Source organism: Amborella trichopoda, chromosome 8 (assembly GCF_054954075.1).
Source record: "Amborella trichopoda isolate Santa Cruz 75 chromosome 8, AtrichopodaSantaCruz75HAP2 v2.0, whole genome shotgun sequence".
In the NCBI taxonomy this organism is placed as follows: domain Eukaryota; kingdom Viridiplantae; phylum Streptophyta; class Magnoliopsida; order Amborellales; family Amborellaceae; genus Amborella; species Amborella trichopoda.
This window is the reverse complement of record NC_142343.1, coordinates 43,857,690-43,929,607: the sequence shown is the minus strand read 5'-3', so window position 1 is coordinate 43,929,607 and position 71,918 is coordinate 43,857,690. Positions and strand designations below refer to the sequence as shown.

The following is a 71,918-nucleotide window of genomic DNA, read 5'->3' as shown; positions in this document are numbered from 1 at the left end:
GCATCAGAAAACTTTTAAATCAATCATCTTGGTTTGAATATTATGGTTGTGAAAAAAATAGGATTTTAAGTTCTAAAATAGTGTATATTGCAACAAATTATCTAGATCGTCCATTTCACCCTAAAAAAAAGGTGCTCATAGATCCACAAGATCTGTACCATTTTTTGAGTTTTCCTATTTTATATTTGGTGACAGAAATTAATTTTAAGCCATCATGGAGATTTCTATCGGAGAAAATGCTTTCTAGATGAAGATTTGAGAAGAGGCTTTATTTTGATTTTAAAAATCTTAAACCTTATAGAATCCTAATCCTTCTATAATATATTAATTACGTACATGCTATAAATATAATAGCATAACGATTCTATGACTCGCCGGTCTATTTAGCACTTTATGCCATATAGCCCATACTAGAGATTTAATTATTATTTTTAGAAATGGTGGACACGTATTGACCCACAATTTTTTTATGGATGTTTTTTAAGAGCTTTTAGATGATGCGTATGTATGTGCAATTTTTTGAATTTATTAAGCTCAAAATAAAAAAAGTCTAACATACAGTAGTGGCTGTCCAAATCTATGAGTTTCACTTTTCTTTCATTTTTTTCGATAGTCTTGATTTGTATTTAACCAAGTAAAGATTAGAGCAGCTTCAGCTTAGTAATAGACATTCTAGTCTGTGTGAGATAGGTCAATATTTGAATCAGTCTAAAAAATATTAAAAATAAATAAAATAAAATATAAATTAAAATAGGGATTTATATGGTGGGGATTTAACACGACCTACGAATTCACTAGACAATCTTAAAAAAAAGAAAGGAAGAAAAATAATGAAAAAGGAAAGACCGGGACCTATGCAATCTGAGAACCGGTTTGTCCCATATCGATACCCTTATGAATTGGTGATCTAGATTGGAAATCATCAGATTTTATAGCATTGCAAACCAAGATGTTAATTGGCATCCAAATTAGGGGTATGCTTTCTGATGCTTTTAACAGGTAATGTTGTATATGGGCAATTGGCTTGATTGTTAAAGTGTTAACAATTGCAGCAAAAGTGTCCTATTGTCGGAAGAAATTTCCGACCTACTGAAAAGAAAATTGTCGCAAATTTGTTCCGCCATTTCCCAAAGATATGGAGGAGCACCCAAAAACCCCACTAATGACGGATATTTTTATGCTGGAAAACCTACAAATCGATCATCTCGACCTCGTGAATCATAGACATGAAGAAAAAATGGATCTTTAGTCCTAAAAATAGTTCATCTTCTAATACATTATCTAGGCAGTCCATTTTCAAGATTATCAAGTGCTTATAGATCTACTTGGGGCAAAAATAGATTCTCATATCATCACAAGGCTTTGCATCGCATCATTGAAACTACATTTTCGACATAGTTTTGAGGCACACTTTAGTTCAATAGTATAAAGTTGACACCTTATACAAACCTCACCCCATGTTTAAATACACACTTTACCTGTCATTCCAATCTTTCTTATGTCTCTGACTATAAATTTCCAATGTTTAACATACAAATTCTTCCCACCAATCCAAATTTCCATAACTCTGGCTCATAATTTTCCAATATTTAAAACACAAAAGCTGTCTATAAATTCAATTTTTCATGTGCGTGGGTCAAATATTTCGAGTGCGGGATCTGCAGGATTCAACCCTAACTTCGATGCTTTTGAGGCCGGCGCCTACGATGGACTTTCAAAGTACACATTTTGAAGGGGAATTCGACAAGGTGACCCAAGTTTATATAAAAATGAAAAAAGATAAGGTACTCGTGCCAGAGATACAGGAGGTAATTAAGCACGGGCCTCCGGAGGAGGTGATGGTTATTGAATCCGACCACAGCCCATTCTTCTCTGCAACCAATGAATTATCGGCCTTGTTGCTCCAAGCTTCTTCTGTATATTGTGGCAAAGAAAGTGCAGGAAGGACCATGGGATGAATTTGACCACTAATGTAAAATAAGGCTTCTAAGTATGATTTTTTTTTTTTTTTTTTTTTTAAAGTTTTGCTCAGTGATTTAAACTAAAACTTGATCAAGTCGATTCGGAGTTACTCAGCCAAGGTATAAATTAGCATAGGTTGAAAAGTCTTAAAAAATCATATATTTATTAATAATCACTAATAAATTATCTTCAATTAGATTTAGTTTTGATGCTGATTTGTGGATTTTTCTAATTATACGCTCTATTTTTTAATTTTATTTTGGGTTCTTTTAATTATTTCGAGCTGTAAATCAAATTTATCCATATTCCATGTTATATACAGTTTTAATATCTTTTGTAGACCTTTAATGATGTTTTATAACCTCTTTTGTTTTTTTTGTGTTCTCTTTGTTTCTAAAAGGTGTTATATTTTTAAAGCAACTTTTGAGTCTTTTATGGGCTCATGCATGACTTATAATTATTGACTTCAGTGTCTTCCAGTGTTCACTGATGATACTAGAATGGTTTGGGACTTTTGTTTTCCATCTTGAAACGCCACAGGAACTTCTATACCAAACCTGTCCGGAGGACGTGATTCCCCGAATGCAAAACTCTCTTTTTCTCAAAATTTGGATTGTGCTTGATTTTTTTAGCTATTGATAATTGCAACATCATATCCAAGTTCGATTCATACCACCAAATTACTTAGAAATGAGAAAAAGGAACTTATACTATAAATGCCCACGTTATAGTCGAAGTACGACACACTTCTAAATTTTGCTCGAAGAAGCAGTTTCAGTGTTGAAATTTCTTATGGTCACTTGAAAATGTGTTTATACTCCTGATTGTGACTTCCATGTACAAAAGATAAATGATTTTTTAATAGACAATCATTTTATCATTTTGTACATGGTGGTGACAATCATTATTGTCCTTTAAATTTCAAAATGGGTGATTATAAGAGTATCATAGGATAGACACAATGTTTCTAAAAAAAATGTTTTCGGACTTTGTGACTCTCTCAAACCATTCAATTTGATATCTAATGAATAGAAATGATGGTGACCTCCATGTACAAAAGATAAATGTTCTCTTTATAGACAATCTTTCATAATTAATTCATGATTTGGAGTGATGTTCAGATCTAAGCCCGTTCAAAGGCATAAAAAGGCCAAAAATAGGGCAACCAATGAGTTGGATAAGCTTTGGACCCAGCTCAACTGGACCTAATATCATCATCATCATTTTAGTCTTTTCTCAATTAATAGAGATCGGCTAATTTGCCTAGCCCAACCGAACCTAATATACCAAAAGGAAAATAATAATAATAATAATAAGGGGTTGGGTTAGGCTGGCCCTAACATTGCCCAGGACAAGGCCCTGCTGGCCGGGCCACTTTTTGTGGTGCATGCGCAAACTTTTTCAGAGCTGGGCGGACCGGGCCACCTGGCCCATTCGTAGCCTTTGACCAACCTCATTCTTTGGAATTTTGTTAGGACCCGGCACATAGTATGTGACATATTGTTCAAACCCGGATCCTTTCCACCATAGCAGGCCACTCATTCATTATCTACGAATGGTCTACAATGAATTAAGATTGGATGTCTAATAGTTTTGCCACGCAGTCGTTCATATTAATTTGTTATCACAGGGTGCGGTTTGTAAAGTAATGCGCACATTCAAATAAAATAATGTTGAGAAATGTGGTTTTAATACTTAAATTTTTTGTGAAAGCTTTAAATTATATTTGTATATTTAATTATAAAATTTAAAGCTTTAAAAATAACATAGATCTAACAGATTTATTGAAACTTAAAAATTTTGAAAATTGACTGTCCAAAAATACATTATAATATGCATTATTTTCAAAACTTGAAATCCTTAATTTCTCATGCCTATTTTGAGGTCGAGATGATCAATTTGAATATATTTCTCATGTCCATGTATTTATAGGAAGGGAGAACTCGGGAAATGTCTAGAGAAAGAGAAAGAAGTAAAAAGAGAGAGAGGAGAGAATCGTCTACAGACGAGGAATTGTTATAAGAAATAGAAAACAGTAGTCCAAACCAATAAATCCCAGTTTATAAAACATGCCCTACGAGTATATAAACTCATACAACTTAAATTGTGTCACCTCTCTCTCTCTCTCTCTCTCTACTTTTGTGTTAGAAGGAATAATTGATAGGAAAATGTCATGGGAGAAAAATCCAGGGATTCTACACTTTGTTCTAGTTCCTGGGGCGTGCCATGGTGCTTGGTGTTGGCATAAAATTGTTTCACTTTTGAGGAATAAAGGCCATAAGGTCTCAGCGGTGGACCTTGCTGGTGCAGGAATTGATCCAAGAGATGCAGACTCCATCTCCTCCTCTGAAGAGCACAACAAGCCCCTTATCGATCTCATCTCAACAATCCCAGATGATGAAAAGTTACAGAGAGAGAAAATTTTTATTCACTTAAATTTTAATCCACTCTCTTTTACTTTCAGCTTGGTAACATCATTTTGGGTGAGGGAAGTCAAGGGTCCAAATCATGGTTCAAAACCAACGCTCGGATTAGAGACGTCGCAGGTTCTTTAAGTCCGAGTCATCCATGCAGATTTTGCTGAGTATGCATGTGACTCGGCCGACTAATTTAAATTTGGTGGGTTTTTTTATCGTGGTATTTTATAATACTGATATTATTTGCGATATTATCCCTATAAATTGAAATTATTATGATAAAATTTATATTTTCAAAACTATCATGGTGATTAATTCCAGTGAGAATAATGATATTAATTCAAACCACCAACTTGCTTGAAAAAAAATCATTATCAATGTGGATTAATGGTATTGGTTGTAATTTATAAGCTGCAATTCTAATAAAATTATATTTAAAATTTGAAATTTTGTTCCTTCTTTTGTAGTAAGAATACATGAAGAAAGAGGATTAGTTAAAATTTGAAAACAAATTCCTTTTTTTTTTTTTTATGGTGAATGCTGAATATGGAACTCTAGCCATCTAAAATATCAATTTTTTTAGTTATAAAATTTTTATTTCTTTTGGGAGAGATAAATTATTATATTTATTGACATTTTCCATGATAATAATATTTTCCTCAATAATTTTGTAAAAATATATATTATAATGTTTTAAATTGATGAATTCCCTTTCCTTGTTATTAATATTTTCCTTATTAATTTTATAATATTTTAAATTCCAGATAAAGTTTTGACAAAAGGACCCACGCGAGAACATCCTGCTAAAACCTGTCGATAATATCCTGATAACAATAATTGTCACTAAGTTGGCCAAATCTGTACAAGTTGCCGTGCCAAAATAAAGGAACTGGTCGAATATGACCGGTTCCTGCTCGGAGTTTGCATCTTGCCGATACCGAAAGTCTCAAGCTACTGGTCTCGCCCGAGTTTTAAAACACTGTTAGAGAATCCTCTAGGGTTTGTTAAAAATAGCTCAAAGAAGCTGATCTAGCCTTCCGTCTGATGAATTCATGAGCTTAGTTTGTGTTTTGCAGGTTGTTTTGGTGGCTCACAGTGCAGGTGGGCTGAGCCTGGGTTATGCCCTTCACTTGTTTGGGAAGAAAATAAGTCTCGCAGTATATCTTACTGCTGTAGTGCACAAAGGCTTAGACTCTGATGACAAGGTAAATTTGATTTTTTTGTATGACCCATTGTGATCTATTCTGATCAGTGTTTTAAAATCCAGCGATTTTCTATCTGGATAGAAATCAGTTGAGACCGAACCGGTATTGGGATGGTATGGGTCGTGGCTCGTTTCCCTACTAAGACATCCCTTAAATATTTTTTTCGTGTTTTTTTTTTTTTATATAAGCTTGTGTAATATTTTTTTAGCTCCCTTTTAAATGTCCACCTCATAAAACCACTATTTTTATTTTTATTTTCTTACTTTCTAAATATCATGTCTATCCATACCCTCATCTGGGTTTTGAAATCTAATCAAGTTCAGAAAACGGATATAAAAGATTAGATCGGGGCTGGCTCTTTCCCATTTTATTCTAGTACAGGCCGTTATTTAGGGCAAGACCATGCTAGGGCTGGCCCAAGTACAACCTGAGGTTTTGGACATTTTATTGGCTCACGGAATTGCATACAATTGGACCATTTACTTTTGATACAAAGAGGTTACATCATTCATAACTATTTGATGTGACATCTGATAACTTGAGTGTCACAAAGTTCAAAAAAATTGTTTTTGTAGAGCTCGAGCTTAATTGGTTAGCGCTTAACGAATTGCAACGTAACGTCGTCCTAGGCTCAACTCCTACCAAAGGTAAGAGCCCTCTCCCCATTAACTCACCCAAAAAAAAAAAACAGCCCGGGCTTAATTGGTTAGTGCTTGACGATTGTAACACTATATCTTAGGCTGAATTCCTACAAAGAGTAAGGGTCTTCTCCCCACCGACTCATCAGAGGAAAAAAAAATATTTTTTGAACTTTGAGTTTGTTCAATAGAGTAAATGTGGCCATCCATAGGTCAGAAATAATTATGACCACCTTGTACCAAAGGCTTACGGCCTTATTGCATATTTTGAGAATGGGATTGTGGCATTGGTTGTTAGAGGGGTGGATGCTTCACCATAAGGTCCCACCCTCCATTCCCATCATTAATTAATTTCACTAGGGAGCTTAACATGTCCTGGAATTTAAACTTTTATTTTTATTTCATTAAATATGGTTTCATGCATCTAAAAAACTTTCTTACTAAAACTGAAATGGTGAATTTCAGGAACAGTTTGGTGATCATTGGGAGTTTGGTTTTGGGCTTGGTCCAGATAAGCCACCTACGAGCGCATTGTTTCGTAGAGAGACACAAAGAGAACTTCTATACCAACTTAGTCCAGATGAGGTAATTCATTAGAAGTAAAATTATTTGCATTTTCATTTTCACTTGAAGCTTAGACTTATAATATTTCTACACTAAATAAAAATAAATAAATTCAAGTACTTATGACTAGATGCATTTTCTTGTTTTAAAATAAATAAATAAATGCATGTTCTTTTTGTCTCTCTTTCTTCTTCTTTTTTTAGTTCATATACTTGGTTTCCATGAAGCAAAGACTTCTTTCATGGTAGTTGTCATGAAGACTTATTTAGGGTAGCCACTGTCTGTACACAAGGCTGTTAATGAGCCAGGCCCACCAGGGCCCTGCCTGAAACCATGCAAGTTAGACTCGGGCTTGAAAATTCATTTTCGGCTTCATTCCATATTCATGATAACCAGGCTAAAGCCCGAAAAAAAAGGCTGGGCCTTGAATAAATATATAGGAAAAAAGATTATATGTATAAAAAAAATTCAAGCCAAGCTAGTGCTAGCCCAGGCCCCGCTTGGAAATATTTTGGGCATACTAAGCCCTGGCTAGGCCCCTGTAGACCTTAAGTTGTGGTCCAAACCCAGCCTGGAAGCAGCGGGCCAGCCCATGTCCATTAACAGCCCTGTCTATACAATATGACATGTAAAAAACATTTGATAATTTGTAACTATCTCTTTTGTGCTTTTCAGATATTAAATACTAAGACTTGGTTGACATGACTATTATTTCCTCATTGCCCAATACAAGTGGATCCAAAATGGTCATGCAAAAATATTCTTCATAACACATGATCAGCATATGTGATGCCAATGGTGTCGCACAACACTTAAATTACAAATCTTCCCAATGGATGCAATATCTATATGGCCCAGGTTTTCTGCAAATAAATTAAAGCCCTACCTCGAATTCTTGTTCGGAAAGCACTTTGGGCATCAGAAATCTCCATGATGCTCTATAATAAATTTCCAACATTGAGTATGAAATTTAAGCTCAAAAAATACAGATCTTGTTGATTCATAAGCACTTATTTTTAGGGTGAAATGGATGGTCTAAAATATGTGTTACAATATACACTATTTTTAGGACTTGAAATCCTAATTTTTTCCACAACCATAATGATCAAGGTCGGGATGATTGATTTGAAGATTCTCCATCTCTAAAATTACAATTTTCAATGAGTTTTGTGGTGAGGCTTATTCTGATAGGGCTACAGCCTTTCACAATATTTTCCCTTCCCAATTTAGGTAAAGCCGCACCCCAAATATAGCTTGAAAATGCAATTTGCCACTTGTTATGAATAGATTTTCTTAACCTTGATAATCATGGACATGAAAAAACATAGAAGGACTTGAAACCCTAGACAGTGTCAATCACATAACACATTTTGTGGACCATCCATTATGCAACAAACTACATAATCTTTGTAGCCTGGGATTCCTTTTTGGAACCAATCTGGTCCGAACTAATTTCTAATCTAGATCGAGCAATTCTCATTTCAGATTGCCGGTTTTGAAATATTGGCTTTAACATTAATACGTGTTGTTATAACATTCCAAATGTGGGATTCACAGGACTCAACCCTAGCTTCTATGCTCTTGAGGTCATGGCCATTGGGTTCTATCTATAATGCATGCTATGAAGGAGAACACACAAAAGATATTGACAAGGTACCTCGAGTTTATATAAAGACATTGAAGGACAATTTACTGAAGCCAGAGCTACAAGAGGAGATGATCAAGTGTTGGCCACCAACAGAGGTAATGACCATGGACACAGACCACAGCCCATTTTTCTCGGCACCCAATGAGTTGCTAGGCTTGCTGCTCAAGGCTTCAGCTTTGTATTGTGGGGAAAGAATTTCTTAAAAAGTCGAGGATGAGCTCTAGGCACTACATGACGTCTAGAGTTTTATTCTCACAGAGTCTAAGTGAACATTTAAAAAAGAAAAAAAAAAACATTATAAAAAATTCATGTCATGATTTTCATGTGGTGCTTTTGATCACTGTTGTTGAAGTAAGGGTCATGGGGTGCATGGGGGGCCTTGTGATCTCACATTCAAGAATGCCCTTTTTCTTTTTTTTTTCTTGTTTTTTTGTATGGAAGCATCTCTCTCTCTTTTATTTGTGAAAAGTGGAAGCATTAGGGTCTCTCTTCTTTTAACAAGTGCATTCTACCTGGTCGTGTTTTAAATTACTCCCTTAGGGGGTAAACTCTATCTACGATACTCTATTTACGATACTTTTATAGGTGGGATTATATGCAATGAGATTGTCTATTTTTCATATAAGGAGGTCACAATCACTTTTAGTTATTGGATATAAAATTCAATAAATTAAAGTGTCATAACATCCGATAGATTTTTTTTTTAACTTTGTGCCTAAACAATGGCACTTTTTCGACCGCCCAATTTAAAATCTAACAATCAACGATGATTGTGACGTCCGTGTATCAAAAGTAAGCAATCTCATTATATAAATTTCCTTTATTTTTTAGTACTTAAAATTTTGAAATATAACTATCTCGACCTCATCAACAAATAATTTTCTTATGTGCTTTTTATTTGCCTAAAACAACTTCTAAGATATAAAAAAAAACGTCTAATTTTTAGGTGATCACATCTAAGTGTTTACAAAATCAAAGTTCAAATTTTATTTTTCAAAGATACTTGTAAGGTGATCGTAATGTGTATCCCAAATTTTTATGTTGAAAATATTCCTCCAAAGAAGGTATTTTGCCTAGGGTAGTAAGTATATTGTGTTCTTAAGGTGATAAGTGGTCTTTTGCCTCAGGGACTTAAGGGTATGGTGTTTAATTATGCTTTCAGCCGTCTAATCTTGAATGAATAGTTGATTGTAAATGCTACTATTTGAATTTTATCTTTTTCATTTTTTACAAATCAAATTGATTTAAAATTTTGAATGTGTTTGCTTATCACTATAACATACTAGGGGAAAGAAAAAGGCTGATATAAAAAATTAGCCAAAATGTCTTTGTAATGTTTGTAGGGGGAATTTTAGTTATTGTAGGTTTTTAGAATTGTTTTTATATTTTTTTTATGTGTATATTCTCAAAATTTCAGCCTAATCGAACTTATAAAAAATTAAAATTCAAATAGTAACGTGAACTATTAACCGCCTAATCAAAACCGGATGGCTTTGTGCATGACCAAACCACAACTTTAGATGAAAACCTAGTGGTAGGTTTTATCAAAGATAAAATATTGTATTCACCTTAAAATTAGGTAGCCATGACGATTGGGTAGCTCCATCACATCTCCTCCCTTCTATAGGATGGTAGGGAGGGCATTCCAATTGCAACATCCATACTCCATGGGAGAATTGCATCTTTTTACTTCATATGACATGACTAGTTTTCAATTGAGAAAATTGTTCTTCGGACTACTAAAAGTCTCACTTATTTCATGGTAGTCCCCTACTTTTTATCCCCCGTTAAGTGGCATTAATAAGTCTATAAATTATAACTGAGACGCCTATAGGAACAAAAAAAAGTCAAGAAAAATACCCCAAAACTAAAACATACCAAGTCTCTATATCGATCCATCCAGTTACAGGTTGATGTGTTTTTCTTATTTGGTATCATCCATAACTCAAGATTTACCAAGTCTAAGCCAGCTCGGATGACTCTAAATCGGCATCTCGATTTTCAATCACTGATATCCATGGGTTTCCCGTTTTTTAGATAGAAATATAGGATGCCCCATCGGTTGAAATGTCCAAAGGGAGACAAATACAACCAATGGGGACGAGCATGGGGATGGGGCGGGGGCACAGGTGATTATGAAGACGGATGCATCGACATAACGTCTCACCTTCCATTCCCACCATTAAAATTTCGAAAAGAAAAGAAAAGGATGGGATAGGATGTAAGGACTTTAGAGAAAGAGGTGATGGGGACCATGCCACATGAACCATGGAGATGGTACGAGTGTTAGGACCACGTAACAAGAATTAATTGTAGTCCGCATCATCAGTCAGTCATGTGACCGAAAGAGTATGCTCGTCCAATCAATGTGATGGCTTTTATATAGAGGAGTAGGCCCCACAGAACAATTTCGTAATTGAATCATGTAGCCCTACTTTTTTTCAATTAGAAGGTGATCACCAAACATTGTGGTTACCATAACCATATGAATCAGATTACATAGTGGGCGTAGTTAATACAATTTTTTTTATTATAAAACCAAGGTTGTAGTATTTTACACTGTTTATTTAGATGGACGAAGAAAATCAGAGATATCTTTTAAGGAAATATCAAAATGATACACCCTATAAATCTATATCGTCCACATAAAACGGATGGCATAGAGTATAACAACATGCTCTAGAAGAAGGAAACAATTTATAATAGTGACAATCTAATATTATAGAAGGAAGGTGCACATCAAAAATTTACCCAAAAAGATTATTCTGGTGTCAAAAACCCTTCAATTGATTATCACGACCTCGAAATGTATAGATATCGAAAGAAAAATAGATTTCGGGTCTTAAAAATAGAGCATTTTACAACACATTATCTAGACCATCTATTTTCGAGATTTACAAGTACAAATAGACTCTAGCTTAATCTGCACCATATTTGGAGTATATTTTGGGATCCAAATCAATTTTTTCTATTAATCTTAGAGATGAATAAAGATGACTAAAAGCCTTGAAATCCAATAGATAGATAACCTTCGCATGGTGTTTTTGCCGACAAAGCAAATGTACAATTTGGTCCAAAGTCTTTCTCCAAGCTAAAAAGTAGAAATATTATTTGGTCCTCATGAAGCAAGTTAGGACCACGCACCAAAAGCTTACGACACATGTGGCATCTTCCATTTGATAACCATATTTACCACGAGGGTATCATTGGTCTAACGTTGATGAAGTGGAGTGGGCCCTACTGTGTGATTTATTAATGCAAAATGTTTTTGTAAGGTACCAAGCTTATAGAAGTAAACCGCACTTTAATAATCCACGCAAAAAGTTTTTGCCATATTTGAAACCCTCAAATTGATCATTTCTACATCGAGACATATACATATGAAAATAAATAAATAAATAAATAATAAAAGAGAGAGAGAGTTTTCAAGTAATATAAATAGTACATTTTGTATAGTATTATTTGGACTATTTTTTTTTCAAAATTTTAGTTATTTATCGATCTGCTTAATCTGCATTAATTTTTTAGCTTTAAATCTCATAATTAGATATGATAGTAAATTTTCATGCCATCACAAAGAGTTTCCACCCTCAAAACAACATTATTGATCACAATCCCTGACATATTAGGAGTACATATCAGGATTTTGGAACGCTATATTCACAATCCCCGACATATGGACAACTAAAAAATATAAATGCTCCCATTGTATACAATCCCTATTACTGTTAAAATGGAGTGCATTTGATTGCAAATTGATAAATTGGGAAAAAAAAAGAAAAAAGAAAAAAAAGAGAGAGAGGTTGATACAACTTTAATATTTTAAAAAAAAATAATGTGATCTACTAATATTTAATTTCTTCAAAAAAAAAATTCTTTGAAATCTTTTTGAAATGGCTCATTTTAAATTGTTTTATGAAATATATATATATATATATATATATATATATATATATATATAAGTGTTTTATTTTTTATTTTTTTTTCTACAAATCAGAATGACCTGAAATTTGGAGTATGTATTCATCAAAAATAAAAGAATCTTCGAAAAATATAAAAAAATATTTTTCATGAAAAAAATTGATCAAAATACCCCCAATACTTTTCGGGGGTATTTTGGTCAATGTTATTTTCGTGGATAGTTTGTTTATATTTTTATTAGATGCACCTCAATAAGATGTACATACTTTCCAAATTTCAAGTCATTCTGATTTACAGAAAAAAAATGAAAAAATAAAACATTGCCTGACAATAGTGACCCGTGCGACGAAATTTGAACGGTGATCAAGGTAGGTAAAATCACTATTTATTTTCACCTATAGACGTTAGGAAGACTTTTTTAATATATATATATATATATATATATACCTTTTTTTTTTTTTTTTGAAAAACACATTCTAAGCATAGTTTTACTAACTTTGAGTCAAAATATGCATTTCCTAAATACTTTATACTTGAAAAGTGAACATTAATTTCCTTCCACAAAACTCATTGTTTAAACTTTGGAGGAAAATATTTATACAAGGTGTCAACGTCATACTATACCAATAAGATGCACCACAAAAACCAACCGAAAAAGGTCGTTTTGACAATAAAAAACCCTTCATTCATCATATCAGACATCGAAATGTATGAATATGGAAAACAACGGATATTGAAGCAACATGGTGAGAGTTTGCAGTGAAACTTATTGAAACTCTCGATTATTTTGTACTTTATTGGTTTGAAATTTCATATTTCGTCTTACAAAGAATAAACTAGAAATAAAATGCTCTTATGGTAAACATTCAAAAACAAGAAAAGGACTCTCATAGTGAAATGTAAATGGAAAAAAAGTTTAGATAGAGCCGAGGCTCAAAACAATCAAATTTGAGCACACATCAAAATATTCACTAGAAGAGGTTATTTTGATGCCCAAATATCCTCATATTGATCATCTTGACATCAAGATGCATGGACATTAGAAAAAAAGATTTCAAGTTTTGAAAATAATACATCTTGTAATACATTTAGACTGTCAATTTTCAAGTCTTCATATATCTGCTCGATCTACATTATTTTTAAATTTAAAATTTTATAGTCAGAGATGAAAATGTATTTTAATGCTATCACAAAAATTTCTAGTATTGAAACCACATTTCTCAGCACTATTTGAAAGTGCTCATTACTTTGATTATCTAGAGCCTCGACCCAATGTAAATTAATGTTGTTTTCTTCATTTTCGGTATAAATGGTAAAAATGTCATATCAAGCGTATCTAAAGCACACTCATGGACCACCGGTTATTCAAAAAAGTTGTGCATAGGACCATGAGGACCACATAGTTCACATTGCACGTGCTTCCAAAATTATTATGATAGTGAAGGGAAGTAACCGGGGGAAAGGCAGGAGTTTCACGTAAGGAATTTAGTTTAGTTAGCATGCTTCTATGTGGTGCTTCGCATAGTTATCAACAACAGACAGAACCACCCGATTTCGCATAGTTATCAACAACAGACAGAACCGCCCGATTTGACCTTTGGGCATGATGCTTTGGTTAGTCGGAGAGTTTTTTAGTCAAATTTCAGAGTTCGGCCAGTTGAACCATTCAAAAAAAGACAAAAAATTATTTTTTTCATATATTTTATATTTTCAAGTTTTATTTTTATTTTTTAATATTTTTTAAAAATATGGTCTTACTAGCAGTTTAACCAATTTTGATTTGACCAAATCTATTTGATAGCCAGCCCGATCCCAATAACCATCGTGATTCTTGCCTGAGCGCTAAGTTTTTGTCAAAAAAAGAAAATGTAACCATTCTAATCTAAATACAAGCACTCCGGCATGGTTTAAGATCCCCTTCACATTTGCCCTGCCTAGAGCATACCACAAAACAATAATACTTTAGGTGGGAGGGCAAATAGAGACAAGGAAGAGGTAGTATGTGTTTCAGAATAGAAAAATGGTTTGATAGGGCTGCAACATTATCTAAATAAGTAAAGCTTCACCTCATACCTCATCGGAAATTACAATTCAAGCATTGAAAAATCTCTATATCAATCATCTTGGCTTCAACAATATGGTTGTGAAAAAAAATATGATTTCAAGCTCTAAAAATACTGTATATTGTAACAAATTATCAAGATCGTCTATTTCACCTTAAAAATAAGTGTTCATAGATACGCAAGATCTATATTTTTTTTTTAGTTTTGAGTTTCGAGTTTCATTGTCGGTGTTGAAAATTGATTTTGGAGCCATCTTGAAGATTTCTGTTGCAAAAAGTGCTTTCTAGACGAAGATTTGAGGTGAGAATTTATATTATTTTCATAAAACTTAGGCCCTATAGAAACCTCATCCTTTAGAATATGGTTCAGAGCTTCACTATCCCTAACACCAAGCCAAGGGCCCATTGTAGTTGTGGTCGGCACAATAGGCACTTCATACTTTGTCAGAGTATAGGACTCTAGGTCAAAATGATTAGAGTTGAGAAGTGGATAGCAAAATCACTGAGCAGAGGACTCAGCTAATATGGCAAGAGTTCTATTCTCAGGTTATGAGCCTCTTCATAATTTTTGTAATATAAAAAATATCATGGTGCACAATATAGATAAATTCTAAAGCATAGTTGTAAACACCAGCCGGTACGACCGGTTGGACCGTCAACCACTACTTTGGTTGGATGTCAAAAAAATTGTCAGAACTAATATTTAACTAGTTACACTGATCAACAGGTAATTTTTATCTGTTTAGACCGGCAAATAAAGTGGGACAGTTTTTTTAACATATTTTGTATTTTTAAATTATTTATTCCTTCTTTTTTTTCTTAATATGGGCTTTTAAAAGATTCAATCGATAGTCCAGCCGGTTTTAACTGAATCGGACCCCGGGTCGATGTCCGGTCCAGATAACACTGCCCAAAAGTGCATATACTAGACTGGCTAAACATGCATGATACACGCCACTTTTAAATAGACCGTGTAAAATTGCACCGCTGGCTGTGGTCCCTCTAATTGTGGTTCTAGAGGCTCATGGAACAACTCAATTTTGTTGTCAAAATTAAAAAATAAATAAAAGTGACTTTGATCCATTTTTTGGGTAGAAGAAAGACTTAACTCTGCCTAGATATTGGTCAGTTGTTGGACTGACAGTATAGTACAGGAAAAAAAATAGTATATTTTATAATAAGTTATTTGGATGGTCTATTTTTAGAATGTTCAAATATTTATAGGTCTTTTAGATTTGCACCTCTTTTAAAATTTTAAATTTCATAATTGAGATTAATCATAGATTTTCAAGCCATTATAAGGTTCCGAACACCGCACTACACTTTCTCGGAAAATTTAGAGGTGTCTTACACGTATAATACAAGATGCGCACCTTATACATACCTCACCCAAAGTTTTTTCATGTCGTATGGTCATTTGCCATAGAATAATATGTGCAATAAAAAAAAGAAAGCAACGGTTCACTGCATATTCATTGGGATACAACTACCTTAACCTTAGTGATAATTATCTTCGATAAATGAATTTTATATTTATTTTACCATGCCAAGTACAAATGCCGATAATAAATTTAACAACTACGGTGATGAAATTTGACAGCTAAGGGTTCAAAAAAGGAAAATTGGTCTTTGTGCCCAATGAATAGCATGTATGATTTCACATCTCCAGGACAAAGTTGACGGTGAATTTCTTGTTTCAAAGGTAAACAGCCATGTGTTTTTTTTTTCATGCAATTATCTCACAATAAAAATATCTCACAAATAACATCCCAATCATGACAATGACCAAGAGGCAAAAAAATTTCATCATATTTTAAAAATTTCATTATATTTTAAAGGAAAGTTGCACTTCAAAAACCCATCGAAAAATATTGTTTCGTCACTATAAAATTCTCCATTTGATCATCGGCCTTGATATATATAGATATGAAAGGAAAAAAGAATTTCAAATCTTAAAATTAGTGCATCTTGTAACATATTATTTAAGTCATTTATTTTTAAGATTTTTGAATGCTCATAAATTTGTTCGATTTGCACTATTTTTTAAACTTTCAATTTCATTATAGGGGTGAAAAATAAACTTTTAGGCCATGATAAGAGTTTTAGCACCGAAAATATATTGTTTAACGTTTAATGAAATTTTGAGTTGCACCTTACTGTGATTGTTTAAGGTTGACACCTGTGACCTCCATGTTGCAAAAGTAAATGATCCATCTCTACGGTTCTTTAACGGCTGAAGTTGCTCATTGTATACTTTTAGAAATGGGTTTGAGATATTATTATTTTTTACAAATTTTTTTTAATAAAATTTATAACCCTTATTGTACCAACAACTCAAGGGTACTCAGCCTCACAATTCAGCCGAGTCCGAGTGGACTCAACTGAGTCAAGATACATTGCTTTTACATGCGATGAGATTATATGATCATGTCTTAATACATCCTATGTACATGATTATTTTCATCACTCTTTATCATCATACTTTTTTGTTAACAAAAAAACTTTTTATCACCTCCATTCGAAAGTTTGGTAGCTGTCTCTATCTCTCATAATAATTCATTCACCCACTTTCTCACTCCTAAGCACTATATAAACCCTCCATATCTACTGGAAACCCACAGCTTCCTTTTCCTCTTCCTTTTCCAAAATCCAAGTTATCTTTCATTTAGTTTCAAAGGTTCTGCATTTCAAAATCCATGGTGGAAACTCCAGCAACCAAACACTTTGTTTTGATTCATGGGGCCTGCCATGGTGCTTGGTGCTGGTACAAAATGGCTTCTCTTTTGAAGAGTGCAGGATACAAGGTCTCAGCTGTGGATCTTGGTGGTGCAGGAATAAATATGGGAAATGCTGACTCCATTTCTACTTTCGAAGAGTACAACAGGCCTGCCATTGATATCATCTCAGGGATCCCAGAAAATGAAAAGGTGATATATATCTATATATTATAGTTTTTTTTTATTTTGCGCTCTATTTTTTAGTATACATTCAAAATTTCATTATGATCAGATTTTTTAAAAAAAAAATTAAAATTCAGATAGTAATATAAATTTTGAACCATTCAATGAAGATCTGATAGCCGGGAGCTAGTAGCTTATACTATTCATTATAACTAGTAGTTTATACTATTCATTCTAGCTTAAAATTCAGATAGTGATATGTATTTTTATATCTTTTAACACTTTTTAACTTAGCTGTACTCAGTCCAACTCAGGCCAAGTAACTCGACTCAGTCCAAATTACTTGGACCGATCATGGCACAGACCTAGTCCTGTCCCGGTCTTGGTTTTGGAGACAGTTTCATACTGTCCTAAAACATCCTATAATTGCTCTTTCTCTCTCAGTCTTAAATAGATGGAATTATTGATCCATAGGAAGTTTGGTATTTTCAGGTGATATTGGTGGGGCACAGCATAGGTGGTTTCAGCTTAACGCATGCCATTTACAAGTTTGGGAAGAAGAAGATAAGCCTCGTGGTTTACGTTGCTGCTGCCCCTGCCAATTTCCGCGGTGTATGTCTACTTATTTGGTTTTTGTTCTTTGTTTTTTTGGTTGCCAAATGATTTTGTGCTCCAGCGGGTGCATACTCTTCATTTACTCCATGATTAAAAAAAATCTGCTTCTATGTGATCTTTTTCCTAAGGAAAAATTCCATGCGATATTTTTCCTATGCAAAACGTTTTATGTAAGGTTACAACCTTATAATATAGAAGTATGGTGCACCTCAAAAACCCATATGAAAATTTTGTTTGAAAGCTTCAAAACACTACTATTGATTATCTTGACCTCAATATATATGAATATAAAAGAAAGAATGGATTTTGGATCCTAAAAATAGTGTATCTTATAACACATTATCTAGACAGTCAATTTTTATTATTTTTGGGTGTTTTTAGATTTACTTGATCTGCTCCATTTTATAACTTGAAACTCTATGATTAGGTTGGAAATAGATTTTTAGCTCATTAAAGTGTTCGATACCGAAACAACATCTTTTGACACAATTTTAAGGTGTGCCTTACTTTGATTGCTTAGAGTTGACATCGTATATAAAGAAAAGAAATATATATAATAAAACCATTTAAATTTTGTATAAGGACATAAAAATCATCCTGGCTGTTAGAAGTGATATCGAAAGCTGAGGTGTCACTGATTCAGCTTAAAGTTCCAAAACAATTTTTCAAACTTTGTGACATACTCTAATCTATCTGATTTGACATTTGATAGTTGGGATTAGTTATGACCTCCTTATTCCAAAAATAAATTGTCTATAGTATACAATCCCTTATACGAACCTCACCCTTTAGTTATCATTTAACATGATCTTCCATTTTTTCAGTTTTTGTTATGTAACAATTTACTATTTTATATTTATTTTAAAAAAATGTTGGTTGAATTTGAAAACTCAAATTCATTCATTGAATCAGTAAGCTATTGAATCGGATTCAATTTGATTGTACCAACTAAGCGAGAAGATGTGTAGCAAGTGGAGTTGACCTCACGAGCCCTTTGTCTCACTACGTGCTTACGCACTTCACTCGCTTTTGGGAGTTACATTCGTAACTTTTTGTTGTGTTCACACGATGATATTATCTCTTGAAAATGTTATGCTTTGCCACCTGAGTACACAATTCATTTCTTAAAAATAGAGGAGACCAGTCCTACTACTGAGTACATGGATCATTGTTCACAAAATCGGCCGATCTAACCCCTAACCCTCGGTTAGATCAGAACCGACCAGTGGCCGGTTCTGGTATTGGGCGGTTAAGGTGATCAACCGGTATTTAAAAAAATATATATATAAATTCTGAAAAATAAGAAATTTGATTTGTAATGTATTTTTAAATATTCTTTACATTATGGTAACGATTAAAAATTGTTTTGATCATTAATACTCACTTTTATATCTTCCCATCTTTTTTAAAAAAATTTAAAAAATAGCCATTGGAAAATATAAACTGGGTTAAAATCCCTTTTTTCCATTAATTTTCAACTTCATTTGAATGTGTTTTGTTTTAATCATTCTTTATATGCTTTACATATTTTTGATGATTTTTTTGGTTTTTTTTTTTTTTTCAATACTTTTTGACCGCCCTGAACTTACCCGGTTAGAGCGATTGAATTAGCCGATTAAACCGCTTTCAGGACCAATTCCGATTAACCGTTCTGGTTCAATTTTGCGAACACTGACATGAATAATGGAAAGGGGTTCTCAACCTTCTAATGATAGTAGGCCAGGAGTACAGGGAATTAAAGCGTGTTGATGTATGGGAAATTTATTAAAATACCTTCAAGAGATGAAGTATTTAACCTTTTGCCCAATTGAAACCATTCTAATTCAAATATTATTTGCTTTTTAATGGGTATTTCAAAATTAAATAGAAAATCATGGTTAAAGTGTTAATGATTGTTAACGCTTTGCGGGTAATTTAATAAATTTATTTTTTAATTTTTCCCTCGACAGTCTGGGCCGGGCTTTAACCCAGATATCTACATCTACAATTTCGGAAATGGGAGTCATCAGCCTCCTACAAGTCTTATTTTTCGCCCTGAGAAGCAGCGAGAAATGCTTTACGCACTTAGTTCATATGAGGTAAGCCCTTCAAAGACACACTCTTTTCTATTTTTCTATTTATTTGAAAGTTAAATCTAAGAACTCTTTTCTATTTTTCTATTTATTTAAGGGTGTGGTTTTCATAAGGTTGCAATTTTTAAACAATCCATTTATAGTGCACCTTCAAATTTTATCATAACATATAATTTTGATGTAAAATATTTTTAAGGTTATCTCAAAATCTATTTTCGTATCTAATTATAAAATGTTAAACTCCAAAAATGATTAAAATCAAGTAGATCTATAAATATATGAAAATCTTGAAAATAGACAATCTAGATAATGTGTTGTAAGATGCACCATTTTTGGGACTCAAAATCTTTTTTTTTCCATAGTATTCATTTCGATGTCGATTTCCAATATTAAAAGGACTTTTTCCGATGGATTTTTTAGGTGCGTCATAATTTTACATTTTAAAGCTGCAACCTGATATAAACTTTTCCCTTTATTTAAAGGCTAAATCCAATAACTTTTTGATAAGTTTTATATAAACTTTTCCCTTTATTTAAAGGCTAAATCCAATAACTTTTTGATAATTTTTCTTGTTGGGTAGTTCAGATTCGAAGATGAGAGGTCCAAGCCTAATGCATGGTATATTTGTTATAGTTAAGAGGGAAATTATCACAAATGTCCCTTTTTCTTTTAAGCTATTCGGGAAAAAAAAAAAACTATAAGGAAATTGATGTGTGGTTGACAGGACTCAACCTTGGCTTCAATGGTGATGAGGTGGGCGCCAGTGAGTGCCTTCGCTGATGCATCACTTGACAAGGAAATTGAAAGGGTGACTACTCTTTATGTGAAGACCGACAAGGATCAAATGATGAGTCAAGAGCGCCATGAAGAGTTCATTCATTTCCTCTCTCCAGAGGAGGTGTTAGAAGTGGAGGCTGACCATAGTCCCTTTTTCTCTGCAACCGTTGAGTTGTTCAGCTTCTTGGACAAGGCTGCCGCTAAATACTGTAGCGATGAACTGCCCAAAAAGTAGATCATTTGTTCCTTACAATGAAGTGAAATATATATATATATATATGGTCATTACTCTACTTGGTTTTATTTGTATTATTTGTGCTGCAGCTTACGTTTTATGTGTGTTTGGGACCCAACTGCCTAGATGGCTGGATTTCTTTTCATGAATGTGCTAGGATTCCATGGCTAGTAATAATAGAGGATGATTAACCATTGGTGTTGAAAATTTTACCTCACCAAATCACCCACATATCAAACTGATATGCTGAGGGTGTAGCGTTTTATTTTATTTTTATTTTTATTTTATTTTATTGGTAATTCAGTCGGGGAGATAGACCCCTATTTGTTTTTTCAATAAATTAAGGAGTTAGCTTTTTTTGAAGGTGGTATCAGCAGGATTCCAAAACCACAACGTGGTAACTAAGTAAGAGGGTGCTACCGCCACGACTCAGCCCCTTTTCGAACCAGGGTGTGGTTGATCTGTGGGTCCAAATTGTACATTTGGATCATTGGCCAAAATAGCAAGTAGGGTTGGCAATTTGGTTTGGTTAAACTACGGATCTAGTAAGCCCAGCTAAGATATAACAAAAAAATGTCTAATTTTTATGTGTTTAGAAACACAAAGTTCAAATTTTATTTTTCAAAGATACTTATCGTGATCGTGATACATATCCCAAATTTAGCGGTGGCAATGGACCCGACTAGACCTGAAACTCAACGGGTAGACTTGACCACTTGTCTAGGTATGGGTCTAAATTTTGGACCTAAAAGGTTAGATCCGAGTCCAAAACTTGAACCCAATTACTATTTGGGTCCAGGTCCAGCCGGACCCGACTCGGATCGGACCTATATATGGGTCTTCATAAATGTTTTCACTACATTTGTTTATTAGGAATTTATACCACTTTTAAGTAGACCGTGTAAGTGCACCAACGGCTGTGGTCCCTCAATATGTGGTCGTAGAGGCTCATCCAATAACTCAATTTTGTTGTCAAAATTCAAAAAATAAATAAAAGTGCACTATGAAAGCGATTTTGATCCATTTTATGGGTAGAGGAATGATTTGCCTCTGCCCATGGGAAAGCTTTCTATGTTCCCTATACAACATAGAAGTTCTATCCTTCCCCTTATCCAACCGTCCTTTTTTAATGGAGAGTTAAGATTGCCTCAATCACAATGTCACGTCTCTACACTATTTTATTTTAATTTTTTTTCTATAAACTATTTTGACACCAAATTTTGGACGTCCATTTCTCTATTAAACTCACACTAACGAAAAATATAAAAACAATATTTTTAATAAAATAAAATGACCAAAATACCCCTGAAAATTTCAAGGGGTATTTTGGTCATTATATTTTATCAAAAAATTATTATTATTACTTTTTTTATAGGTGCTCCCCAATGAGAAGATGGCACGTACCAAATTTCATATTAAAAAAAATGTATTAAAAAAACTAAAAATAAAATACTTTGAAATATCGGATCTATGGTCAACCGGTGAGTGGCTCTCTTGATAAAAAATGGACGGTTGGATGGTAGGAGGAGGATAGAACTTCTATATTGTCGGAGAACATAGAAAACTTTCCCAGCAAATGTTGATCAGTTGGGGGATTGCTAGCATAATGTAGGGGGAGGATAGAACTTCTATGCTCCAGTGGTTTAAAAAAAGGATCCGCGACTCGAATTGGGCACCCCAAAAATTGGTCCATATCAGTGAATCAACAGACTTGATTGTCATTTTACTATATAGAAAAAAAGTGTACCAGCAAAAAAACACATGAAAAAACAGTGTACCGGCCAAAAACTGGTTTGGATCAATGAATCAGCGGTTCGAATTGTCAGGATCGTTGTTTTATTGTGCAAAACTGCCGGTTCACGTCTAGATTTAACCTTTTCCCTATATATACGTAGAACTTGAATTAGATGACCGATTCTCAAGTCGGACCGGGTGATTCTATGTCGATCCAACGTCTTTTAAATCACTGCCTTGAAGTAATGAGGACTACCTACCCAAAGAATAGCAATACTTATGGATAATTTAGGAAGTAAATGGCTATCCAACTATTTGAGGTTGGCTAAGAATCATGTGAATTATAAGACATAAACACTATGGTTATTGGATAAATTATGAATTAAATATCCAATTTTGAACAAATTTGTAGAAAAATTAGCATATATAAGGTTTAGCAGTCAAATGTCAAAATAAACAAATAAATATAAACAATCCCCATCTCAAAAACCACTTTTTGAAGAGAGGGAAGGACCAGAAGGATCTCCAAATCATCTCCCAAATCCAAATTATGATCATCTAAATAAGATTTGATGTGATTTGTAATGCCCCAATAAAGGCTCCAAATCCTTGAGTTACAATGGCCATTAAAATGGGTGGTCTTCATCAGTTATTTGTTGGCAATAGATATGAAGCATATTTTAGCTCCAAGCCTTTTTCTCTCAAATAGATCGTATTAAAGGCCGCTTTCCCAAATAATATTTGGTTTGAAGCTCCCAAAAAGCTCCAAATTACTTATAGATCCAGTGCACGTCCAAATGGAGAACCCACATTTGGTATGGTAGTAGCCAATGTTCAAAAGAACGAACAGGCCGACTCGTCGGTCCTCGCCCGATTTGATCCGATTAGTCGGATCGATTCTAACTAAATCAGCTGATTAGTATTTGAATTTTTTTAAAAAAATGTAATTTCGGTAAAAAAATTTCAAAAAAGTTGTAAAAAATGTTTAAAATTTATATATATATTTTTTTATTATTGTTATATAATAAAAAAGCAAAACAAAAAATATTACAAGCATAATTGGGTTTAAGAGAAAAAATTTACGCACTTAAAGCAATACTTTTTTAATAAACTCGTAATTGACAGAGATTGTGTAATATTATGTTACACAGTGATAAAATTATTGCTCAACAGCAGTAGGATCGAGAAGCCGCTAGATGTTTTTTTGAATTTCACTATAAAGGTCGATATGAGAAAATTTGCCATAAAATCCAACACAGAGAAAGAGAGAGAGAAAGAAAACCCAAGAGAGAGTGCCAGAGATAAAAAGAGAGAGAGATTGGGGCCGGCCAGCCCCAATAGTTAGAGAGAGAAAGAGAGAGAACTAACAAAGAGAGTTAGAGAGAGGTTGGAGCAATCCCCTACCCGAGAGAGTAAGAGAGAGGGGGAGAGAGTGGTTAAGGCAGTCGTACCCCACCAGTTCTAGAGAGAGAATGGGACCCCGAGAGAGTAAGAGAGAGGGGGAGAGAGTGGTTAAGGCAGTCGTACCCCCACCAGTTCTAGAGAGAGAATGGGACCCCGAGAGAGTAAGAGAAAGGGAGAGAGAGTGGTTAAGGCAGTCGTACCCCACCAGTTCTAGAGAGAGAATGGGAGGGAGAGAGAGTGAGAGAGATATCTGCCCCATCAGTTAGAGAGAGAGATGTTAACAGAGCGAAAGAGAGAGGTTTGGGTAGGGACCTGCCCCAACCCAATATATACAGAGAGAGTTAAAAAACATCCTAATTGTCTTCACAAAACCAGTGTTCAAAAGTATACATCGTAACCGTACTAATCCGGTGATTTTTACAGCAAATTGCCGAGTAGTGCACCAATCGGCATGTTTGTGTCAATTAGTATATCGATTGGTACAATAAATCGGCCAATTAATGCATTGAAAGAGACTTTAGAATCTGGCCGATCCCGATTTAATCAATCAATTTTTTTAAAAAGTGGCCGATCTTTTGAACATTAGTACTAGCAATAGATTTGGAGCATTTTTAGGCTGCAAATATTGTTATTATTAAAGAGTTTTATTGAAACGCCTCTAAGAGATTAACTATGTAATTAAGGGTGTAGTTTGTATAAAGTTACAACTTTAAAAAATCAAATTAAGACGTATCTCCAAATTTTATCATAATATAGATTTAGTATAAAAGATTATTAGGATGATTTGAAAATCTATTTTTATCTCTAATTATAAAATCAAACCCCCAAAAATTGTTCAAATCAAGTAGATCTATAAACACTTGAAAATCTTGAAAATAGACGGTTGAGATAATGTGTTGCAAGATACACTGATTTTTAGGACTCGAAATCTTTTTTGTCTTCATATTCATGCATATCGATGCCGAAATGACCAATTAGAGGGTTTTTCGGTAAAAAAAAAAGAATTTATGATGGTTTTTTTTTGTGCACCTTAATTCTATATTTTAATGTTGCAACCTTATATCTTCTAATTAATTAACTTTTTCTCATATAGTTTGATTTAATTTCAAAGTACCCATCGAAAAACAAAGGATCATTAGTTCGAATAGCGACATCTCTCACAGGTAATTTAATAAATTTCTCTTATTATTATTATTGTCATTATCATTATTCTTGTAGGATTGTATGCTATGAGACCATCCATCAGGAGGTCACAATTGATCTTAGCAATTAGATGTCTTATTAGATAGCTTGGGGTTTGTCATGAAATTCAAAAAAAAATTTGTTGGACTTTGAGCTTAGTCACAAGTACATTTATAATCATTTGATTTGAAATTTGACGGACAAAAATGGTTGTGACTTCTTTATACTAAAAATAAATAATTTATGTATATACTTTTTCTGTTCTTATTATTATCACCATCACCATTACCATCATCCTTCCTAAATTGTTTTTGGATAGAGACTGATGCGGAACATATTACCATCATCATCATCACTTAGGACATTGTTTTTTGAAAAGAGAGTGATGTGGAATATTTTTTTTTTTTTTGTCTCTCATCCATCGCAAGAATGTTTTTTGAGGTGGATGAGCATAATAGTCAAATGGTCCTAAAAATAAACAAAATATATAGACGTTTTACTGTAGAATAGAAGAAAAATAAAAGTTTCACGGTAGAGAGAGGGAGAGAGCCTAAAGAGAGATGGAGACGGGGAGAGAGAGCCCAAAAGAGGAGAGAGAACAAGAGAAAAAAAATGGTGAGAGAGAGAGAGAGCCTTTTAAGCATTGGGGGAGAGATAAAGATGTAAGAAGAGAGAGTTCCTTGAGGGGTGTTAGGATGGAGCCAGGGCTTGTAAAGGTGCTCCTCACGGAAGGGCTGTGGGTTTTCACCCTTCTTCAGCCATGGGTAGAGAGAGATTGATGCAAGGGATTTAGAGAGAGAGCATTTGGGTTTGGGTTTTATTTATGGAAAATAGTTTGATAAGATTGTAACTCTATAAAAATAAGTAAAGCCTCACTTTATAACTCATCAAAAATTGCGTTGAAAAACTTTTAAATCAATCTCAAAAAACTTAAGATTTCAAAATCTTAAAAAAGTTCATATTGCAGCAATTCATCTTAGACTATCTATTTGGCCCTAAAAATAAGAGTTTACAGATTTCTTCTAGTTTTGAGTTTCAAATTTTATTGTTGGTATTGAAAATTAATTTTAGAGCCATCATGAAAATTTTCGACGACAAAAGTGCTTTCCAAAAAAGGATTTGAGGTGAGATTGTATTTTGTCTTCATAAAGCTTAAGCCCTGTAAAAGCTTCATCCTTAACTTTTTACTCGAGAGGGAGGAGATTGGAGAGAGCGAGAGAGAGAGAGGGGAAGGGAAAAAGAGGGAAAGAGGGTCCAAAGGGCAAGTGTCTGGGCACTAATATGCTCCTTTTTTTTTAATGGAGAACGCATAACTTCCGTCCCATCTTCTTAAATAGATTTCAGTCGTTCGATATACATCCATTAGGATATTTTTTAGGGTGCAGTTTGTATAGAGTCAAGGCTCTAAACAATCAAAATAAAGTACACCTTCAAATAATAGTTTCAATATTGAAAATCTTTGTAATAGCCTTAAAATATATTTTCGTCTTTAATTATATAATTTAAAGCTTAAAAAATAGTGTAGATCGTGAGCAGATCTACGAAAACTTGAAAATCCAGAGAATTGATGGTCCAAAAATGCATTACGAGATTCCAATACTTCAAATCCATTTTCTTCTCATGTTCATGCATCTTGATGTCAAGATGATCAATTTGAAGATATTTGAGCATCAAAACAACCTCTTCTAATGAAACTTTTGAGGTATGCTCCAATTTGATTAATTAGAGCCTCAGCTTTATATAAACTTTTTCCTTTTTTAATTGTTTATTATTATGGAAAACCAGGACTATCACAACTATTTCCAGTTTTCGTGGCTCTCTTCTCTCTCTCATAAAATTCATCCACCTCATTTCTCACTCCTAATCATTATATAGACCCTCCATGGGGGAAACTGAAACTCCAGCTACCAAACACTTTGTCCTCATTCATGGAGCCTGCCATGGTGCTTGGTGCTTGGTGCAGGTACAAAATAGCTTCTCTTTTGAAGGGTGCAGGGTACAAGGTCTCAGCTGTGGACCTTGGTGGTGCAGAAATAAACATGGGAGATGCTGACTCCATTTCCACCTTCCAAGACTACAACAGGCCTGCCATGGATGTCATCTCAGGGATCCCAGAAAATGAAAAGGTGAGAGGGAGAGAGTTATTTTAAATGAGGAAATTTATGCACTTGCCCACAAAATAATTTTTGGAACTAAAGTACAGTTTATGTTAGGAAAAGTTTATATAAAGAGCGACCCTCTAAACAATCAAATTAGGGCGCACCTTAAATTTCAAGATTTTCAGGTGCTCATATATCTGATTGATTTACACTTTTTTCTAGGATTTAAATTTTATAATTAGGTATGAAAATAAAGTTTCAACCCATCACATTTTCTAGTACCGAAAATAAATTTCTAACACTATTTAAAGGTGTGTCTTACTTTGTTTGTTTGGAGCCTCAGCCCTGTACAATTGAAAAACATCCCTTTCATTCTGATGGTTAGGTCTTAAATTTTTTACTTTTTTTATTCATATTTTAGTTATAAAAGTCGAGACGAAAAACAGGCCAAGTGGTGGTTCAGCACATTAGAAATTTCTAATTTTCAAACCTCTCAAAATACAAAAAAACAAAGGGTTTGGGCAGGTCCCTAGCCCAAAACAAAACAAAACAAAAACAATTGCATCTTTCAACAGTTTGAAAGACAATTTTTTAACTGTCCAAATATTTAGTTTTTTCCATATTTTGGGCCGTTAAAATTTTCAAACCACCCAAAATACTCAAGGGAGTGGTTGATTAGATTACTAGGAGCCTCAACTTTTGAAAGCCGCAGCTTTGGACGGTTTATAAAACTATATGTAAATTATGCTTAAATTTGGAGCCTCGGCTTTTATACTACTCAATAACAACTATATTATATAAATTATGCTTAAATTTGGAGCCTCGGCTTTCATACTAACCTGCCTCTTCCAACAATTAAACAGCTCAATAGTTTTTTTATTTTTGCTTTAGGCAGTTAAAATTATATGTAAATTATGCTTAAATTTTGAGCCTCGGCTTTCATGCTACCCAATAGCAACTATGTACATTATGCTTAAATTTGGAGCCTCGGCTTTCATGACAGCCGCGTCTTCGGACAATTAAACATGTCTATAGTTTTTTTTTGCTCTAGGCAGTTGAACATGAACTTTTGAAACAGGGTTAAAATGAGAATTAAAAGTAATAAAATTAAATGAGAATTAAAAAGTAATATGATTAAAATGAGAGTTAAAAGTAATAAGATTAAAATGAGAGGTAAAAGTAATAAGATTAAAATGAGAGTCAAAAGTAACAACATTTTGGAGCTCATGGTAAACCATCCCTGGCACATGGGCTTACCTTTTCATCTCAGGGGCGTTCGGGCCCTGAGCTCACATCATTTTATGTTGCTATTTGTTGCAAAATCTTTTTGATGCGGGACAATTTCACTTTCCACGTAGCCCAATAATCAGTGTAGAGAGAGAGATCGAAAGGGTTTTGATGAAACGACAGATGAAGAGGTTGCTCGCCATGGATAGAGAGACGAAGAAAAATAGCTGATCTGGTCATTTATAGGACTCGGCCAAGTTACTTAGCTTAGGCCCTTGCTGAATCCGAGGACGAAACAGAGTTTGAAAACATTGTTTTATATCAATGTTTACAAACTCGGGGGAGCCAACTCGAACTTACTCGAGTAACTTGGACTCGCCATTTGGGCAACCCCATGTATGCTCGAGTTAGGTGGTCCAACTTGGAGATCTAAATAATATTTAAAACGTATAAAATCCAAAAAATAAGAAATTTATTATATTTTTTATTGTTTCTATCATATTAGCAAAAATTAAAAATTGTCTTGGCCATGAATGCTTATTTTTATATTTTTCTTTCTTCTTGGATTATTTTAAGAATACCCTGTTATAAATTGATTTTTTCAAAATCTATTTTTCACTATTTTTTTAACTTCAATTAGATGTATTTTATTTGAGGGTACGGTTTGTAGAAGTCTAAGGCCCTAAATAATCAAAGTAAAGCACATCTTGAAACAGTATCAAAATATGTTATTTCAATACTAGAAATCTATGTGATGGCCTTAAAATTTATTTTTATATCTAATTATAAAATTTAAAGCTTCAAAAGCAGTATAGATCACACAGATCTATGAACACTTGATAATCTTCAAAATTGATGTCCTAAAAAATGCATTACAAGATGAACTATTTTCAAGACTTGAAATCTTTTTTTTCTCATGTTCATACATCTTAACTCAAGATGATCAATTTGACAAAAATTAGGCATCAAAACAACCTCTTCTAGTAAATTTTTGATGTGCTCTTTAATTTGATTGTTCAAGGCCTCACCCTTATATAATTGTTTTCCTTAATTTAATTTTACTTAAAAAATATTCTTCTTTTTTTTTTTATATTTTTTAACACTTTTTGGCTTGCCCGACTCAGCCCAACACATGCCGGGTAACGTAGACTCAGCCCGAGTTACTCGGATCGGGCATGGCATGGCCGAGTCCTGTCCCTACTCGTGCTTTTGAAGACAGTTTCAGATTGTACTAAAACATCTCTCTCTCTCTCTCTCTCTCTCTCTCTCTCTCTCTCTCTCTCTCTCATGGAATTATTGATCCCTAGCAAGTTTGGTATTTTCAGGTGATATTGGTGGGGCACAGCATAGGTGGTGCCAGCTTAACGCATGCCATTTACAGATTTGGGAAGAAGAAGATAAGCCTCGTGGTTTATGTAGCAGCTGCTCCTGCCAACTTCTTCCCCGATGTATGTTCACTTATTTGTCTTTCTTTTTTCTTTTCTTTCTTTTCTTTCTTTTCTTTTTTTTTTTTTTCATTTTGTAATCGCCAAAAGATTTTGTGCTCTCGTGTATGCATATTCTTCATTTACTCTGTGATTAAAAAAGAAAATCTGCTCGTATAAAATCTTTTTCTTATTGAAAAAGATTATATAAAATTAGAACCGTATAATATAAAAGTAAGGTGCACATCAAAAACCCATGTTGAAATTTTGTTTCAAAGCTTGAAAGAACTACACTCGATCATTACGGAAATGGGGAGGATCTGGCTCCTACGGGCCTTATTTTTGGCCCTGACAAGCAGAGAGAAATGCTACACGCACATAGTCCACATGAGGTAAGGCCTTCAAAGCTTCTTTTTTTCTTTTTCTTTTTTTTTTTTTTTTTTTTCATTTTTCTCTTTATTTGAAAGTTAAATTCAATAACTTTTTAATAAATTTTCTTGTTGGGTAGTCTAGTTTGAAGCATCACGGCACTTACAAACTATGATGGTAGTCTAGTTTTTCACAGTTAATACAATACTGAGATGGTAATCATGTTATAGGAGGCATTGGCAGATAGGGTTGAGACTTAGATCTGGATTTGAAAAGTATACATTGGATCCATATCTGGATATGAAAAGTATATATTGGATTCATATCCAGATCCGATCAAATCTAGAATAGTCGAATCTAAATCCGGATCTGAAACTATATATATGATATGAAGTATTTCTAATTTTGTATATTATTAAGTTAAAATATAATTATAAAAAATTAAAATACTTACATATATTATATATATAAATTAATAAATATATAATAATATATATTATTTTAAAAAATAGGTTAGATTCAGATCATATCCACTTATACCCAAATCCGACACAAATTACTATTTAAATCTAAATTTTGGATCCGAATCCGAATATTGGATCTAAATCTTGGATCCATAGTCAAATATGGATAGGATTCAAATTTAGGTTGAATCCAGATCAAGTAAATTCTCAACCCTATTGGCACTGGCTATAAGTGAGGGTTGGGCATCTTGGCTCCATGGTTACATAAAGGCCATAGCATCAAAGGTTCCAATCGAGCCTCCAACCCCACCCAAAAACCAATCAAGGAACAACAAATGGGAAGCCATGAGTAATCTACAATTGCAACATCCCAAGGATTTAGTCCAACACGAATGGGCATCCAAATCCAGTGTTACCTGCTTCTATCCACTGTAACATCATTTCTATAACGTACCTCAAATTGTATCACGGCACTTTAATAACGGTGCAGAGCTAGACTACTATCATGGTTTTTTAAGTGTCGTGATGGTTCAAATAGTAATAGCATCGCGGTTTGTTAGAACCGTCGTGACTGAAAGTTTGAAGCCCATTGCAACTAATCTGTATGACAATTACGGGATTCAGTTAACCGCGATGCCTTCACGGATCTACGACTACCCTAAGGGAATTTTAGTCAAAAAAATGCAAACAGTGGTGTATAGGAGTATGAATGAGGTTTTAGAAAATTTAAACTTTTTCAAATAACCAAAAAAAAAAGAGGGATATTTGTGATAATTTTCCCAGTTAAAATAGGTGGATTTTCATTTTATTTCATTTACTTGAATGTTTAGTTTGAGGACCAAATTTTATACGTATAACGATAAATATACTGTGTATGAACTATTCTCTAACCCAAAATACATAGCCACCAAATATTAGAAAAAAATATCGATCCGAATCAAAATCATTGATCCACATCCGTATTCAGAATCAGTCCAATTTAAAGGCGCTCACCTGATTCTGTCAAAAAACCAACTAATTCAAATCAGTTGAATCACCCGATTTTCACCTATTTTATTATTATTATTTTTCATTTTTTTCAAATTTAAAAGCAATATTTAAATTTTATTGAATTGATTACAAGAATCGGTTCGATCCGCCTCAGATGGGCAATTCAAATCAATCCAGCCCATGACCAATATGGCCACTGAATCCAAGTATTAAAATTCTAATTCAAATGTGTGGTTGACAGGACTCAACCCTGGCTTCCATGGTCATGAGGTGGGCGCCGGTCATGGCCTTAGCTGATGCACCACTTAAAAAGGAAATTGAAAGAGCGACTACTCTTTATGTGAAGACCAACAAGCACAAAATGATCACTCAAGAGCTCCATGAACTGCTGATTCATTTCCTCTCTCCAGAGGAGGTCTTAGAAGTGGAGGCTGATCATAGCTCTTTTTCTCTGCAACCAATGAGTTGCTCAGCTTCTTGAGCAAGGCTGCGGCTACATACTGTAGCGATTAACTGCCCTAAAAGTAGATCGTTTGGTCCTTAAAATGAAGTGAAGCACATATCTGTGTGTGGGATATCAGTATACTTGGTTTTATTTGTAGTATTTGTTCTTGAGTTTAAGTTTTGGGATCGATTATAAAAAGATTATTTATATTTTATACATGGAAGTTATAATTATTCTTGTCCTTTAAATTTCAAAATGAGTAATTGTAAGAGTGTCATTGAATAGACACAAATTTTCAGAAAAAAAAAAAAATCTCAAACTTTATGTCTCACCCCGAACCATCCAATTTAACATCTAATAAGTGAAAATAGATGCGTACAAAAGATTAATAGTCTCTTTAAGTTTTATATAAGTTTGGGACCCAACTACCATGGCTGGATATGTACTCATGAATGTGAAAGGATTCCATGGCTAGTGATAATAGAAGATGATTAACCATCGGTGTCGAAAATGTTACCTCACCGAATCAGTAACATATCAAATTGATATGCCTAGGGTGTTTGATCCAGTGGATCCAAATTGTACATATGGATCATCGGCCCGAATAGTAAGTAGGGCTAGCAATTGGGTTTGGTCAACTTGCGGATCCAATGGGCTCATGTCCAATTTTCGGTTTAGCTTTTGGACCAAGCAGGTCCAGTCTGGGTCTAGAAATGTGGACCCAATAATTGGGTCGGATGCCATGTTCATCCCAAACCTAATCGGGTTGGATCGGGTTGGGTTAGACCCGACTCAATATATTCTACATATTTTTTATATCATAAAGGATATTATTATGGAAAAGTATATAAAGTGATTATTTACTTTTTGTATAAAAAAGTCACAATCATTCTTGTCTCTTAGATTTCAAAATAAATAGTTGTAAGAGTGTTATTGAATAGACTCAAAGTTCAAAAAAAAAAAACATTTAAGACTTTATAACTCATTTCAAACCATCTATTTTAGCATCTAATTAGTAGGAATAATTGTGACATCTTTGTAACAAAAGCAGATTGACAATCCCTATTAATATATTTATGTACTTTTTACTTTTTATGTTTTAACATGGACTCAATGAAATTCGATGGCTCAAGTCCATGTCCATCCTGTCACAAAATCAGGTCAAATCCAGGTTGGGCTCCACCCGACCATTTTACAACCCTACTAGCAAGGAATCTATGTGACCTAAAATCTTCTCAAAAAATTTTATGCATCTAATATCAATGTCGAAAACAGAATTTAAGCTCGAAATTCCCTAGATTTGATGTCTTTCAAATGTGGATGCTCCAGATTCAATCCCAGAGGGAATTTCACTTCATGGAACTTTTGGCTCCAAAATCGGCTCCCTTCTAATAAATCTTAGAGATGGTTTTGATTCTTAGGAATTAAGACCCCTCTTAAATGTGGAAACAAAAATCTCAAAAGTCAAAATCCTTCCATAATCATATATTTAACCTACTAGAAATAAAATAGCTATGAGTATAAACTATAATACAAGAAATAACACACATAAAAATATAATGATTTATATGATTCACCTTAAAAGAGCTACATCCACATGCATGGCAAATTAAAATATTATATACTAATGAGAGTTAGATCATAGATTTTAGAATACAAAATTACCTCTCTAACCTTCAACAAAATCCAGTTATGCAAATTCTTCTAGACCTGCTCAACTGACCGATATCACCTGTTGATCTCTCACCTTTATTCTACAGCTAAATCACTGTTCAAGAAGAGACCCATATCGAGAGAAATTGGATGAAAAAAAAAAAGGAGCACACATGATGTCCAGGGCAAGCTTTCTATGCTTCCCCTACAGCATAAAACTTATATACTTCCCCTTATCCAACCGTCCACACTGAACAGAGGGCTAAGATTGTCCCAATCACAATGTCACATCTCAATACTATTTTATTTTTAATTTTTTTCTATAAACTATTTTAACATCAAATTTTTTACTTCCAATCCTCTATTAAACTCGCATTATCGAAAAATATAAAAAAAAAAATATTTTCAATAAAATAAAATGACCAAAATACCTTTGAAAGTTTCAAAAGGTATTTTGGTCATTATATTTTATCGAAAATTTATTTTTAATATTTTTTATAGGTTGCCCCCAATGAGAAGATGGGACGTACCAAATTTCATATTCGTATAATTTGTATAAAAAAAATTAAAAATAAAATACTTTGAGACGAAGAATATAAATTCAAACGGTGAGTGACTCTCTTGCTCAAAATTGGACGGCTAGATGGTAGAGGAAACATAGATCTTCTATTATGTATGGGGAAGTATGGAAACCTTTCCCTTGCTGAGAGAGAGAAGTGGAAAATTCTAAAGAGAGAAAGAGCAATAGTGAAAGAAAAAATTACGCTTTCCTCAACAAAAATCACCATTGTGGAGAAATTGACTCAAAAGTATTCCTACCTCCTTGCGAATCCCCTACTCAACACTCTAATGAATAGCAAATTGACATGTGCACTACTAAGGGCGGTAAAAATAATAATAATAATAAGAAAAAATGATAATTATCACAATTCTGAGCCTTTGTGCTACTGTCTTCCACTAAATAGACTTATCTCCTCTCTCCTTATCACGAAGTTGTAAAAACTATATTTCAAAATGAAGCAACCCAAGTTCCTATTCCTCTCCATTACTCTTCTTTTCTTTTCTTTTTTCTTTTTTTTTGCTTCCAATTTGCCTGAAATTAATAGCCAAAGTATAATGGGGAAAATCAGAGCAATAAACACTTTGTCTTGATTCATGGGGCCTGCCATGGTGCTTGGTGCTGGTACAAAATAACTTCTCTTTTGAAGAATGCAGGTTACAAGGTCTCAGCTGTGGACCTTGGTGGTGCAGGGATAAATATGGAAGATGCTGACTCCATTTCCAGCTTTGAAGAATACAACAGGCCTGCCATGGATATCGTCTCCAAGATCCCGGAGAATGAAAAGGTGAGACTTTAAGAGAGAGAGAGATTGTTTTATTTGATGTATTTATGTGGTGTAGTGGGTTGGGGGGTTGGGAAGAGAGAGAGAGAGAGAGAGACGAATTATTAGATACTTCAGGGGTGGGCTTTATGAATATTCATGAGTATGTCAATTATATTAGAATCATTGATAAAATGAACAGGCATCTCTCTCTCATGCAATTAGATGACCCTCTCAAATCAATTCATCCAATGTCTCTCTCTCATATGAATTCATAGAACGTCTCTCCTCTCTCTCTCTCTCATATGAATTCATCGAATGTCTCTCTCTCTTGAATAGTGTTTGAAACAAAAGTTTGTTCAACTTGGAACCGGTCGGTTAGATTGGAACCGATCGGTTAGATCCGAACCGAGTACCAGGCAACCCCGGTTAACCACGATTTCGGAGGTCCACTCTGGAGGGTGGACCCCCACATGACCAATACTCGACCGGCCATTTTTTAGTACAAAGTGGCCGAGTAGGAACAAACGGGCGGTTGTCACAAAACGGGGCAGTTTTCAAAAAAAATCGGGCGTTTTTTTTTTTTTAATAACGGCCATTTGTTTGGGCTATCAATTTTTTTAAAAGAAATTATATAAAATTCCAAAAAATAAAGGATTTCTTTGTGATGTGTTTTTCAATGTTTTTAATCTTTTTGGCAAATATTGGAAAGTGTTTTGGCTATGAACATTTATTTTTTTATTTTTTTATTTTTAAAAAAAAAATTAAAAAATACGCCTGGCACAAATCAACTTTTTTAAATTCATTTTTTTTCACTACTTTTCTATTTCATTTGGGTGTGATTTATTTAATGGTGCCGTTTGTATGGAGCCTAGGCTCTAAACAATCAAATGAGAGCCTACCTTCAAATAGTATCGAGAAATGTGGTTACAATATTGGAAATATTTGTGATAGCCTTAAAATATATTTTTATATTTATTTATAAAGTTTAAAGCTTTAAAAATAATGTAGATCGACTGATCTATGAAAATCTTGAAACTTGACGGTTAAAAAATGGGTTACAAAATACACTATTTTAAAATTTTGAAATCCATTTTTTTTTAATGTCCTTCCATCTTGATATCGAGACCATCAATTTGAACATATTTGAGCATCAAACCAATCTCTTCTAGTGAAACTTTTGAGGTCGGCTCAAATTTGATTGTTTAGAGCCTCGATTCTATATAAATTTTTCGCTTTATTTAATCATGTTTTAAATATGGAAAAAGTTTACATAAAGTTGCAATCTTAAAATGTAGAATTACATATGCACCTAAAAAGTCCATCTGAGAATATTGTTTTAATGTTGAAATATCCTCTAATAGATCATCTCGACATCGAAATGTTTGTGAAAAAAAAATTGAGTCCCAGAAATAGTGCATCTTGCAACACATTATCTAGACCGTCCATTTTCAAGATTTCTATATGTTTATAGATCTACTTGATTTTAACCATTTTTTAACTTTAAAATTTTATAATTAGATATAAAAATAGATTGTCAAATAATCCTAAGAATTTTTTACTTCAAAATTGCATGTTATAATAAAATTTGGAAGTACGTCTTAATTGGATTGTTTAAGGTTGCAACCTTATAGAAACCATACCTTCATATATTTTTTTTGAAATTTATTATTATTTTTTATTTTTTTAAAACCTTTTTGGACTTGTCGAGTTAGGCAAGTTGAACCGGGTGATTTACAAGTTACTAGGCGATTTTTTTAACGCGGCTAGCATGCAATTAATATGATTCTCTCTCTTTCAAAATGGATTTGTCATACTAATCTCTCTCTCATAAATTAATTGGTGAAAAAAGAATGATTGAATTTGTTCAGGTGATTATGGTGGCGCATAGTGGCTGGTGGGTTGAGCTTATCGAATGCTATACGGGTGTTTGGGAAGAAGATAAGTCTCGTAATATATGCCGCTGCACAACCTGCAAACTTCGTCTCCAAGGTAAAGAGACATAGGTAGTTGGGTTTCAAACAATGTACTAACCCGTCCCCAAGGGTGTGATGTCACACATAGGGGTATTAATGGGCCGGGTCAGATCTAGGTTGGCCCCGACTATGGGTGAGAAAAGGGGTCGACCCTTCGACACGATGGGTCAACGTAATCTGGTCTGGGTTATGACCAAAATATCTTTGTACATCTTTTTTAAGTTGTATTTTTCAACATACTTAAAGTTTCAAAATATATCTTGCAGTATAGAAGTACCATATATTATATCTTTTAACCCCTTAGAATAATTTTATCCCATCTTTTTAGTCCAAACAAAAGTTAAAAAGATTTTATTTATTTATTTATATCTAAACCTCTTCTCTCTCTTCCCGTGTTTTTCCCCAAACATCTCTTTTCTTTTAACATTAAAAAAAATATTTTTTGAAAAAATATTTTTTTAATATTGAAGAAGAGGAGAGAGTTTTGGAGAAAAACACACCTCAACATATGTTTTGAATCCTTAGGTCTATTCAGAAATAAAACTTAAAAAATATGGTGTACGAAGATAATTTCCCTCTTTTATTTTGAGTTGAAAAGACATAAACTGTTGTCTGTTCATAAGGCCCATTTTCTATCCCAAGTCAACCCGTCTATCCTGGATAGACAAAGGGTTGTAATCTCAAATCCTTACTAGAAAGCAACAACACATGTCAACATATTCACTCAAAATTTGAAATGAGCCTATCAGCTGATCAAGGTCACTTACCCTTAGCAGCCCAGGCTTATTTGGTTAGCACAAGACAATTTGCAATGCATCATTCTATACACAAGTCCTACCAAGGGTAGAGGCCCTCTCTCCACCGGCTCATCCCAAAAAAAACAAAAAGCAAAAAAGAAGGAAAGAAAAAGACAAAAATCAAATGGGAAAGTATGTGTAGCAAAGGCCGCGTCACTTTTCTGAACAAAGTAAAGAAAAATTTTCTTTAAATTTGATCAGGATCAATGGCACACCTCTAAACACTTGATTTCACATTAAAAACTAAGAGTGATTGTGACTTCTTATGCAATGGGCTTGTTTGCTACATTCATTATTGTTGATAGTTTAATGTTTCAATAAAATTAATCTTAAAAAAGAATTATCTATTATTTGACAGTATCCCTCGTAAAATTATTTGAGGTAGATGTATAGTCAATTTTACATATTAGTCTATCTTTTATTGAAAACTATCTTTACTTTATCCAAAGCAACTTCTAAAAAGCATATGGTTTTATCCAAAACAAACTAAAAAAAACTGAAAATCTCAAAAAAAAAAAAGTTAAATGATTAACTATATTTCTATATAATACAGCTAACAAAATAGTACTAGGTAAAGTATATCAATTCTAGATATGACAGTCTATTACAAACACAAGCTATAAAAAAAAATAGTCTTATCATACAATTTTTTTTGTCTTTCATTTTTTTATTTTATTTATTTTATTTTTTTTTTGGGTAGATCAACGGGAAATGGACCCTTTATTTATAATAAAAATAAAATTCAAAATATCATAATGTGACACCCACCACCCTAACTACCTATGAGAATATATACTGGTATTAGAAACTAACTGAATTATTCCATTGCACAGTCTATCACAGTGCTGCGCAAATATGTGTTTTGAGTATAGGTATGCTCTTGGGCCCAATAAGCCTCCCACAAGCTTTATTTTCCTCAGTGAAAAACAGCGAGAAATGCTATCCCAACGTAGCCCATATGAGGTAACTTCTTTTTGCTATTTATATGCATTATTTACTAACCATTAAAAACCCAACTCATTATTTATGTTTCTTTTCTTCGAGTTAAAAAAATTTATTTAGGAGTGAACACGGTTTCTATGCAGCCAGCCCGTATATTGTAGAAATGCGGGTTTGGCAATAAATATATTTTTTAAATATAATTTGATCCTAATTTTTATATAATATATAATCTTTAATATGAAGATCATGAAGATGAAAAAAAATTTTGAAAACTAGAAATAATAATTATATTAAAAAAACATTTGGACCATTACTTACAATTATTTTTAGATGGACCACCTATTTGCATCCATCTTTAACATGGAGCTTTATACCTCTGGACCGCATATTGTAGATATGCGGGTCCAGCCCGCATGAAACAATTTTCTTTTATGAATTAGTGTTAAGAATAGGTCTACTTTCCAATTTATTCTATATATTTGTGCCTTTTGTTTTAAATTCGTGAATGGAGATTGGAGATGATATTTTTTTCTCTAAATATTTTTAGATTCTACACAAAGATGAGGTAATGCCAAGAAGCAAAATCATTTTCTATGTTTTTTGTTAAGGTGGAACTTAGATCTATGGTATATGACAATTAAAACTTTATGCATTTTTTTTAGAGAATTGGTGGGAATTGAAGAGCATTGGAACAGACCAATTGCCCACACCCCTATTTTCTTTTTGTTAATTGTTTATGTTTTTTCTTTCTAGCTTATGGAATGGTAATATCTTGAAAAGTACGTTTTGTCTTTGTTTTTATAGAGAGCAGTGCTTTAAGACCTTGTGATATCCGATCCAGCTCATTGATTCAGATGTGAAATCGGTAGCTACCGAACATATTCTAGGATAGTATTGGTCCCAACCTAGTTTCCTCCTAAGATCCCCCTTTTCGTTTTATTTTATTTTATTTTTAAGTTTATCTAATGTTTTACTTAGTCCCTCCTAAATCCCCACCCCATAAATATTTCTTTAATTTTTATTTTATTTTATATTTTAAATTTTTTTCTAGATTACCAATCTGGACGATCCGAGAATGATCCGAATTACCGATTTAGCCGATCCAGATAGAGATTGAGGATGAACAATCAACCCGACCGTTCCGCTATTTAAAACATTGGTAGAGAGAGTAGTGGGTTTCTAGTCCTACACTGGATAGTGGAGAAATGAAAGCCATGCTTAAACATCAGAATTCCATTTTTCATTATGTTCTAAGAACCAAGGAAAAAACATAACATTTTATATTTTTAAGAATCATCGATCTGACTAGGAACCGGAACAGTGTCTAATGAATTGTTATCTAAATTAGCGATTTTTCAAACATTATTAGAAATACAAAATGCACCTATTCACCTCATCTTTCTTTAGGACTTTAAGACATTTTAACTATGGAGTTTGCGAGGTTTCATAGGACTCAACCTTGGCTTCCATGCTCTTGAGGTGGGCGCCATTCCATTGCAGATTCAGGCTTTGAAGGAGAAATTGAAAAAGTGAGCACTGTTTATATAAAGACTAACAAGGATAACGTGGTAAGCCCTGAGCTGCATGAAGAGATAATTGGGTTCTTGTCTCCTAAGGAAGTGATGGAAGTTGACTCTGACCACAGCCCATTTTTCTCCAAGCCCAATGAGTTGTTTGCCTTATTGGTCAAGGCCTCAGCCACATATTGCGGTGAAGATCATTGATGAGGGTCAAGAGATAGAAGTTGGGTGATCATTTTAGTGGAACCATTACAGGGGAAGTAAGAAGGTCCGTCCATATGTATAGGGGTCGTAATGGACCCAACTAGACCCAGGATCCGGCGGGTCGGTTGTGGGTCCAAAATCTAGACCCAAATATTATTCGGGCTTGGGTCCAGTCCAGCCGGACCCAACCCTACCCGACCGGAATAATATGGATATATGTTATGTAGGTATTTACAAATGTTGCCAATACGTTTGTTTCTTAGGAATTTCCTGTTATTACGTAAAACAATATGAAGTGTGGGTGTATGTGAATATCAATAAATGTTATGCAATACTATAAATGTTGTCAATAATATGGGTATATGATGACAAAATAATGGCAAAAAAAAAAAAAAAACTCATGGTCATAGGGTGGCAATGGACATGACTAGAACCCGAACCCGATGTGTCTGAGTATGGGTCCAAATTTTGAGCCCATAAAGTCGGCGCCGGGTCCAAAACCTTGACCCGAATACTCTTCGGGTCTAGGTCCATCCGGACCCGACCTATTCCCACCCCTGGATGTGTATGGTCAGTATTCCATTTGGTTTTAATTCCCTTACTTCCTCATGTATGCTTGTTTTGTTTGTGTTTGGGAAATCAAATTATACGCATCTCTCCTATTAAATTTGAGAGAAAGTGCTCCTTACCCTGCGTAATATGGTTTGATGAACGTGCCCTGTTTTATAGAACCCAAACAACAACTTTTGAAAAATACGCAACTTTCAATAGTGGAAGGTTGTAAGAATTAAAGACCCAAAAGGAAATAAAGAAGGTTGTGAGGATTCTGCCTTCCTAAGTCATAGCACATTAGACTCGACCATAAATAATAGCACATTAGGCTCTGACCATAGTATGGGATTCACAACAATGCATCATTTATCTCGTACATGAGGGTTATAATCATTTCTACTCATTAGAGGTCAAATTGGAATGGTTGTGGTGAGTCACGAAATCGGAGAAATTATTTTTAGAACTTTGTGTCTATTCATCGACACTTTTATAATCACCCATTTTAAATGTCAAATTGGATGGCTTGGAGTAAGTCTGCGATTTTTTTTTTTTGTTGAACTTTCTGTCTATTCAATGATACTTTTACATGAGTCATTTTGAAATTTTGAGACAAGAATGATTGTGACCTCCATATACAAAATATAAATGGTCACTTTATAGATAATCCCTGATGATATAAGTGGTGGATATAAAAAAAAAAGCTAAGTTAACTTGTTTTGGCTTTTTTAGAACATACTTTCATGTTTCAAACCTTTGACTTCCCTTGCCCAAAGATATTTGTCACCGTCTTAAAGCCTATGAGACAAAATTAAGCTAGATAAACATGTTTGAACCTTTTAGAACAAGTTTTGAAGGTTTGAATCATTGATCTCTATTACCCAAACTAATACATCCATGAATCTATACATCTTGAAGTCGAGATGATCAATTGTAAGGTTCTTTGACATCAAAAGAATACTTTCGAATGGATTTTTGAGGTGCATCATACTTCTAAAGTATGAGGTTGACACCTTATATAAACTTTTCTTTTTTCTATTCATTGGGTAAAGACTTAGTAGTTTCTCGATCTAGAACTTTAAGATCCACTGTAGAATTACGAATTGAGTAATTCCGAAGGAAAGAAAGAAAAATAAAAAGAGAACTAGATTTTGAGTTCCTAATCAATTAGAGCTGACCAACTAAGAATTAAACAGTCTCCATATGATGCAGTTTTTTCAACTTTGAAATTGGTAGTTCTTGAGCAGGTCACATCCCTAAAATTAGGGGTCCTAGAAATACTGCTAGTGTTTTATTTAGGCCTTCAAATATGGACTTTTTATGCACTTTATCCCAGCCTAACTTTTCTTAGCATATTTTTCCCCCAATACAAAAAGTTCATTTTTTTTGACGAAAATACCATTCCCGTACATAATAAATCATTTTTGGATCCCAATAAAAAGAAACGTTGGACCGCATTTGTACAACGCCGAATTGCTCACTTCAAAACGCTGGACCGCCATTTAAAACGCCGAACTGCCACTTCAAAACGCTGGATTGCCCCTTCAAAATTTCGGAGTGCTATTTCAAAATGCTGGACTGCCCATTTCTCTAATAGCACAATCCCCGGACGGCCACAATGAAACGTTGGACAGCCCTTTCCAGCAAAATAATCGTCGGACTGCCCTCTCCAATGAAAATGATTTGTTATATAAAAAAAAGGTATTTTCATTAAAAAAAATGAACTTTTTCTATTGGGGGCATTTGTTAAAAAACATGATTTAGGGGGGGAAGGAGTTGCTAGGTTGGGGTAAAATGATTAAAAAATTCATATTTGAGAGTTTTAAGCGATTTTCCTTTTTACTTACAAAAAAGAGATGTACAAAATCTTTTAACTTCAAAGGTGTGGTTTATATAAGACTGAGGTCCTAGACAATCAAAGTATGGCGCACTTTTAAATAGTGCCAAAAGAAACATTGTTTCAACTTCAAAATTCTTCATGATGACTTAAAATTTTATTTTCAAATTTTATTTTATTTTTGCAATATCCTCGTGGTTTGACTAACTTTGTTTGGAAGTGCTAAATTAGTTGAAAACAATCACAAGGGCCCAAGGCAGAGAAAAAGTTGGACATTGGATAGCGAAAAAGGGCGCACAGTGAAAGTGATGGGCCGCCTTAGAGAGAGAAAATTTGAAAACTTCTAGAGAGAGAAATAGATAGTGAATAAAAAAATAAAAGTGCATTAGCATTACCATTACAAGTTAAAAGTTCAAGTCAAAGTATTACTTATTCCATTTCAATCCACTCCTCAACACTCAATGGATAGCATTTTGATACGTGTACTAATAAGAGCCGGAAAAAAAACAAAAAATAAATAAATAATTCGTCACAATTCTAATCAGTTGTGCTACTATCTTCCATTAAATAGATTGTATCTCCTCATCTCACTCATTATCACTAAATTGTGAAAATTACAAATCAAAATGAAGCAACTCAAGTTTCTATTCCTCTCCATTACTCTTTTTCTTTCCTTTTTTGCTTCCAATTTGCCTGAAATTTGTAGCCATAACATAGAGGAAAATCAGAGCAATAAACACTTTGTTCTAATTCATGGGGCCTGCCATGGAGCTTGGTGCTGGTACAAAATTGCTTCTCTGTTGAAGAATGCAGGTTACAAAGTCTCAGCTGTGGACCTTGCTAGTGCAGGTATAAATATGGGAGATGCAGACACCATTTTCACCTTTGAAGAGTACAACAAGCCTCTGGTCGATCTCATCTCGAAGATCCCGGAAAATCAAAAGGTGAGATTCAGAAAAAGAGAGAGAGAGAGAGAGAGGTGGGGTACTTTATTTAATGGGTGGGCTCTGCTCTTTGGATCTTGATGGGTGAATTCATGCAATTAGACACTCTCTCATAAATTATAAGTTAACTCTCTCTCTCACTCATATTAATTCATGCAACTAGTACGACTATCTCTCAAATGAATCCATCTCATTAATATCTCTCTCCTCTCTCTCAAATGACTCCGACTCCGGTAGGTGGCTCGCCTGGGCTAGGGGAGTCGATTTTTAGAACATTGATTTAACTCTCTGTCTCTCTATCTCTCATGCATTAATTCGAGCAATTAGAGTGCGTATTATTGCAGGTGATTTTGGTGGGGCATAGTGCTGGTGGGCTTAGTTTATCAAATGCTATTCGTGTTTGTGGGAAAAGGATAAGCCTCGTAATATATGTGGCTGCAAGGCCTGCCAACTTCGACCCCAAGGTAAACGCATACAATGTGCTACTACTTGGCTTTCCAACAATTCTCTAGGCCGTCCACGTTGACCCCGACTAGGGTTCGGAAACCAGGGGTGTTAATGGGCTGGGTCGGATCCAAGTTGACCCAGACTAGGGTTGGGAAATATTTTGGGTTGACCTGATGGGGTCCGGGTCTAGACCCAAACAATACACTTGATGGTCGGGTTTGGGACCCGTGCCGGGTTTGAGTCTAACTTGGATCCTACCAGGTCAGGTTAGGGTCAACCCGACATGGTATTCATATTATTAAGTACATAGAGATTATATGATCATATTTTTTTGATTTTTTTTTAAATTTCTAGACCAAGGACCTACCCCTACCTGCTGAATTGGGTTTGGGTTTGGGTCCGAGTCCGGATCTTGGGCGACCCGACCGGGTTCTTGCTTGACCCAGACCCGAAGTGGACCTGTAGCGGGTTCAAGTATTGACCAACCCATTGTCTCAAATCAAGTTTGGGTCATAAAAGAAAATTAAATTTTACTAATAAATATTTTATTCTATATAATAATATGGTATATATATATATATATATATATATATAAATATCGGATCAAGTCGACCTTGATCCACATCCGACCAGACCGGTTAAAGTCTAAAATAGATCCAGATCGACACCAATCCAAGTCAATTTGGCCGAGACCTGGAACCGTGTCAAGTTGACCTACTAATTTGCAACCCTTGCCGGTGAATGTGCATTTAAGGAGAGAAACCGCTCCTAACCTTCCCTTACTAACATGGGGTGACTGGGGAGGTGTTAGTAAAGTATGAAAAACCCCAACATTTGCATAGATTAGCAAATCCCAATCGAGTTCCTTCCCTATAATTTTTCACTATATAATAAGAATCGATAATTTGGAATTTTCTCTTACAAAATAAATTGGAAGCACAATAATAACTCATTTTTAAAATATAATGGTTTTACCTTGATATTTAAGAATATTCACATATCTCATATGATGGACTTTACACCAGAAATAACAATTGCATTATTTTATTTATAATTTTTAGGAATTATGGATTTGTATTTTGTAATAAATGTAATGGGTGGTTTCTAAAAAAGAAAATCAAATGTAACAAGTTTGCTATAAACCTCAAATTTTCAATGCCTTGTCAGAAAATACCACATGTCAATAAGTGAATTGTTGACATGAGCTTATCATCTAATCAATGTCATTTACCTTCTATACAAGGACACAACTATCAGATAGGTAATTGAGGAGATGGGGATGTGTAACAAAGGTGTGTCACTTTTTTTAGCAAAGTTTGGGATTTTTTTTTCTCGAAATTTGAGCATGATTAATGGTATACACTGGATGCCTGATTTCACATAAAAAGACTAGGGGTGGTTGTGACAAAATTTTTTTTTTTTTTCTTTTTTTTTTTTTTTTTTTAACCGATGTTAACTAATTTTATTAATAACGAAGTGGTTACAACTACATAACTACAAAATTACATCGTTAGAGGCAAGAATATCTAGGCAATGTCACCCCAATTCGAGCCAAAGAATCCACCAATGTATTTGCATCGATAAACCTGGGTAAAGGAGATGGAGGCCTGATTTCACATAAAAAGACTACGGGTGGTTGTGATAATTTATTTTTTTTATTTTTTCTTGTTTTTAAACCAATGTTAACTAATTTTATTAATAACGAAGTGGTTACAACTGCATAACTACACAATTACATTGTCAGAGGCTCGAATATCTAGGCAATGTCACCCCAATTCGAGCCAAAGAATCCACCAATGTAGTTGCATCGATAAAGATGGGTAAAGGAGATGGAAGTAGATTCAACTAAATCCAAAATTTGCAACCATAAAGATTTCAACACCCATGAGACTCTTTGTTTTTTGTTGCACCATTGAATCACATTCAACGAGTCTCCTTCAACTATCAAAGCATTACCTAGGATCTTCACAATGAAAAATTTTAGCCCATAGAATAGGGCAGAAAAACAACACAATTTGCAGTGGCTTCTCCAATAGGACCCGCATAGGAGAAGATCACTCCCCCAATCCAATCTCTCACCCCAGGGTTACTCAAAGATCTACCATCAAAATTCAGCTTGAATCCCAGAAGAGGTTGATACCACACAGCTCTTGGCTTGCATGGGATGGAGTTCATCCTATAAAGATTCTCCATATTCAATAATACGTCATTCTCCGTAATGCCCCAACTTTCTTTAGTAACTGATAACCAGCACCATATGAAATGCTTAATCGTACTCAAAATTCTATGAAAAATAAAGAAACCCCATCAAATGTCTTCTTATTTCTCTCTTTCCATACTTCCCATAAGATCACTGCTCTAATGATTTGCCATATCACCCTACCAGCCTTAGGTAGATGTGGAAAGGCTAAATCAGTGGCCACACCCAGAACACTCTGCGGCATAGCCACAGACACCCCAAGCTGAATGAAGAACCAAGACCAAACCCTAGTAACAAAAGGACAATGTAAAAATAAGTGGGCACCTGATTCCCCATCCTCCTTACACATGAAGCATACATTTGGTAAACATTTATCCCTTTTAATAAGATTGCGCACAGTGAGGATCTTATTTTGAGCCGGCAGCCACAAAAAAGCTTGAACTTTACGAGGGACATGCCACTTCCAAAAAGTAGCCACTTGTGGTAAAGACCATCACATTCTATCATGGAACAACACATGAATGACAGATTTGACAAAAAATAGACCCAAAGGCTCTAGCTCCCACACAACATCATCCTCCACCATATTTCTATGAATAAAGACCTTATGTATTTCCTCCATGAGCAAAAGGAAACTACCAAAAACAGTCTCATTGACTCTATTATAGGGTAGATTAATATTCCACACAATCTGGCTTCCTCTAATTTCAAAAACCTCTAAAACCTTCGCATTAGGCTGCAGCATCTTATCAAAGACCTCAAGAAATGAGAATTTCAAAGGACAGTCCCCCATCCATCTGTGGTGTCAAAAAGAAATTTGATTGCCATCCCCAATGGTTCATATCAGGTTACTTTGAATCAATGGTTTGCAAAGGAAGATGTCTCTCCAAAAAACCAAGCGGCTCATCCTGCCATTACCACCTCCAATCCACATCCCATGTCTATCCATACCATATTTCTGAGATAGCACTTGAAACCAAAGTCGATCTCTTGCAATAAAACCCTGCCACCACCATGTGCAAAGAAGTGCATCATTAACAAACTCAACCTTTCTAATGCCCAAACCACCTTCACAATTGGGAATACAAACTCGATCCCATCGGAGAAGGTGGTATTTTCTCTACAGTCGAGCCCCAAAGGAAATCTCTCATCAATTTTGGTGGTTGTGACATCTTGTACTAAGGGCTTGTTTGTGATACTCATTAATGTTGATTGTTCAATGTCTCAATTAAATTAATCTTGATAAGAAATTGGTTGTTGTTCGATAGTGTCCCTTGTAATTTCTATGAGACAAATATATAAACAGTTTTACATATAAGTTTATTTTTATTAAAAATTATCTTCATTTTATTCAAACTAATTCCCAAAAATCACATGTTTTTAGCCAAGAGTAACTAAAAATAGCTGAAAATTACCAAAATTGTTAAATAATCAAATAAAGTTATATATAATACAAGGCATGTACTGCACAGCTAACAAAATAGTAGTATGCCATATCAATTCTATGTAAGATAGTCTATTCCTGGTAAGACTAACTATCATCCAAGCACAACCTAAAGGTAAATTGTCTTATATAATACTTTCCATTTTCTTTTGAGCTCTTTTTTTTTGTCTTTCATATCAGTGGGGAAGGGATCCCCTACCCATAATAGGAATAAAATTCAAGATGTTATGTTATGGCGCTCACCATCCTGATTACTCATTAGGCTATATAATTTTACTAAAACTAACTCAATTATTCCATTTAACAGTCGATCACAGTGCTGCGCAAAGATTTGTTTCACTATTGGTATGCTCTTGGGCCCAATAAGCCTCCCACAAGCGTTATTTTCCGCAGTGAAAAGCAGCGAGAAATGCTATCCCAACTTAGTCCATATGAGGTAATCCTTAAATGCCAAATTTCTTTTTGCTATTTATATGCATTATTCAGTAACCATGAAAGCCCAAACCCATTATTTTGTTTTTCTATTTCTATTGTTCTAGTTAAAAAGCTTGATTATGAATTGCTTTTACTATTAAGAATAGGTCCACTCTTCAATTTTTTTATTTATTTGTGTCATTTATTTCAAGTTTGTGAATGGAGATTGGAAATTTTATTTTTTCTCTAATTATATTTTAAGAATCATCAATCCTACTAGGAATTGGCATGTCCAATGAATTACTATCTAAATCAGTGATTTTTCGAACATTATTCAAATGTTTGTTTTTCTCTCATTATATTTTAAGAATCATCGATCCTACTAGGAATCGACATAGTGTTCAATGAATTACTATCTAAATCAGTGATTTTTCAAACATTATTCGAAATACAAAACGTACATACTCATCTCGTCTTTCTGTAGGACTTAGACATTGTAACTATGGGGTTTGTGGGGTTTCACAGGACTCAATCTTGGCTTCCATGCTCTTGAGGAGGGCGCCATTCAGGGCATTTGCAGATTCAGGTTTTGAAGGACAAATTGAAAAAGTGAGTACTGTCTATATAAAGACTAAAAAGGATACGGTGGTTAGTCTTGAGCTCCAAGAACAGATAATCAGGTTCCTGTCTCCTGATGAGGTGATGGATGTTGACTCTGACCATAGCCCATTTTTCTCCAAGCCCAATGAGTTGTTTGCCTTACTGGTCAAGGCCTCAGCTACATATTGTGGTGAAGATCAGTGATGAGGGCCAAGAGATAAATTGAGGTGATCATTTTAGTGAAAGCACTACAGTGGAAATAAGGAGATCCATATTTATAATCATTATTCCACTTGGTTTTAAGTCTATTACTTCCTCATGTATGCATGTCTTTTTTGTGTTTGGGAGATCAAACTATATGCATCTCTCGTAGTAAATTTGAGAGAAGTGCTCCTTACCCTGCAGTAATAGAATTTGATAAATATGTCATGTTTTATATAACCTAAACAATAACTTTTGAAAAATACTCAACTTTCAATAGTGGAAGGCCGTAAGGATTAACTACCCAAAAGGAAATAAAGAAGGTTCTCTTTTTTGACAAATAAAAGTGGTATGTCAGTGGGGATTTGGGGTGGTGAGAAGGTTCTCCATTACCCAAACTGATATATCGACCGATCCATATATCTTGAGGTCAAGATGATGAATTGTAAGGTCCTTTTGAAGAATAACCTTTTCGAGTGATTTGTGAGGTGTATCTTACTTCTAAAGAAAGACGTTGACATCTTATATAAACTTTTTTTCATATAAATCCATTGGGTAAATACTTAGTAGTTTCTCGATCTCGAATTCTAAGATCCACTATAGAATTGCTAATTGAGTAATTCTAAGAAAAATAGGAAGAAAGACAAGAGAATTAGATTTTGAGTTCCTAAACAACAGCTGACCAACTAAGACTCAAACAGGCTACATATGATGCACTTTTTCCAACCTCATAAAGATGTATGTATTTTTTTCTTCTTTGAAGTTCACCATTGTTGAGCAGTTTAAATCCCTAAAATAAGGGGTCCTAGAAATATTCCTAGGGTTTTTTTTACACGACGGAGATGTACTTGTCGGAGCATAAAATCTTTTGACTTCAATAAATGAAGGGTGTGGTTTGTATAAAACGAAAGGCGGACCTTTAAATAGTGCCGAAAGATGTTGTTTTAGTATCATAAATCTCTCTGATGGTTTAAAATTTTACTTTCATATTTAATTATAAAATTTAAAAATTCAAATATAGTGTAGATCGAACAAATCTATGAACACTCGACAATCTTGAAAATTGACGCTAGATAATACATTACAAGATGTGCTATTCCCAAGACTTGAAATATATGTTTTTTCATGTCCATACATCTTGAGGTCGAGATGATCAAAATGAGGATTTTTAAGCTTCGAAATAACCTCTTCTAGTGAATTTTTTAGGTGCGCCTTATTTTGATTTTCTCACGCAAAACATTTGTGAGGCCTATCTACTTCCTATTTTTCTATCCACTCTTTAATGTGGCAAATTTTGAAATTTTGTCCATAACTCTCTCGAAGGAAAATTTTGAAATGGTGAGAAATATATGTGTGATCATAGGACTAATTTTAATCTTGGTCCTAGAACTAAAATATCTAGTTAACCAAATTTGTGGCCTAAAATTTCTTAGAAGTCGATTGGATTCTAGAGGGAAAAAAAAGAAGAAGAGTAGCTCCATTATGATTTGAAAACGATGTTTCAAAATTTGTTGATCCAGATCCATAATTTTTTGGGATCAAGTCAGTTCCTAAAATGTATCAAAACCGGTATAATACTACCTTATAAACACCTTTTTATTAACTTTTTTTCTTTTTTCGACCTTGTTTAGGATTCTTCAAAATTGAATCAATCAACCTTAAAACATCTTTCCATCTTTTTTATTATTATTGTTCTTTTATCAGTTCTTTTTTGGGGTTTCCTATTCTGACTGGATCAGGATAGGCAATTAAAATTACAGAATCAAGAACTCCATCAAAATGAACGACCCATTTTCCAAGTTTTCAAATTTTTATCCTCTCTTTTCACTCATTATCACAAACTATTCATAATATTTTGCAATACAAGATAATCATTCAATTTGGGTTGGCGTGTTTGGTTGCACTAAAGCGTATCATGGCAATAGCCCAAGAGCGCATATACCATGCTCCTGCAGGAGCATGCTATGTGCTTACTCCCTCAGGCCGAAGACTAACCTAAAAAAAAATCTTAAATCAAAAAATTTCAAGAACCGCCTAAAAATCACTTAATGATTATATTAAAAAATTATTATGAGCTTTTTTCAATGCTTAGATTTCATCGTTTAAAAAATAAAAGGTCGATGTTCAATCTTAAGAATTTTTCTTTTAAGCCAAAAAAAATATAATTTGAAATTTTTTAAGGATGCAATTTCTATAGGGCTTTCTATGTAACTCCACCCATATATATAATTTATGTGACCCTTACTCTCAGCCATCATATCTAAGTAGATGGCTAAGATGGCTTGAGTCACAATGTCATAAATTGGCTTTTAACCATCTGATCTTGATTGGACGGCTCATAGTTTTTAATTTTTTATTTTTATTCTATAAATATTTGTAAAGCAAAATTTGGGGCATGCATAGATCTGACAGGGGCGCACACGATAGAGATAATAATAAAATATTTTCGGTGATGTAAAATTATCAAAATACCCCTAAAAATTACAGGGACATTTTGGTTATTTATTTTTACAGAAAACATTATTTTTATTTTTTCCATAATCACCCTAATTTTATGAGTGGATGCCCAAAATTGCATTCAAAAATATTTTGTAGAAAAAATGAACAATAAAACAATGTTTGGCTTGACATTGGGGTTGAACAATTTGTAGCCGTTCAATCTAAATCGAACGGCTAAGAAGTGGGATCACATACAACTTATATGTTGTTGGGGCCACATAGAAACATTTCCCATTTCTGTAAGGCCTAGGCTTTATAAAAACAAAATAAAGCCTCTCTCTCTCTCAACCCCGTAGTTAGCAAATCAGGAAATAATAAAATATCAGCAAACGAAAACCTCGGTAATAAATTTGTTTTATTTCAAAAAGTATGAGAAAAAAATCAGTAAAAATACATATTGCCAAAAGAAAAGGTAAGTTATAAGATCATGAATATTCCAAATTTGATTAAAAAAAAGTAGTGAAAACATCGAATATGTAAATATGACATAATTTAGGATTATGATTTGCAGCTATTGTGTAGATACATTATAGCCATGGAATAATAATCATATAGCCTTACCTAGTATCATTATAGTAATACTTACAATTTTTTGTTGAAACTTTTAATAAATCCAGCAACAATATTTATTATGTTGTCAAAGTACAAAATATATTGTAGATTTGTTCATAGCATAAAATGAAACAACAACAACAATACTAAACAAAAGAACTAATTAGTAAATAACAATAACTATAATTAAGGTATACAATTATTTTTAAAATAAAAAAAAAAAATGCTCTCATTTTAGGATTGGAGTTAATTAAAATAAAACATAAAGATCCAAACATGTAAAATAGTGGTCCATTCAAAATGTTATATTATATACATAAATAAAATAAAAAATAAAAATAAAAATACGAAATTAATCAAACTTCTTTATGCATAGAGAAAGCAACAAAATTCTTAAGCAAATTTGAATCTCGCATTGAATTCCTAGCTGTCTAAATCTTTAGTATCATTGAATATCTCTCTTGCTCTTTATAAGATTGCTATGGGTTTAAATTTTAAAAAAAAAACAAAGATTTTTCATTGGTTTATTCTTCTAACTCTACCTATTATTTTGAGATATACAATTGTTTTAATATCTTTTTTAAAAAAATATATATTGCTTGTATTTTTCCATACACATTTTTGAAAATTTTGATGGAATCTTTTTGTTAAACCAAATTCTTAATTTACTCCCATTGTTAATGCGCTTATTTAAACTAAAATTTAATATGTGAATTTAGTGAAGAAATTTATAGAGAAGACGTTTTTTTTAAAAGTTTTTTTGAAAAAAAATACATACATATATTTATATTGGTTCTATTATGGTTTGTTTGTTGCTCTGAAAGTATTATTTTTGAAAGTACGGATTTTGAAAAGTTCCGCGTTTGTTTCAAAATTTCCATGAAAAGTTTAGAAGCTAATATTTCAACAAAAGTTCCTACTCCTTTGTTAAAAAGTAAAAGATTAAGTTTCTAAAAGTAGGAACTTAATTTTTGAAAACTTTGTTGTTGATCACTATTCACTATGCTTAATATAAATACATAATATTACTAATATTAATATAATATAATATTACTATAATATATATGTTATATAATACTATAATATTATACTATATATAATATAATAAATAATAATATAAATATTATATTCATAATATACAAATATCTTATATTATACTGTATATTATATATAATATATAAATATTTTATATTATATTATTTATAAATATTATATTATATAGGAGAATGATTTCATACAACGATTGTATAACAATACAATACAACCATTTTAAAAAACTATCTTAGAGACATTTGTTTGACACGAATTTTTAAATATACACTCTTTTCATTCTAAAGAACAATCACAAAAAAAAAAAAAAAATTAAAAAAATGGTTTAAAAAGTTTTCATTCTAGCCCAATTAATATAAGCTGTCAATTTTATTGAGATGGTTAGATATAGGCTCAGAAGCAATTTTTATTCCCAAAGTTTTTATATTGCGTTATCATCACTAGATTAATAATGCTAAAACAGAAAAGATTAATAATGCTAAAAAAGAAGAAAATGTTTTTGAATTTGTTAAGGCCTAAATCTTGAAATTCACCAAATGGATGGTCGAGATTCATTATTGGATGAATACTAATTTTGACCATATATAAGGTACAAATTGAATTTTTTTATAAGATTTGATTATAAAGATGAAGAAAATGTATGTGCAAAATTTAGAGTCATACAAATGTCAAAAATATAGTTTTCTGGATGTACAAATGTCAAAAATATAGTTTTCTATCATACTAACAAACGCGCTCTTAAGTAAGCGTGATTTTTTTAAAATCTTTAAAAAACTCGAAATCGTGAAGAGATTTAAAAATTCGGAGATTTAAAGAAAAATCGTGTTTCGACAATGACCTGCTGTGCCCCCACCACCTCTCTCTCTCTACGAAAACAAAAAAAAGCCCCTCGTTCTCTCTAGGCCCCTCCATCTCTCTCTCTACCGAAACCCTCTCTTTGCTAATCGAGCCCCTCTGCAACGCCGAGTTCCCCACCGTTCAAGACATTTCAGGTACTTCCCATGATTCTACTTTCCATTTCAATGTTCTTCTTTCATTACTCTCTCTCGATTCAAACTGCCCTATACAGGGGAAAGGGAGGGCATCCTTTTTTTTTGGGTTAGAGAGAGAGAGAGAGAGATAGAGGAAGGGACAGCGTCCTCTGTTTCTGATTAGAGAAAGATATATATTACTATTCTCCATTTTTTATTATTAATCTCTGTCTTCTTCGTTGTTCATTATTAATCTCCATTTTTATTAATCTTCCTCGTTATTTATTACTCTACATTTTCCTTTGTTACTTCCAAATTTAATTTCAGAGCTATGATTTTTTTTTTTGTATAATATCAGAAATAATGCTGTTATTTTTGTGAATGAAATATATGTAAGGGATTACATCAGAGATTATACTCTGATTTTTGTGATCATTACTTTGTTGGTTGATTCTTGTGAATGAGATGTAATATTTTGGAGAGTGAGCTCTGTGATTCCTATCACGTGCTTGTGGATATGGCCGAGTGATCATTTGGTGCTCCGTGTGTTATTGTTTTTTATTGGGTGATGTCTTGTTTTTATTGAATCATGTATTGGTGCTTCATTAAGTAATTTGTTAGTATGATTGATCTGCCAATAGTTTGTGAATATTTATGCAATTTGTTAGTGTGATTGATCTTCCAATAGTTTGTGAATATTTATGAATGATCACTTGATCTATCAAGTGCTTATCCTTGCTAATGTCTTTGATTTTTGAACTCATGTTTGATGTACTTTGCATTCAATTCCTATGTGAGATTTACCAGATGCCTTTTTCCTTTGACATTATTTTAGAATTACTATTTTGTGAAGGGTGTGTTTGCATAAGGTTGCAACCTTAAACAACTACTAAATTTTATCATAAGATGTAATTTTGGTGTAAAAATTCTTAGGATGACCTTAGAATCCACTTTCATCTCTAATTATAAAATTTTAGACTCCAAAGATGGTTCAAATCAGGTAGATCTATAAATACATGAAATTGTTGAAAATAGACAGGCTAGATAATATGTTGCAAGATGCGCTATTTTTGGGACTCAATTTTTTTCTTTTTTTTAAGTGTTTCAAAAAGTGCTAGGCGTGTCTTAGGAGGCCTGGGGTCCAGGCCGCCCAGCGCCTAGGCGGGCACCCAGAATCTGAGCGGCCCAGTCGAATCCAAAAAGGTTTCCCATGGATATATGGTATAAAAAATAAAAATTAGGTATTTAGGGCACTTACTTTGAGTTTGATTGCTCAATCTTCAAACTTCCACTTCAAAATATTTATAAGGACTCAAAATATTCTAAAAAACGCCCCAATAGATTATAAAACATCAAAAATTAAATCTAATATCAATGGGTGATGTTTTGATCAATTTTTGTCAACTTTGAGAAACCCTTCTAACCTATAGAATCACCAAAAACTAGTTTTTTGGAGGCCTTGTCTCTTGCGTTCCAATAAGTTATAGGTTTTAAATGAACTTAAAACCATCATTCTAACCCTTTATATTTTTTTAAAAAATCAATACAAAAAAAAAAAAAAAAAAATTCCGCCTCTAGGTGGGGCGCAAGCCCTGGGCGGCCGTCCTGGGCTGGGCGCCCGCCTAGGCGGGTTCTGTGCGGCCTAGGCAGTCGCTCAGATTGGCCGCCTACTCAGCGCGGGGCGGTCCGCTTTTTGAATCATTATTTTTTTTTCATATTCATACATCTTGATGTCAAGATGATCAATTAGAGGGTTTTCTAATTTCAAAAGAGCCTTTTACAATGGATTTTTAGATGCTCCTTAATTCTATGTTATAAGGTTATAATGTTACAACCTTACATAAACTTTTTTCCTTTTGTGAATGACCAAGACTACTCATTATTTACAACAAATAGTTTCATCAAAGGGGGAGAGGGAGAAAACTTTTAACAAATTTATGATCTTAACCATCCATTGTGTAAGTAATGCCATGGATAGGGTATAACTAAAAAAATCTCAATCAAAAGATAAGTTTTTGCCCCTTAAAAATGAGTTTCATAATTAACAAGTAAAATAACAGCTTTCTAGGTTAGCAAAAAGGTGAAATCGCAAGCCGTAGATTTCCCCAGTTTTCATAGGCAAGTTACCGAACAAGGGTTCTCAGCTTCCAACAACCAGTTTTCTACTTTTACCTTCTTCTCAAGTTCCCAGTTTCTCAGAGATTCTTTAGGAAAAATAGCTTTCTTAGTTACCAAACAGGCCCTTAATCTCCCTAAATCCCATAGCCAAATCCAACCCTAACTCTCACTCTCTCTCTCTCAGCCTCATAGCCTAATCGAACCTGAAGTCTCTCTCTTTCTCTCTATCGCTTTCCCCCTGGGAATCCTCCCCCCCTTCTCTCTCTCTCTCTCTCTCTGAGAAGAAAGTTTGGAAGAAGAAAGAAGCCTCCTACCTATCAGGTACTCTCTCTCTCTCTCTATGGTAAACGTAGCTTGTTGGCTTCTCTCTCACTTAAGTTAGAAGCTTAGGGTATTCCTTTTTTAAGCATTGAATGCCACTGGTACCCAATAATTTGATTGGAAGGAAGCTGCATCCAATTTCTCCATTTTATGTGCCTATAACTCAATCTATTGAAGTAATTAGATGATATCTTTCTCCCTGTAATGAGCAGTTCCTTTGCTGCTACTTAGCAATAAATTGTTTCTACAGTTTAATGTTTTAAAAATCTTTAGAAACCAAGTTAACCTTTCCTCAAAAAACAAAAGAAAAAATCTTTAGAAGCCCTATTTTCAGCTTCTCTTGGTTATCATTTATTTAGGTTTTTTTTAGAAAACCCAATTTAAGGTTTCCTTTTTATTGGAGTAATTTTGGGTTTTCTCCAGACTTTGACAACATGATTGTCTCAGAGATTGATTGGATTTGTTATTTAAACCAAATTGTTGTCTAATGAATTTTATTTTTTTAAGTATAGTGATTTTAATGGGACTTTTTAGACGGTAGATGTGATGAATTTTTATGTGATGAATAGTTGTCTAATGAATCCAATTCATTTATATGAGACTTTTTGGATGGTGCATGCCCCATTCCTTTTTGTTCTTTTGTTTTTATGTATTTTACAGGATTATGGGTTTCTCTTTCTCGTTTGCTCTTTAACGATTATAGTCATTTTGTATAGTATGGCATGCATTACAATGCTGACATCATAGAAGTCATGAACTTCAGTTTCCTTTTTCTTAAAAGAAAAAAAAAGATGTTATGCTTAATTCATGAGCTTGGAGTTACAATATCGAAATATTGTCTTTTTTTTTCCTTTTTTCTGTTTTTGGTTTTTCCGGTTGCTCTCTATAGGATTTCACTATGAATCCCGAGAGGAACGGAAACACAAAAATAATAAATCAGATAGAAATCACATCCCTTTATCAGATTCCGATCCCTCTTGTGCAGTTGATGCAATCTTTGAATTTCCCTTCTCTCCTTCATTTCAAGAGTTAGATGCTGGCAACCTTAGGTTGACTTTTGATTACTAGCAACCTTAGGTTGACTTTCGATTACTAGAACCATATTTAACTTTTGATTACTATAACCGGAAGTATGGTATACACAATTTGAATCCCCCTAGCCCTTTTAAGGAGGTGGCATGAGAATTCTCATGACAAAGCAAAGGAGAGAGTTACATGAGACTTCCTTAAAACGGTGCTATTAATCTCTCTCTACAACCTCCTTTAAATAGATGGTTCCCCCTCTCCAAGATTCCCTTATTATGAAATGGGTCCTAACCTATCTATAAGTACATCCAAGATATGAATCAATCTCTCTAAAGATATTTCTAGATTTATAAATATCCAAATATATCCCTTCTAATCCCATTAGGATTATATATCTCTTAATCATCATCGTCAAGGGCTTTTCTCAACAGTCCCGTATCTCTTGATTAGTTGTGAAGATGTGAGATGTAAATGACAAAATGATTTCTTCTCTCGATAAATAATAATTCATCCAAAACAAAAACGGGGAAGAAAGCAATTTATTCGTTGTCCAGCAAATTATCAAATGATTAGGCTATTCTTTTGTTTGCATATGGTTATGGAAAAAGGTATGCTTTTCCTCTCTACATGATGTGAGAGAACCCGTATTTTGTTCTTTCTTTTTAATGCTAATCAAATGAAATTTATCGTTTATTAACTTCTTTTTTGTTGATGTGTTTATGGTTAAAAATGGTTTACTCGTTCCCTTGATGTTTCACTAGGTTGTTTTTTTCTTCACCATTAAAAAAAAAAAAAGATTCAAAATGGTTTTCCCCCATATTTAGCTAAACAATTTGAAGGGATTGTTTATTGACTTCTGTTTAGTGGTTAATCAGGATGTCTGGAAGTAAAACATCTTTTGAGCTATCTTGGGCACCAAAAGTGAACCTTGTCCCCAATGGAACTAAAGAAACTCTGGAGAAGTCAAAATCTGATAAGGACCTCGTAGATGGACTATTTGTTCCACCTAGAGACCCAAAAAAGTTGAATAAGTTACTGCGAAAACAAGTGAAAGACACTGCTGGTCAAAAGTGGTATGTAGATGTAGTGTTTTTTACTGTTAAAGATGTGACATGGTTGAAAGTTTGGGTGTTCTCTTTCTCTCTTCCATCAGTCCTGATTTTCTCTACTACTATTCTGTTTCCTATTGTCTCCTCTTTCTTCTTGTTTTATTTGTTTTCTGTCTCCCGCTTCCACCTACTTTCTGTTGTATACTGTCCATTTCTGTGTTCTCAAAAAGCGCAATGCCGATGATCTTCTTCTCTATAGATCTAATTTTAGTTAATAAAGGAAATGGTTTCAGCTTTCTGATTGTCTATGTTGCATAGGTTTGACATGCCAGCAGCAGCTATTACTCCTGAATTAAAGAAAGATCTGCAGATAGTGAAGGTAAGCACTACTTTCTCTTCCTTTTTTTTTTCTCTTCACCAAATGTAGTTGACATTAGAATTGGTACATCTCAAGTTTGATTCCTGCCACTGAACTACCACTCAAAAAAAAAAGCGGACACGTGAATCATCATACTAATCAGTTGTTACTTACTTTGCTTGTGAGCACTGAGCAGTTGTAGTAAAATTAATTCATGTTTTACAAATGTGTGACTACATTTTAATACGCTTTAAATATTAGTAAGGATTTTTTGGGTAAAGCTAATATAAGAAGTTTTATATCTATTTGAAAAGTTATAGTATTTTTTATTGCCTTCTAACAGTTCTTGTTAATACCAGTTTAATCCTCCCAAAAAAAAAAATTGAACATAATCTTTTACAAAAATTGATGAATAATATTTGTTTATTTATTTTAATTTTTGTAAATATATGTTTATTTATTTATTTTAATTTTGTATAAATATATATCTTTATATCAATGTATTCATTAGTTTACATCTTGTGATACCTACACTGTGAAATCTGTTGTATATGTAAAAGATATAAAAACTCAATGCTAGAATTAAAAATCATACTTTTGAAATTTAAAGGTGCCAGTCTATGTTGCTTGCAGCTCCTCATTTTGAACTCCCGTGAGTTAGCACATGCTTCCCCATCAAAACGATAATCATATTCACATTTCCTTTAACGAAACAATGAATCTTATAGTCTTTTTCATCTGTAAAGAAAAAAAAGAAGAGCCCAATCAAAGTCTTATAAAGTTAATTTGATCTAGAACCAGGCTAAATACCAAACGAGACTGATATTTTTTAAACTTTGGTTGATAGAGTGTTGGGATTTGCACGGCGGATGGTGCCTTGTCTCTCTCCTTTGATGTGCTTAAGGAAAAAATTTATAATGGCGTTTGGAAACTCGACAAGTCCAATTCAGACTCACCTGAGCCACTCAGAACAGGCACCCTGCCGGTTCCGTATGACCCTGATCGAACCCAGTCTTGCCGAGTCTTTCCGAATCTTGATTGAGTCTATCCTGTCTTTAAAAACCTATGATTCTATTCTTGGTGTTCATGAGTCATGACCTGTTCAGACTTGGGACTCAGGAAGTTGACTCGGACCAATGCGCTGCCTGGTTTTTTTCCCGGTTTCAATTTTATTGAACACTAGTTAATAAAATGAAAAGCTATTCCCCAATTATGGAGGCTTGAGAAGAGATGGCATTCATCCGTTATGAGGATGCCAAGAGGGAGGCAGAATCACTTCATTTAAGGGCTGGGTTGTCTGCGTGATGAGCGAAGGCCAAAGAGGACAAAGCCTACAAAACCTCAACAAGTTTTTAGTTTCATAAAGGCATGTCACCCAAACATATGTTTTGAGAGGATTCCTTTGCATGGCAACTGGGTAATTGTACTATTCGTCCTTGAGGGGGTCTCTCTAGACTGGAGCATAAGCTGCATAGCAATTTACTGGGCTGAGTTGGGTTGATCTTTGTTTCACCAATCATGAGCCTGAACCACTTGAGGGATGGTCATATGTGTTTCTGAATCAATTGTGAATGAGCTCGGGGAACTTGATTCAAATACACTCCATGCTAGTTTGACATTTTATGCTAGTAAGAAAAGTTTACTTTTAATGAGTCGTCTTATTTTGGTTCAATTTAGGGATGTTGTCAAAACAAATTTATCTCGGGCTTTTATATTGAATATAATTTTTAAGACCTATATGATATTTTTACTATATGGTACAAGTTTTAAATGAATGAAAATTACAACTTGAGCTTTACATATTTTCTAAAGGGGTTAGAGCTATGGGTGCTTCAGTTAAGAAATTGGGTAGCATTCTCATTGAATAAGAAGTCTAGAGACAAAACAAGAAGCACACCAACTCATTTGATTTTTAGAAATATGTAGAAAATAAAATAAAATACATTTGGCTTGAGGATTAAGGGTTGAGGTGTACAGTAGTTTAACAGCTTCAAAAAAAAATAAGGAATGAGGTGTGTACAGGGCATGCTTGGATTAAGGAGGTGTAATCAAAGGGGAAATGGTGGATTTGGATTTCCCTCTATTCCGTCCCTCTTCCGATAATAGCCTCCAAGGAAGTGGAATCGATCTCACTACTTGGAACATTCGAGAGTAATTGATAGTGAAACTCCAGGTGTGACATGGGTCCCTAGGAGGATCTCCTAGTCAAGGTGGACCGCCATGTGGTTCCAATTAAGTAGGATTTGTTTTTATTATCTTTTGAGTAGTTTTCCAAATTGTGAGCATTATTTTTTTAATTATTTCTTATTTGCACTGGGTGTAGATAAAGTTTCTCTAGAACTGAAGCTCTTTCATAGTTGCCGGGGATTGAGATCGGGACCGTTGGATGAGAGATGCACGAAGATCTGTGGGGTGGGAATCGAGATCCATACAACATAAGTTAAAGGGATCGTGATCCCAATATAAAGGGAGCGCAATATGAATTTTGTGCTACAAATTTGTTCAAGATCAAATGGTAAAGTGTATGAGTCGAGGTCCCCCAACTTAGGATTGAAGCTCCCCAAGAGCACTTAACTAGGGTACTCTAGCTTGGAAATGAAGTTTGTTGAACAATATGATTTATGTTTTTTTTAGAGTTAAAAAAAGTATCATTATATGTAAAGAATCCCTTTTTTAAACCATTTTTTAATTTTTTATTATCATTGGAGGTGTTTCATAAGTGAAAAGTGAAACTGAAACACAAAATGAGGATACAAATTTCGGTCCTTAGGTATAAAAGAAGCTCAAGTCATTAGCATCATAACATTTTCCCAACTATTTGGGGTCGGCTATTTCATGGAAAGTTTTGGCAAAGTTTTACATTGGCTGCCTACCTAACGTGAGCCACCTCCTTTACTCGGGCTTGGGACGGGTTAAGGAAAATTTTAAAGTCCTCACCCTTCTTAGACCAGTAAAAGAAGCTCAAGTATTTGATGAAATTGTGGTGTCCTTGTTTCCCCTCATTTAGGTCCTTTCATTTATATACAATTGGGTATGCAACTAGCCAAATGCTCTCTAGAGGGGAGAAAAAAAGGTCTAGTGGCAATAAAAGTTTCAACCTGCAACGTTCTCTTTAATGGTGGGTGTGGTCAACGAGAGGGCATTAAAGACAAAGATGAGTTGTATAAAAGCTTATGGAGTTCATGATAAGTGAAATGAAAACGATTTAGAGTAGGACATTGCGAAGCTTTAGCTTTGCAGATACTCTCCTTCATCTACTGGTTCCATAACATAATATGGCAACGTGTTGTATGTAATGGTGTTTGTTTTTGTGATTTACAAGTTCATAGTTCAAACTTCAAGCTTCAAGACCCTGATTACCTTTGTGGGATTGGGACTACTTCACAACTTGTTGGTCTCTATAGTGAAAGCCAATTCAGATTTCAGAATTTTTAGAGAAATATGTTCTTGCAGAGAGAGAGAGAGAGAGAGAGAGGTGGGGGATGAGAGGGCTAATCTCCAGTACCAAGTAAACAAAACTCGATTCCACATTTGTGGAGGCTCGATTTCACTTACTCATGGTCCAATGATTTGTATGCAAGGGATATGGTTCCCATAAACCAAGGATCGAGATCCCCAGTTTTGTGGATTGGGATCCCTAAATTCAGAAAATGTCCAAAATCGAGATCCCTTGTCCCAAAGCGCAAAATCAAGCTTCCAGAACTGGAGCGACCACTTCCTAGGCTTTCCCGGTAACTGTGGTTCTTTGCTGTATGGACTAGAACAGTTAGAAATATATTCTAGTTTGATTAGCAATCTTTTTTAATTGTTTCAGACTTCAAGTATGGGTAGATTAGGAACCGCTATACATAGACTTACTGGCCATTGGTCATAGCAATCAATTTTGAAGTAATAAAATTTGAGTTCATTAAATCGTCCTGAGATGTCAGTCATCAACTCTTGTTGCAGGGAGAGCGATTTCTACAATTCTAGCTTAAGAATGGGAGAGTCCCCCCAACATGTGGCAATTTTAGAGCCTTTTTTTTTCTTTCCATTTTTTGTGGCGTTTCAAAATCTGAACTTCCCCCAAACCAAATTTGTCATCCTATTTGTACTCCCTCAAATCAACCCTTCCCAAGGCTAATCCACCTCATTCCCAAAACCATCCAACCCTAAATTAGCACTAATGTTGCTTCATTCCCTTCAAATTCATCATTAACCCTCTTTGGACCAGCAATTTTTCAGAAACCTCAACCCTCATCCCTCTAAAACCAACAATAGTTTTTTCCCCAGCCATGCCAAAGCCTTCTCCATCACTTAAGCCTCAATCCTGCCTTATTTGACCTCCAATTCCGATGTCCTATCTGAAGTAGAAGACTTTGATATCCTCAAAACTGTGTTACCCAAAAATTTTAGACCTCTTAAACCTCCTAGGACTCCTATTTCAACTAGGAATCCTAACCCAAGCAGTACTTCTGAAGTAGGATGCCCAGCTTGATTAGGACATTGATCCCAATTATTGCTCCTAACCCGATTATGACTTCTAATGGAACTCTAACTCACTTCTTCCATCTCCATAAAAACCCAAGAAAGGTTGATACACTCATATAGGGTCCATTTACATTGGCCCTACATCAGTAATGGCATTTTGTGAAGGAGAGGATTGGAACCTCAAGGCCTCTCTCAAGGCCTATAAGTAGATGTTCATACCATCTCTTAGAGAAAGTGTCCAAATAGTCTCAAATTGAGATAGAGAAGAGTGAAAGGTCTGTGTCTAGTGCTTAAAGGATGAAGTGCTCATGATCAGGGAGTGATTGGCTTGAGGTTCTCCATGTGGCTGCATTATTGAACAAGGGTTGATTATGCAGCTGGTCTCTTGCTTCCATCTTGTTAGACATGGTGCTCCATTTCTCTCTCCCTCCCTCCCTCTCTCTCTCTCTCTCTCTCTCTCTCTCTCTCTCTCTCTCTCTCTCTCTCTCTCTCTCTTTTTCTTCTTCTTCGTCTTCTTTTTTTATTTTATGTTGGGATCTGGTAGAAATAGAACTCAAGACATCATTTTGTGGTACCTTACTACCCTAACCATTTTTGACTTGATCCGATTCCTTTGGATATGGTGCTCCTGTAACTTATGTATTTCCTTCTATCAAAAATGATTTTTTATGGTTGCCAGCATGTATGATTTGATACTTTATATTCTTCTAAGTGAACGCAAAAGTTTATACGAGGAAGTCAACCTTATACTGTAGAAATAAGGTGCACATAAAAAATCCACTCAAAAATGTTGTTCGGATGTCGAAAAACTTTGCAATTGATCATCTCGACCTCAAGATGTATGGATATGAAAAAAAAAAGGATTTGGAATTCCACAAATAATGCATCTTGTAACACATTATCTAAATTGTCCATTTTCAAGCATTTTAAGTGTTTATAGATATGCTCAATCTACACCATTTTTAGAGTTTTAAGTGTTTATAGATATGCTCAATCAACACCATTTTTAGAGGTTTAACTTTCAAATTAGGTGCTAAAGTAGATTTTAAGGCCATTGTAAGTGTTTCCAGCAGCCAAACTGCATCTTTTAACAAGATTTAGAGGTGTGCCTTTCTTTGATTGTTTAAGGTTGGCACCTTATACAAACTGCACCCGTGAGTGCAATTGACTATATTGTATTAAAGAAAAGTGAGATATATCTCATGTACAATTGAAGGCAGTTTGTTCCAAAAAAGAACTACATGGCTTTGTCCCATATAGAATTGATCTGGTAAATGTTCCTCTGCGACAAATTCTTTTCAATGCTGAAGATGCCTTTGCATGTTGTGTTCGGACCAATGGCTAATTATCTTCAGATCTCTAATTCAGGATTGATTTTTAAATTGAACCCAATTGATCTAGCCATGGTTCAAAGAGAGCTCCAACTAACCAGCAAAAGTGGAAAAATAGAAGTTGAAGAGAGTTCTTACAGTCCTTATGAAGACCCACATAAAATATAGGGATAGCTGACTTCTAGTTAGTGGCCCAAAGATCATCAGTATCAAAGTACAGTGGGTTTATGATCCATTAAAGAAGTGCAGTTTACGATGTTGACGGCCGGAGTTGCATCAATCAAGATGCTAGGGTGGCCCCCAATTAGCTTGAGAAATCCCCTAATATACTTCAAATGCATGGCTACATCATTTGCATAACAAGCTTTTTGAATTTTGACTATGGAGATGCAACGTTGGAGGAAATTTCCAAGGTCATATTATAAGGTCCATTTGGAACCTACTTAGTGGAATGTGATGAAGAGATGGCTTTGTGCAGGTGGTTCAAAGCAGATGTCGTTTAAAGAAATTGTACTCTTTTGTCTAGCCCTTTTCCAGTGAAAATGAACCAATAGCTAAGCGTCCTTATGAAAACTTGCCAAAATTTGAGTTCATATTCTACTTTTTTGAGAGAGTGTGTGTGTGTGTGTATATAGATAAATAGACAACGAAATGGTAGCAGTTAAATTTAAATTTATAAACTCCACTAAGAAATCTACATATTCCATTTAAAATATCACTCTGACAGTGCCCTGTTCAATTTCTATAGGAGTTAGTTTAAAAACAATAATTGTGACAGAGGCCCAATATAACTCATGGTGCATTAGTGTGTGTAGATTGTGCGATTTTTATCCTGATGAATGTAGCATTCATTCTCTGACTGCTTATGTTTCCACCTGACTGCATAATTGCACTTATGCTTATGTGAAAATGTCATTCATTTGTTCTTCACATGTCTTTCAGTTGAGGGCGGCTCTTGATCCGAAGAGGCATTACAAGAAAGGCAGCTCTGAAGTGCTTCCCAAGTATTTTCAGGTGAGTAGATTTGTGGCTGCACAAACTTAAATGGCAAATATCTTTTAGTTAATTGTCAAAAGCTATATAATTATTTTTTTGAATGAATGGTCATAATAATAGGTAGGTTGAGTCATATGTGCAATGTTTGGCCCTCATGATTGTTGTAGTGTGTGTGTGTGTGTGTTTGTGTGTGATAGAGAGAGAGAGAGAGAGAGAGAGAGAGAGAGAGAGTTCTGCATATGTATTTACAATTGTATTAATTTTGAAAAATAGAATTAATGGTCATATGTCTATTGGTCAGGTTGGGACTGTGATTGAAGATGCATCAGAGTATTTCTCAAGGCTGACGAAGAAGCAGAGGAGGCCAACAATTGCAGATCAAATGCTCTCCGACCCTTCCTTTCAAGAGTACAGGTGAGACACTATCCATCTTTTAAAAGTAGGTAGGAATAGAATCTTATTATCTTTTAATTTATGTTCTGTTAATTTTGTTCGTTCTTGAGTCACCACTTTCTTTATATTGTAAAATGCTTCCTTTATACCGAAAGATTGGATCTTCTACACTGATAAGTATATGCTGGATATGGTGCATCTTGTGCAAATAATGTAAAATAAAATTATGGGGTTCAAACCTGAGCTTAAGTCTGACTGTGTGTGTGTGTGTGCGTGAGAGAGAGAGAGAGAGAGAGAGAGAGAGAGAGAGAGAGCACATTGCTTTATGCTCATACTTAGGCTCTGGACACCATTGATTTATTTCTATAGATTGAAATGATGCATGGAATGGTTGATGAAAACCCTTCTTTGTTTGGAATTACAGGAAGCGTAAAATTTCGAAGATTAACGAGCAACTACAAGGAACTAGTAGGAGGAGGAACAAGAAGCAAAAATTGGGACGTAAGCATTGATGCTGAACTAGCTGTGACCTGGGTAGATTCCCTTAGAAAGAGGGTTCTGCCATTTGTATTGTGCGGTTTGAGCTTAAAAAATTCTAATTATTTCAGATGGGTTTACAAGAATATCTACAAGTTCAATTGTAAATTTTGTCCCTGCCAAAAATGGGCCCTTTGTTGTTGTTGTTGTTCAGTGTGTGTGTGTGTGAGAGAGAGAGAGAGAGAGAGAGAGAGAGAGAAGAGAGAGATTCCACACACACACGGATTTTCCCATTATTGGCTGCTTGAAGAATTGAGAAAGGATGAGGGATAATGGATATATTTCAACTCCTCACTTTGGCTATCACCAATTATTAATCTCCTCTGTGGTAATAATGGGTTCTTCCTTTTGGGATGATCTTTTTAATTTAGTGATCTTATCAATCCCTGATCTTCTCACCTTCTCTAAATACGATTTCCTTTAGAATACCATTAAACTGACTAAAACACCTAAAAGTCTATTGAGGTGGTCAAAGCTTCGTCTTCTTTTTCTTACCGCTCTCTGCTCAACACTTTTTGTTTTTTTAATATCGCTAGTGTAGCTTGGTTATTATGTTTTTTAGGTTGATCTTTTTATATTTTTTGGGTTCATGATGAACAGGTGCATGCAGTCAGGCCCATCAGTTCAACCTCAATATACGCCTTTTTAGGTTTATATTTTTATATTGTTTAGGTGCATGCGATCAAGAAATTCGGTTCAACCTGAGTTATATAGAGCAACCCATATATAAAAAGGACCCGGTTTCTATGCTGGCTTTGTTGAAATGCAGGGCTAGTAATAAATCTATTTTGGAGGTGGATTTTTGGATTAAGGACATGTAATCTCTAGCATGGAGATCATGAATATAAAAATTAAAAATAATAATTTTAGTAAGAAAACATTTGGACCATTACATTGTTTTTTTATGGAACACTTACTTGCATCCATCTTTAAGATGGATGTTTTACATTTTTTGGACCGCATATGTAATCATACAGGCTGGCCTGCATGAAACAATTTTCCATATAAAAAAGAGACCATTTTCTTTTGATTCAATCTGATTAATTTTAAATCGTGTATTGTAGAGTGTTATTGACTAGATGCAAAATTAAAAAAAAAATTAAAAAATCGAACTTATGCCTAAAATCATCTGATTTGATACATATCCTAGGACCGCAGCATAATGTAAGTTTATGAAAATAATCCTGGACAGGTGTCGTTGCGGAATGGCATTAATTTCGAAAGTAGTACAAACACTGTATTGGAAAAGTTTATATGGAGCTAAGGTTCCAAACAATTAGGTTTGAGCCTACCTAAAAGTTTCACTAGCAGAGGTTTATTTTGATGCTCAAATATCTTCAAATTGATCTTCTCGACATCAAGATACATGGACATGAGAAATGGATTTCAAGTTTTGAAAATAGTGTATTTGGTGACGTATTATTGGACGGTCAGTTTTCAAGATTTTCAAGTTTTCATAGATCTGTCGATCTACACTGTCTTTTAAGCTTTAAATTTTATAAATAAATATGAAAATATATTTTAAGGCTATCACAAAGATTTTCAATATTAAAACCACAATTTTCGAGCCTAGGCTCTATACAAACCTTACCTACTTTATTTTGTAGGGAAATTATCACAAATATACCTTAATTTAAGGTTAATTGAAAAAAAACCCAAACTTTTGTTTATCTCTCTACACCTTTTTTTTTTCATTTTCATTTTTTTTTACCAAAATGACCTTCACAATAGTCACATTACCGTAATAGTTAGTGCACGTTATACCTTACTTTAAGTACGGTAATTCTTAGAAAAAATTATACGGTACTGAGGGCATTTTATACGGTACTTTAAGTAAAGTAATTTTACACTAACCCTTATACGGCATTTTAATAAGTGTGAATACTAACCCATGTTATACGGCACTTAAAATGACCCTTTTTTCATGTTTATCCATGTTATACGGCACTTAAAATGACCATTTTTTCATGTTTATCTCTATCGTCTCTAATTTTTTTTATGTATATCTATTTTTTCTCTTTCTAATTCTTTTTAATATTGAACTCATCTTTCACTCTCTAATTCTTTTTATCCCTTCTTTCTCTCTCTCTACAATCTCATTATCTTTTCCTTAGAGCGAGTAATCAATGTTTCGGCTATGCAAAAAACTGACATGATCTAAGGAAATGATGATGAGATTGTAAAAAGGACATGTTGTAAGCCATTTTTTCATATTTATCTCTTTCATCTCTAATTCTTTCTATGTATATCTATTTTTTCTCTCGCTAATTCCTTTTAGTATTTATCTCTTTTTCTCTCTCTAATTATTTTTTATCTCTTCTTTCTCTCTTTACAATCTCATCATCTTTTCTTTAGAGAGAGTAAATTCTTTTTTTGTATATCTATTATTTATCTCTCTAATTCTTTTTAATATTTTTATCTATTTTTTCTCTCTCTAATTCGTTTTATCTCTTTTTTCTCTCTCTACAATCTCATCATCGTTTCCTTAGAGAGAGTAATCAAACACAGTTTTGGCTATGCAAAACAGAGGACATGATCTAAGGAAATGAGGATGAGATTGTAGAAAGGGAAAAAAGAGATGAAAAAAAAGATTAGAGAGAGAAAGAAGAGATAAATATTAAAAATAGTTATAAAACAAGAAGCTATAAATAAAGATAAAAGAGATAAATATAAACATGATGATAAAAGGATTAACGACATTTTAAATGCTGGGTTAGTTTTTACGTACTTAAAATGCCGTATAATGGGTTTTAGTTTTTACGGTACTTAAAGTTTTGTAATTAGCTTCACGGTATGGCCAAAATCTTACGGTACTTTAAGTACCGTAATATTATTTGAAGTTACTACGGTATTTTAATTATTGTATAAAATGATATGTATTATAGTAGTTTTACTATCGTGAAGGTCATTTTGGTCTAAAAAAAATAAAAATTAAAAAATAAAAGTGTAGACATGATAATCAAAAGTTTAAAATTTTTTCCCAATTAACCTTAAATTAAAGTAAATTTACGATAATTTTTCTATTTTGTAAGATCTACAAAGAGGGCATTTATGTCACAAAAAAATAGGCACGTGAGTTCTTTTTCACGTGTGACACGGCCGTCCAAAAGGTCCTCCAAGTTTCCCGCCAAAAACGCCGGTGAACCCTCCACTTGGGTTGTCCATGTCAGCCCTAAAATAATTGGGTGTTTGTTGGAGTGATTAATAAATGCCCACCCGGCCGCACACGCTTTTTCTCCCTAAAACGACACCAAGGCGAGTACCACGCGGGGGAGGAGACTTTCATGCCATCACCCTCTACAAAACTTTCTCTCTCTCAAAACTCAATAATATAAAGACTAAAATTAGAAAAAACCATCTAACTTTCATGTGGGTGCGAATTCAAATAATCCACATTAAATTTTACATAGATATTTAAAAAAATCAAGTAATATATTTATATATATGATATCTTTTTTAAAAATTTATGTCAAATTTAATGATGATCATTTGAAATCCTACACACATGGATGTAAGAGAGTCTCATAGGATCTTTACTCGAAAGTATATGATAGAAACATTTACTTTTGAGAAGAGGTGGTTACAATTAATCTTGACCATTCGATGTAAAATTGGATGGCTGAATTTATTTCATTAACCAAACTCAAAGTTCAAAATAAATTTTCTCGAACTTCATGGCACACCCAAACTATCACATTTAACATCGAATAGTTACAAGTAATCGTGTCCTCCTTGTACCAAAGGTACTCAGTCTCATTGGATACAATCCTAAAACTAAAACTCTAAAGTCCAAACTAACCCTTTAAGTAGAAGTGGCATTGGGTCCGGTTCTTGCACCTAGACCCGACCGGAACATGAATGGTATTGAGTTTTGGTTTTGAAACCAGACCCAATCTTTTGCGTCCAAAATTTCGATACATACACAGATCCAAGATTGGGTACCTCGGGTCTACCAAGTCCTAAGCCTTGTCAAGTTTATTACCACCCTATGACTAAGTTTCTTTTTTCTTATTTTTTTCCTTTTTCTTTACCATCATATGCCCAACATCTACACAATTGCACAACATTTATGAATACCCACATATATCCACATTCATTGTTTTAAATAACTGAAAATTATTAAGAAATAAACATATGAACACCCATATTATTTGGTCCAGTCTAGCTAAATTAGGACCCAAATAGCATTCAGGTCCAGATTTTGGAACCAGACCCAACATTTCAAGTCCAATTTTAAACTCATACCTGGACCCAAGGTCGGGTCTACCCATTTCGTCCTAGGTCCGGTTGGGTCCATTGCCACCCCTACCTTTTAAGACCCTTTTCCCTCTCAAGTCTATTTAAAGTTAAAGCTTCAAATTTGATCTCTATTATTCTCGCTCTGCCCACTCCCTCTCTCTACAACCATTTCAAGTTTCAATCCTTTTATCGCCTTTATTGTTTTCATGAGTTGGTGTTGTCGCTCTCTTTACTAAAGGCGTCTCTCTTTTATCTCTCATGTCATGTAACTCTTTCCCATTCTCACTCATCTATTATTGTGGCGGAAGTATTTGGTGGAACCAAAAATAAGTAATTAAGCAAGATAGTATATTATGCGCTCCGGAGATGACACTATAAATTTAGGGATTGTATACAGCGAGATCGTTTATTTTTTATAAATAATGTCACAATTATTTATAATTGTTCGATGTAGAATATGATAGCCTGGATGTGTCATAAAGTTCAAAAAAATCTTTTTTGAACTTTACACTTGGTGAATATAATAAATATAGCCACCCATTCCATGGTCAAGATTAATTGTGACCGCTTTGTATCAAAGATAAATTGTCACAATTTATACCTT

At 34.0% G+C, this 71,918-nt stretch overlaps 4 protein-coding genes, 1 long non-coding RNA gene and 1 pseudogene across 9 annotated transcripts; all 6 read left to right on the top strand.

Moving 5' to 3' along the window:
* Nucleotides 1-3,860: 3,860 nt before the first annotated feature.
* LOC18432369 (methylesterase 17) lies at nt 3,861-8,982 on the top strand. Its single transcript, XM_088873980.1, has 5 exons — nt 3,861-4,366; nt 4,461; nt 5,456-5,584; nt 6,688-6,807; nt 8,344-8,982. The coding sequence occupies exons 1-5, from the start codon at nt 4,032-4,034 to the stop codon at nt 8,635-8,637; spliced, it is 879 nt and encodes a 292-aa protein (XP_088730106.1). The 5' UTR covers nt 3,861-4,031; the 3' UTR covers nt 8,638-8,982.
* An 8,052-nt stretch (nt 8,983-17,034) lies between these two features.
* LOC18432368 (methylesterase 17) lies at nt 17,035-21,223 on the top strand. 2 transcript variants are annotated; one of them, XM_006842477.3, is made up of 4 exons: nt 17,035-17,344; nt 17,810-17,929; nt 19,882-20,010; nt 20,729-21,223. In XM_006842477.3, the coding sequence occupies exons 1-4, from the start codon at nt 17,114-17,116 to the stop codon at nt 21,014-21,016; spliced, it is 768 nt and encodes a 255-aa protein (XP_006842540.1). In that variant the 5' UTR covers nt 17,035-17,113; the 3' UTR covers nt 21,017-21,223. The 2 variants fall into 2 exon arrangements, with proteins under 2 accessions (XP_006842540.1, XP_011622678.1); XM_011624376.2 differs by lacking the exon at nt 19,882-20,010.
* A 5,934-nt stretch (nt 21,224-27,157) lies between these two features.
* LOC148781127 (methylesterase 17-like) lies at nt 27,158-40,861 on the top strand (annotated as a pseudogene). The gene is made up of 5 exons (XR_016061483.1): nt 27,158-27,462; nt 29,988-30,110; nt 35,114-35,353; nt 37,201-37,321; nt 40,545-40,861. The product of XR_016061483.1 is annotated as a methylesterase 17-like (transcript).
* Nucleotides 30,373-32,587, top strand: LOC148781128 (uncharacterized). The gene is made up of 2 exons (XR_016060852.1): nt 30,373-30,478; nt 32,151-32,587. It is a non-coding gene; the product is annotated as an uncharacterized LOC148781128 (long non-coding RNA).
* Nucleotides 40,862-43,738: 2,877 nt separating the features above from the next.
* LOC18432367 (methylesterase 17) lies at nt 43,739-49,750 on the top strand. 2 transcript variants are annotated; one of them, XM_011624374.3, is made up of 4 exons: nt 43,739-44,098; nt 44,443-44,562; nt 48,497-48,625; nt 49,129-49,750. In XM_011624374.3, exons 1-4 carry the CDS (start codon nt 43,781-43,783, stop codon nt 49,405-49,407), a joined length of 846 nt encoding a protein of 281 aa, XP_011622676.1. In that variant the 5' UTR covers nt 43,739-43,780; the 3' UTR covers nt 49,408-49,750. The 2 variants fall into 2 exon arrangements, with proteins under 2 accessions (XP_011622676.1, XP_011622677.1); XM_011624375.3 differs by lacking the exon at nt 44,443-44,562.
* Nucleotides 49,751-54,359: 4,609 nt separating this feature from the next.
* LOC18432366 (rRNA-processing protein fcf2) lies at nt 54,360-67,201 on the top strand. 2 transcript variants are annotated; one of them, XM_088873978.1, is made up of 6 exons: nt 54,360-54,497; nt 58,817-59,014; nt 59,309-59,369; nt 66,092-66,163; nt 66,447-66,559; nt 66,963-67,201. In XM_088873978.1, the coding sequence occupies exons 2-6, from the start codon at nt 58,818-58,820 to the stop codon at nt 67,048-67,050; spliced, it is 531 nt and encodes a 176-aa protein (XP_088730104.1). In that variant the 5' UTR covers nt 54,360-54,497; nt 58,817; the 3' UTR covers nt 67,051-67,201. The 2 variants fall into 2 exon arrangements, with proteins under 2 accessions (XP_088730104.1, XP_088730105.1); XM_088873979.1 differs by having other exon boundaries at nt 58,806-59,014.
* The last annotated feature ends 4,717 nt before the right edge of the window (nt 67,202-71,918 follow it).

Coding starts and splice junctions, on each gene's coding strand:
- LOC18432367 (XM_011624374.3), top strand. CDS start 43,781: ATGAAGCAACTCAAGTTTCTATTCCTCTCCATTACTCTTTTTCTTTCC. Junction 44,563..48,496: donor CTGCCAACTTCGACCCCAAG/GTAAACGCATAC, acceptor TCCATTTAACAG/TCGATCACAGTGCTGCGCAA. Junction 48,626..49,128: donor CCCAACTTAGTCCATATGAG/GTAATCCTTAAA, acceptor GGGGTTTCACAG/GACTCAATCTTGGCTTCCAT.
- LOC18432368 (XM_006842477.3), top strand. CDS start 17,114: ATGGTGGAAACTCCAGCAACCAAACACTTTGTTTTGATTCATGGGGCC. Junction 17,345..17,809: donor GGATCCCAGAAAATGAAAAG/GTGATATATATC, acceptor TGGTATTTTCAG/GTGATATTGGTGGGGCACAG. Junction 17,930..19,881: donor CCCCTGCCAATTTCCGCGGT/GTATGTCTACTT, acceptor TTCCCTCGACAG/TCTGGGCCGGGCTTTAACCC.
- LOC18432369 (XM_088873980.1), top strand. CDS start 4,032: ATGCCCTACGAGTATATAAACTCATACAACTTAAATTGTGTCACCTCT. Junction 5,585..6,687: donor GCTTAGACTCTGATGACAAG/GTAAATTTGATT, acceptor GGTGAATTTCAG/GAACAGTTTGGTGATCATTG. Junction 6,808..8,343: donor ACCAACTTAGTCCAGATGAG/GTAATTCATTAG, acceptor TGGGATTCACAG/GACTCAACCCTAGCTTCTAT.
- LOC18432366 (XM_088873978.1), top strand. CDS start 58,818: ATGTCTGGAAGTAAAACATCTTTTGAGCTATCTTGGGCACCAAAAGTG. Junction 59,015..59,308: donor GACACTGCTGGTCAAAAGTG/GTATGTAGATGT, acceptor TATGTTGCATAG/GTTTGACATGCCAGCAGCAG. Junction 66,164..66,446: donor TGCTTCCCAAGTATTTTCAG/GTGAGTAGATTT, acceptor TCTATTGGTCAG/GTTGGGACTGTGATTGAAGA.